A 72089-nucleotide genomic window follows, 5' to 3' on the forward strand; every position below is an offset into this window, starting at 1 on the left:
TTAGTTTGTTCTGATAGCTTTTCACTATGTCCCACCTGGATTTGCCCCACATTTCACAACTTGCGTTTAAATAGTGCCCTTAACATAGTAAAATGTCCCAAGGTACTTCACAGGAGCATTATCAGACAAAATGTGACACTGAGCCACATAAAGAAATGTTAGGACAGGTGACCCAAGAGGAAAGTTTTCAGGTGTATCTTGAAGGAGGACAGGGAGATAGAGAGCTGGAGAGGTGCAGTGAGGGAATTCCAGAGCTTACATCCTAAACAGCTGAAGGCATCGTTTGAGAACCAGTGATGTCGACTAACATGCAGTTACATTACAGGTAAATGGCAGACTAAAGGGTATGCTTCTGAGATAGCATGTTATAGAACTGAATAAAGACTGTAAAGTAATAGTTCATAAAGTTGTTTATTTAAAAAAAGTTTGGTACACGTGCACAGTTTAATACTTCTATTTGCTTTTTTAAAAACTGAAAAACATAGCAGTTTTATTGATGAGAAATACACTTAGATGCAGGAAATATATTCTGAGTTAAAATTGGAAAAGCAACTTTCAAAATTCACCAAATGCTTCTCAAATTCCACTATCTCTGATCACAATTTTCTGGAAATGCATTCCTTATGGTGAAGTAACAGGACATAGTTAAATCTGATTGCGAGCACTAGGGTTAATAAAAACTGCGCTATAATGGGGATGAATGGGAAATATAAACTCCAATAGAAAAACTCAAATACAAATGGGGGAACAGTGGAAATTACACTAGTGCATCACATGGCATCGCTGACGGAAAGTCAGTGGATACAATGTTCTACAATGATATAAACTTTATAGCATTAAACTTTAATCAGCTGGATGTTTTAATGTGCCAGTGTTTTGCACGCCTCAACCTAAGGATGTTTCCAATTGGTTGCAAAACAGTTACTGTTGCTGGATTTACCAGCAGCTTAATTCAGTGCCACTGAGATGAGCGCTTGCTGACTGTAAGGTAAGCTGCTAAAGTAACTAGCTGGAAACCTATTTCAGCATCAGACAGGCTGAAAGAGAAAGAATACAGCCATTTTAAAATAACTTGCTGATTAGAGTTAAGTTTGTCTCCAATTTACATAGAATCATAGTAATCACAGTACAGAAAGTGACCATTTGGCCAATCACATCTGTACAGGTGAAAACTCTTCAACTGGAGCTATCTACACTAATCCTATTCCCTCCATGCTCATATCATTTTGTATTATTCCTTTTCAAATACTTAGGCAATTCCATGTTAAATGCTATTACAATCTGTCTCAATATCCACTTATGATTAAGTATTCCATGATCTAACATCTCCTCCCTTTCACAATTCTTCAATCAGATGTGTATTACTTTGATCTAAAGGGCCAAATAGCTACTTTGTATTAATTCATAGAAAGCTTTTGTGCTGCTTTTTTTCCTGCTGACCATGTAACTTTATACCATTCCTCACCCCAATACTCTAAAGGGCACAGTTAATATTCTTGTATCATTGCTTTTTAGAGGAGGATAAATAGAGGGAGAACAGGCTGGCCAGGCAACACAAGAAGCACTCAGTGCCAGCCACTGGTAACCCCACACTACAATATATAGATCAAAATACTCCTCCTTCCAGTTAGTGCTTGTGGAGGATGCACTTCACAAAGGAAACGATCAGTGATTCAGATCACATGCTGCAACCCAACCTACAGCGCACCTCTATTATAGGCACTACACTCCCACTGGCTGTAAAAGTCACAACTAGTCTAAACTTTTATGTAACTGGGTCATTTGTCTAAGATATCTGCAATAAAGACAAAGACTAAAAATGTTAATATAAGTCAGTAGATGCTTCATCGTATTTTGAAAAATGTTACATCAATCTTGAAGAATAAAATGAGATTGAAGTCCCCTACCTTGCGATTAATATTTTACATACTGTATATAGCTCAAATAAATAAGAGAATTCCCAGTAGCCATACATATCACTGATTTCAATAATCGTACCGCTCATGTAGAAACCTATTTTCCAATCTTCTGAGGGCAAAATCAATCTTCGGCAGTAACGTGAAACAGCGAATCAGCAGCCTGGTTCACACTGCCCAATTTTCTTTTCCACAAAAGTTTCACGAAACTGATGAAGACCAATTTCAGTCCTCTATTTCTACTAAAGCACAGAACCCTGAAAAGAGATTTAGTACAGGTTTTTAAATTATGAAGGGCTTTGATAAGGTGAATACAGAAAGACTATTCCAGTTGGGAAGTCAGTTATGATGGTCATCAATTTAAAATTGTCACTGAGAAAGTGAGGAGAGAGGTTACGAGAAATTTCTACAGGCAGAGCTGTTGAAGCATGGAATGTTTTGCCAGAGGGAGTAATTGAGGCAGACGTCATTGCATCTTTTAAGAAAAAAAGTGGATTTTACATTTGAAGGAGAGGATGCAGAGCTATGGAGCGAGATCAGGGCAATAGGATTAATTTTATTGGACAGGACATTAATTGTAAAAATGCAACACAGGACCTTCAATGCCAAAACTTTGTAGAATACTTCACTTCCAAAGAATTATTGAGTGATTCATTCCCAATACATTACAGCCTGAGTTTTCAAAGCTTCATGTAGCAAAGTTAGGGATTGCAAGAAAAAAATATGAATGCCTATTTACCCCATCACATTGTCTGATTGTTTCTTAAATGAGTCTTGTAACGACCCAGTGAGAAAGGTGTCTAGGGGCCCCTCTCAGCATTCACCTGGTCTGACCGTAACAGGGTTTAATTTAAAACGCAGTGTTTTTAGCTCCCCCTTGGTGAATTCTTGTTCACCGCTTTCCAATTATAAGACAAAGAAACCAGCGCAAACAGGCTTTCTTAGAAGAAAGGTTGAAATTTATTAAACTTAAACTCTAATTCGGTTAACGCCTACGGATACACAACATGCTAATGCTAGCATGCATACACAATACACACATGCAGATAGAGACAGAAAGAAAACAGAAGAAATAAAGTGGAAAAGTTTGAGGCAATATCTGAAGACTTTTTCTTACGGTTCTTCGAACTCACGGTAGAGTACTTGATTGTAGGTAGATTTTGCTTTTCGTTGGGGCCCAGTATTCTTCTTAAACCTTGTTCGCTGCAGGAGACTTTTCTCTCTTGGGGTTCATGCGTCTTCAGTGGATTCAGAGGCTTGTGAGAAAGAGATGGGTGCAGGCAGACAGGAGAGGCTGTGACGAGGCAGACAGGAGAGATCCTCTCAGTCCAGGCATTCTGCTTTTTGCCCTAATTGTTTGTACAAATTCAAAAAACTCAGGCTCCCCAGCAAGTTAGTCATGTGCCCGTTTTTGTATTCGGCCATCTTAGCAGTCAACCTGGAATGTGAGCTCCCCCACCTTCAACGCCTGGTGATCAAAAGTCCATTGTGGATTGAATGTGTCAGGGAATGGCTGCTTTGTCCTTCCAAACACAGTCTGTTAATATGCAAATGACTTTTCCAACCCTGGTTGATCTGTTTAACAAGTCCTTTCTTCACTCCAGTAACAGTTTAAAATCAGTGTTCATGACAAAATTAATGTGCCTCATTCTTGGCAGGTGGGGGCCTAGCATGACACCTCCACACCCAGCGGAATGAAATGCAATTTGAGATAAGCGCATTTCATTAAAAGGGTTGAGAGAAAAATGTAAGATACAGAAAAACACATGCATTTCTCTCATTCATTCCCATTCATTCATAAATCCTAAAACTTATTACAGCCTGTTGCCAGTGCTGCTTTGATTGCCCCAGTTTTGGCACCCAAAAAACATGTGCTTCATTTTTTTAAAGAAGTTTCTCTTCCGTTTGCCCATTTCCATGGCTACCTAAGGTCTTTGTTCCTGCTGAGGTAATTTTTTTTTTAAAAGAGTCAGCAGTGGGTGGGGCTATCCTGAATTCTCTTTCAGTGCTTTGCTAAGTCATGCAAAGGCTTTTGACTTCAGGGGATGGGTGGTTCGCTTTTCTTCTGACTGTGGGGGAGGATTCTTTGCTAATCTTTCCTTCGTCCCAGAGGACACTCCTGCCTGCTAGTATTTGTGCAGAATCCATGCACTCCCCTGTGGCACACTGACTAGGTGAGGTATCACCCTCACGGTTTCTCTGACCCTTAGAGGTCTTTCTTTGTCTCTGCAGGTTCCTGTAAATGCTGTTAGCAACTCTGGTGGGGTGTTGCTAGTTCCTGCATTTACAAAGAAGGATGTGGGGAATTTCTTTTCACATTTTTCGGGGTTGGCTGACCGGACATGAGAGATTTTCATCCGGGATTCCTCCCGGACTTCCTTTAGCCTGCTCTCTTGGTCACTTTTTCCCCCTCTCTTTCTAAACTTTTGCCAGCCGTGTGCCTGCCTGTCCCCTTTTGTTCTCGGCGGGGGTCACTTACAGTTCACCAGCCCTCTGCTGGAGGGCCCTCCTAACACCGGTACAGGATTTAGGGGTGCAGATTTCACTGTAGGTTGGGGTTTCCCCTCAACCTGGCACATGTGGCAACTCCCGGCAGTACTCCACCACATCTTTGTGGTGTTTTGGCCAGTCAAACTGCTGTCTTATGCGGGCTTTGGTCTTTTGTATACTGGCTTGCACAGCCACTGTAATCTCATGGGCCCTTCTTAATATTTCTTTCCGGTACCTCTGCGGCACCACTAACTGGTGAACTACTGTCCACTCCTTGCTCTCAGGTCTGTGAGGAGAACTCCATTTCCTCATCAGTACCTCATTCTTTAAATAGTAGCAATCAGGGATTCACTCTGCTTCACTTGCAGACTGGGCAGCCTGTGCTAACTCTCGCAATACTAGGTCAGCTCGCTAAGCCTCTGCTCGGGAAAATCCATTTAATTAAATCCCTAGGTCTCCGAACTTCCAAAAAAAGTCTCAAGACAGACAGACCTGATCATCTGCCTGCAGTGCCAATTCAGTCTCCTCTGGGGAAGCAGGTTTGATCATGGCCTGATCCACTACACATTCAGGGAAACTGCAGGGGTCTGTCTCCTGCCACTGCCCTGTCTCTCTGACCTCCTGCAGTCCTTCTTTCACTACTGGGGGGGGGGGGTCTACCACCTTCATCCCTGCCAGATCATTACCTAGGAGTAGGTCAACCCCGCCCACAGGCAAACTAGGGACAATCGCTACGGTCACCGGTCCTGAAACTAGGTCGCACTGCAGGTGCACCCGGTGTACAGGTACAGGCATGCACTGCCCTCCAATACCATTCACCACCATTCTGGTGTTCACTGCACTCTCTGGGGGAAAGGTCAGGCCTTTTCCCAGTAAAAGGGATCTAGTGGCCCCTGTGTCCCTGAGAATTACTATGGGCTTGCTTGCCCCACTCGAGGGGTAAGGGGTTACTTTCCCTTCGGACACAAAACCCTGATAGTCCTCAGGAATCCTATTAAGTTTTCCTGCACTTGCAGGCGTAGGTTTCTTGGGTCTCACTCTTACTGCAGTTAAAGTCGCAGCTTGTTCTGCTGTGCTTTCCATCAGGGTCCCGGCTACACTGAGCAGGTGTGCCCTGATTAACCCGACAGGTTTTCCCTTTAGTTTCCAGCAGTCAGCCTTTAAATGACCTGCCTTATTACAAAGGATGCACATAGGTCTCCGGGTCTCACTCTTGCTCACAGCACCTTCTTTTTTGGCTAGAGTGTCTCTTGCTTTCCTTTCTCTCCCAGGACTGCTTGGGCTCCTATCACCTTCCCACCCTCTATCCCTTTTGGATTTGTGGGGGTGACTAGGACAGGTTCTCCCTTTGGAACCCGACTTATAAATTAAAGCAAATGCATTAGCTAGAATGGCCGCTTGCCGGACTCTCTGAACCCGCTGCTCCTCTACATGGGTCTTTTTGGAGAATGGGAGAGAGTGTTTAAATTCCTGTAACTTTTCTCAGATGCTCATAGCTGGGCTGTACTTTGACAGCTGGTCAAAAGCTAGCTGCTTACTTCTTTCAAATTCCAGATAAGTTTGATTAGCTTGCTTCTTAAGGGTTCTAAACTATTGGCGATAGGCTTTGGGTACTAATTCATATGCCCCGAGGATGGCATTCTTTGTCAGTTCATAATTTGATGAACTCACATCTAGCAACAGGGAATAAACCTCATGGGCTTTTCCAGTTAGCTTGCTTTGCAGGAAAAGAGGCCAGGTCTCAGCTGGCCATTTTAGCTGCCTTGCCAGTTTCTCAAAGGACACAAAAAATTCTTCTACATCTTCCTCATTGAATTTTGGAATTAGTTGAGCTTGTTTTAACAATTCTGTACCCAGCCCTGAATTACGCTCCTCCATATTGGCTATGCTTTTACTGGGGTCTGTTGCCCTCTGGTTAACTCTTTCTTCGCATTGTTTCTGGAATTTTCTTTCTCTCTCACTCTCTTGTTCCTTCTCTTGTCTTTCTTTCTCTCTCTCCTCTCTCTCTTTTTCTTCACATTCCTTCTGGAAGACTTTTTCTTTCTCTTCACGTTCCTTCTGGAAGGCTCTCTCTTTCTCCCTCTCCTGTCTCTCTCTCGTTCCCTGTCTTCTAATTCAAGTTTCCTTTGTTCCAATTGTATCTTTGCTGGCAGTGCGCTGTCTGGGTCTGCTTTGAACCCTGCTTCTGCTTCTTGAGATTCAAGGGAAAAATGGTTGGCCACTAGCCTTAGGAGTTCAGACGTCCGAGCCTTGCCACGTACAGTGATCCCACACTGCTCAGCCATTTTCCTCAACTCCTCCATAGACAGTTGAGGGAACCTTGGTTGATGAGGGATATTGAGGGTCTGGTCAGGGCTAAGAAGGAGGCATATGTCAGGTATAGACAGTTGGGATCAAGCAAGTCCCTCGAGGAGTTTAGGGGATGTAGGACTACACCCAAGAAGGAAATCAGGCAGGCGAAAAGGGGCCATGAGCTTTCCCTGGCAAATAAGATAAAGGAGAATCCTAAAAGATTCTATAAGTATATTAAGTGTAAAAGGGTAGCTAGGGAGAGAGTAGGTCCCCTTAAGGATCAGTGTCGCGATCTGTGTGTGGAGCCACAGGAAATGGGCGAGGTCTTAAATGAATATTTCTCGTCCATATTTACCGTGGAGAAGGTCATGGAAGCTAGTGAGTTCAAGGGAGGGAACAGCGATATCCTGGAGCATATCAACATTACAAAGGAGGTGTTGGAGGTTTTGAAGTGCATTAAGGTGGATAAATCCCCAGGGCCTGACCACGTGTATCCTAGGATGCTATGGGAAGCAAGGGAGGAGATTGCTGGGGCCCTGGCAGAGATTTTTGTATCATCGTTAGCCATGGGTGAGGTATCAGAAGACTGGAGGATAGCCAATGTTGTGCCTTTATTCAAGAAGGGCAGCAGGGATAAGCCAGGGAACTACAGGCCGGTGAGGCTTACATTAGTGGTGGGAAAGTTATTAGAAGGGATTCTGAGAGACAGGATTTATATACATTTGGAAAGGCATGGTCTGATTAGGGATAGTCAGCATGGCTCTGTGCGTGGGAAATCATGTCTCACGATTTGATTTGAGTTTTTCGAGGAGGTGACCAAGAGGATTGACGAGGGCAGGGCGATGGACGTTGTCTACATGGACTTTAGCAAGGCCTTTGCAAGGTCCCGCATGGTCCTGAAGGTTCGAACACATGGGATCCAGGGTGAGATAGCAAATTGGATACAAAATTGGCTTGGTGATAGGAGGCAGAGGGTGGTAGTGGAGGGTTGTTTTTCAGATTGGAGGCCAGTGACCAGTGGTGTGCCGCAGGGATCGGTGTTGGGCCCCCTGTTGTTTGTCATATATATTAATGACTTGGATGTGAATGTAGGGAACATGATTAGTAAGTTTGCAGATGATACCAAATTTGGTGGTATAGTGGACAATGAAGAAGGTTGTCTAAGGTTACAACAGGATATACATCAACTGGGAAAGTGGGCAAGAGATTGGCAAATGGAATTTAACGCAGACAAGTGTGAAGTGATGCATTTTGGGAAGTTAAACCAGGGCAGGACATATACAGTGAATGGCAGGGCCCTGGGAAGTGTTGTTGAGCAGAGAGACCTTGGGGTGCAAGTACATAGTTCCCTGAAAGTGGCAACACAGGTAGACTGGGTGGTGAAGAAGGCATATGGCATGCTTGCCTTCATCGGCTGAGGCACTGAGTACAAGAGTTGGGACGTCATGTTACAGTTGTACATAACGTTGGTTAGGCCGCATTTGGAATACTGTGTGCAGTTCTGGTCGCCGCACGACTGGAAAGATGTGATTAAGCTAGAGAGGGTGCAGAAAAGAATCACAAGGATGTTGCCTGGTTTGGAGGGCTTGAGTTATAAAGAGAGATTGGATAGGCTGGGTCTGTTTTCCCTGGAGCGAAGGAGGCTGAGAGGGGACATGATAGAGGTATATAAAATTATGAGAGGCATAGATAGGGTAGATAGCCAGAGTCTGTTTCCCATGGTAGGGGTGACTAAAACTAGAGGGCATAGATTTAAGGTGAGAGGTAGGAGGAGGTTTAAAGGGGATCAAAGGGGTAAATTTTTCACACAAAGAATTGTGGGTATCTGGAATGAGCTGCCCGAGGAGGTGGTGGAGGCAGGAACAGTAGCAACATTTAAGAGGCATCTGGACAGGTACTTGAATGAGCAAGGCATAACATGGAATTAATGCCGGCAGGTGGGATTAGTCATAGAGTCATAGAGAGATACAGCACTGAAACAGGCCCTTCGGCCCACCATCAACCACCCATTTATACTAATCCTACATTAATCCCATATTCCCTACCACACTCCAACCTTCCCTCAATTCTCCTACCACCTACCTATACTCAGGGCAATTTACAATGACCAATTTACCTATCAACCTGCAAGTCTTTGGCTGTGGGAGGAAACTGGAGCGCCCGGCGGAAACCCACGCAGTCACAGAGAGAACTTGCTAACTCCGTACAGGCAGTACCCAGAGTCGAACCTGGGTCACTGGAGCTCACCACTGGTGCTCACCACTGCGCTGCCCTTTACAACACAATATAAATAGGCATTATGGTCGGCATGGACGTGGTGGGCCGAAGGGCCTGTTTCTATGCTGTACGACTCTATGACTATGACAGTGCTTTTAACTTATCCCAAGTTACTTCACCCTGTCTTGGAGAGCTACTAGCTTCAGTTGCATGCATGTTAGTATTCAATCATACACAGCCACAAGAAAACTTGTATTGAAATCTTGCCCTATTTTTTTGATTGGGAACAATTTGGCTTCCCACTTCCAATTTCTCCCGTTTGCCTGTGGGTAAAATTCCAGATGCTGGCGCACAAATTTCTGTTACAACCAGGTGAGAAAGAGGTCTAGGGGTTCCCTTTCAGCCTTCACTTGGTCTTACCGTAACAGGGTTTAATTTTAAACACACCCTGTTTTTAGCTCCCCCCTTGTTCACCGCTTTCTAATTACAAGGCAAAGAAACCAGCAAAACAGGCTTTCTTAGGTTTAAAGGAGAAAAGTTGAAATTTATCAAACTTAAACTCTAATTCGGTTAACGCCCACCGATACACGACGCTCCCACGCTAGCATGTACACGTGATACATGCAGATAGAGACAGAAAAAAACAGAAGAAATAAAGTGGAAAAGTTTGAGGCAATATCTGAAGAGTTTATGTTACGGGTCTTCGAGGTTCTCTGTAGAATACTTGATTGTAGGTAGATCTTGCTTTTTGTTGGGGCCCAGGATTTTTCTTAAACCTTGTTCGCTGTAGGAGACTTTTCTCTCTTGGGGTTCATGTGTCTTCAGTGGATTCAGAGGCTCGTGAGAAGAGATGGGAGCAGGCAGACAGGAGAAACCGTGGCGAGCCAGCCAGGAGAGATCTTCTCAGTTGAGGCATTCTGTTTTTGCCCAAATTGTTTGCACGAATTCAAAAAACTCAGGTTGCCCAGCAGGTTAGTCATGTGACCAGCTGGTTTGACCATGTCCGTTTTTGTATTCGGCCATCTTAGCAGTCAACCTGGAAGGCGAGCTCCCCCATCTTCAAAGTCTGGTGATCAAAAGTCCATTGTGGGTTGAAGGTATCAGGGAATGGCTGCTTTGTCCTTCCAAACACTGTCTGTTATTATGCAAATGTCTTTTCCAGCCATGGATGACCTGTTTAACAAATCCTTTCTTCACTCCAGTAACAGTTTAAAATCAATATCTATGACAAAAGTAATGTGCCTCATTCTTGGCAGGTGGGGACCTGGTGTAACAAGTCTCAACTTTTCACCTCCATGTCCCTACCCAAAAATCTATTCCTTCTGTTGATCACTTTGTGTTGTTACAACCAAGGTGGGAGGAATGCACTGTCTTTTCTAGTTGCACTTCTCCACAGGTCACAACATATATTTAAATGTTTATCCAGTTACCAATGCGGTCAATCACATACTCTACTCTTTATCCCAGAACAAAATACACGAACCAGGTTTCTTTAATAAACAACAAAATTATCAGATTATAAAACAAAACATATCCAGTAACGAAGCAAAGCACTAACACACAGATTGAAATATGAAAGTTCCCTTTTACCTTAGCCCCTCATATACACACACACACGCACCAGTTAACCAAAAAATATTTTCTCTTTAGAGCTCTATTACAAAAAAAAAGACAAAATAGAATACTTTGGCCAAATATTTGCTAATGCTGGAAGAAAAAAAGAGAAGCCATGGAAAGATGTCAATTATCCCTTTCTGGTTTGGCATCCCAAATACGCGTAGACAGCTGTCACTGGGACTTTTTCTAGAACAGTTCTTTTCAGGTGACATTGAAGATCAGGTAGGCAGGTTTTTTTATGAGAAATACAGCATCAGTTTCTTGATTTCTTACACTTGACTCTCAGGAAGTTCTCAAAGAGATGGAAGAGGGTGCTGATGGTGACTGCTCTCTTGGCTGGCTTTTTCCAACAACCTTCAAAACAGAACAATATCTCAAGAGTCAAGCTTCCTGACCCCTATAAATCTTGGCCTGTCATTTCTCCATAAACATCTCCCCCAAGTCAAAAAGCCCCTGCTGGGTACTTATCTGAAGACAGGTGACTTCCAGTAAATGTGATTTCTAAACAAGAGCTTTCAGTGTCCTTTCAATGACCCCAGTGAAAAAAAATCCATGGAATCCTTTTCAGTTTTCCCAAATAAAACAATGTCCATAATTCTAAAGTACGAGTCCTCAAAAAAAAAAACTTTCCAAAATTTATAGAAGCACAGTCATAACAGTGTGAAAAAGTTCCTGACATCGGTCCTAAATTTGCTTTTGCTGGTTTGAAAATTCTTCCCTTTTCCTGTTTTAGTATGAAGTAATTTTTTAACTCTACCTTTTTCTAAAGTGTTTTCTTTCTTACACAACTCTATAAGATCACTTCTCAGTGCTTCCTTCCAAGAGTAAAAAGTCCAGGTTTCCAGAGTCTCTCCTCATAATTCCTGCCTCTGCCATTAGGAATCAGCCTTATGACCATCAGGGATTGAGCATCTTCCTTGTGTCTTAGTGACCAAAGGTATGGCCTGATCAGAGCATCACACAGGTTGAAAATGTATTCCTCTGACTTGTATTCTATTATTTTAGCTATATAGAATTACATAGAATATAGAGCACAAAAACAGGCCATTCAGCCCAACCAGGCCATTTTGCATTAATGCTCCTCCTGTCTTTCCTTATCTAACTTCTGAATTCCCAATTTGATTTCTTGGTGACTATCTTATATTGATGGACCCTTGTTTTGCTCTTCCCCGCAACTGGAAATACCCTCTCCGTGCCTACCCTATCAAGACCGTTCACATTTTTAAAGGCCTCTATTAGGTGAGCCCTCAGCCTTCTCTTTTTAAGGGAAAAGTGACCCAGTCTGTTCATCATTTTCTGATAGGTATAACCTCAGTTGTAGTGTCATTGTTGCAAACCTTATAAGTTTGAGGTGCTGTGTAAGTTTGTGATGCTCGATTAGTTTGATTTGATTTACTAATTTGAGACTGTTTATTTTGAAGTCCTTTATTAGTTTGAGATACTTTATTAGCTTGAGGGGAAGCATTTATTTGAGATATTGCATTATTTTGAGTTTCTGTGCAAGATTGAGGTACTGTATTAGTTTGACGTGCTGCATTAGTTTGAGGTGCGTTATTCATTGAGGGTCTGTATTAGTTTGAGGGCTATATTGTTTTCCATGTGCTGTATTAGATGAGGTGCTAAATTAGTTTGAGATGATATAGTTTAGCATTATATTTTCTTTATTAATTGGTTCTTTACATTAGTTGGCCATGTTGAGTAGCAAGACTAGTAATTCCTCTGGATTTCAATCAACTTCACCTTTAACCAGTTCAATGACCTTAATGGAGTGCTCATGTAACCTAGATTATTTGTGTAATTTACACTTGTCCACATTAAATTTTATCTACTAACGTTCCATGTAATTATGTAAATTTGACTTGACTTATTTTGTAGTTCCCGAGCTGTCCCTCCTTGTTTATTATCTGTAAATTGATCAATTTGTATTGAATTTCTGAATCCAATTCATTAATATAAATGAGCAACAATAGGCATCTCAAAAACAATTATTGAATCACCACAGTCCTCCAACCGTACTTGCAGTTTTCTGCCAGTCAGCTAATTAATTATCCAGTTTTAGTCTGAATCCCGAACATTTGAGCTTAACTGAGAAACAACGTCAAATGTGTTTCAGACATCAGGTAAAGTCTGTTATAGGGCTTTCCAGTCCATTTGGAATGTCACTTTCTCAAAAAAGGCCAAACAGGTCCATTGAGCACAACCTTCCCCTGCTGAATCTGTATAAAATAGTTTATTGCATTACTGTACAGGTAATCCTCAAGTTCATTTAACCAACAGGATCTCCCCAGTGTTTGATTTCATCATAATTCCCACCTTTCTTACCATTCTGCTATAGATACAATCCATTTCAAGAGATTTATTTGTTCTAAACCCCTCATTTACATCAGTCATTAATTTTATTTGCATTATTGTAATATGAGAAAATTGTTCATGTCTTCCCGAGAGAAATAATCACTTAGTACATTACCTGCTGAGTATTTCCAGCATTTCTTGTTTTCAAATCAGATTTCCAACATCCACAGTATTTTGCTTTTATTATAGTACATTAACTATTTGGTTCTACTCTTTCCTGACTGCCGATACTAAAAAAAGGCTTTGCATTTACAGCCATGCTTTTCCAAGATCCCTCTTTGCATTTCCCTCTTTTAACATGTTTCTACTATTCTTCTATATGTGTTTCTATATAATTCCTTCTCCCTGCAGGATTTGTACTGTTCATTCTTCCTCATTCCACTTCTGATTAATTTAGCTTCAAATCTGTTTTGTCTATACTTGTTGATTCCAGGTAAGTCTTTATCTGGTATGCTCATCATGATGTTTGTGAAGGACTGACTGACATCCTCTGCTAACGTGTTGAATAACTCTTCACTCCCTGGCCCAATCAACTTGCATAAACTGTTCCTTCACATATGTGAAGTTAGCCCTTATGATATTGTATGATTGGTGGCCCTGGGGATTTTGGAGTTCCAGTCACTTATCATCGAAAAGTGCCACAACTGTCATTCCCTATGTCACTTGAGTCACTACCTATTAAGTGAAGATGTGCACTACCTCCTGTGTTTCAGCACATTGGGTCATGAAGCAATTATGCATTAGGTTCACTAACTTGGACTCCAAACCCTAAGTATTCCTAATTTATATTTGGTGTATTGAAGTCCCACTAAAATATTTTTTTTTCGTTGACACATACCCCTTTTAATTATTTAGAGCAAATTGTCTTCCTTCTCAACAGTCTATAGCATATTCTCAGCATCAACTTTGTTTTTTCCAGATTGAAGATGTCAAATCAGAGCTCAATGCATAGCTTTCCACTTCCACCTGATCAACATCAGAGTGCCCCTTTCATATAAAGCTATACTACCTCCTTTTCTATCCATATTTCTTGAACACTCTAAACTCCTGTATGTTGTATTAATTACTGTCAACCATGGTTATGCTACTCCTCCTACACCTTAATCCCATAGTATAAGAGCCTCCAATTCAAGCATTTTATTTCCTTCAGTGCAGTATTGAGGGAGTCTTTCGAGTGAGACATTATTCTCCCATGAACTTAAAGGATGCCAAAGCACTATTCAAAGTGGTACAGGTGCATTATCCCAATGTCCTAGCCAACATTTACCCCTCATCCAACATCACTAAAAACAGATAACTTGCAATTCATCTCACTTTTGAAATCTTGTGCACAAATTGGCTGCTGCATTTACCAACAATAAAATGTCTACACTTCAAAAATAATTAATTGGTTGTAAAGTACTTGAGGTTCTGCCTACATGAAAGTAATTTGTTAACAACTCATTATTACACATTTTACTGTAAATGGTTGCCTCTTTCCTTGATCCATGTTTTATGAAGGTTTAGCATAACTTCCTTGATTTTGTACTGTATGCCTTTATTAATAAAGCCAAGCATTACTTATGTTTTTTTTTAAAAAGACACAGCCTTCTCAACTTGTCCTGCACTTCAAAGACTTGTATGCTTACATTCAAAGATATCTACATTCCTGTACCCCTTAAAACTTGCACCATTTAGTTTATAATGCCTCTTCTCATTCTTCCTACCAGAATGGATCACTTCACACTTCTCTGCATTAAATTGCATCTGCCAATTTCACCACTCTGTCTACATTCTCCTTAAGTCTGTTACTATTCTCCTCATTGTATACCACATTTTATAACTGTGTCATTTGCACACTTGGAAATTATGCCATGTACCCAAGTGCAGGTCATTAATATATATCAAAAAGAGCTGTGATCCTAATACCAAGGGACAGAACTGTATATTTCTTTCCAGTGTGAAAAACAACCATTCACCACTACTCTCTGCTTTCTATCTCTTTTCTAATTTCATATCCACATTGCCACTTCCATGCTAATCCCTTGGCTTCAATTTTGCTAATAAGTCTTGAAAGTGTTTCCAGTTACTTGTGACAGCAATGTTATTTTCACATCAATTGTTAGGTTTAAATGATTCTGGAGTCTCGGCCTCATAAAAATGAAAAGCAACCAAATGATGTTTTTAAATGAAGTATTTGTGCAATCCAACAATTTCTGTCACGAACTGCTCCTTTGTGCTAGCTGATTATTCAGGTACAGCAGCAATATTCAGAGTTTCCAAGAATAAAATCTCTACTTCCAGTGTAGTATCATAATATATAAACCTCAACGATCACAATATGTCAATACATCAAATCCTGATTATGTTGTAATAACTCAAAAGGCTCAAATGCACTGGCTTTAGGACTGTGAAAGTTTAATTATTTTATTGGGAGGGTGGATTGTGCAAGTTGACCAGAATGGACACTGTCTCAATGTGTTACAGCAGTCAAAATAATAGATTGATATTTGAATGATAAAGATATACTTGAATGTTTTTCTAATCTTGAATTTAAGATCTGAATATTTTACAGACTTTTGAAAAATCAGAGTGTGGAACCACCGTAACAAATAAATAACGAGTGCAAGCAAGTATAAAAAAAATTATCAAATAAATGGAGCTGCAGGACAAAAATCTTAAAAGACAGTCCCATAATAATGACTCTGATTTTTTTTTAAATCACAATTTCCTAAAGCAAACTGCAAAAGCTGTCCAACCTGGCAAGTTAATCATTCAATTGAATGAGATGTGACTGGTGAGAATAAACATCTCAGTTGTCATCTGCTTCAAGGTTAATGTTGTTTCCGAATTTTGCATAGAGCTGAACTTTAAGATCGGATAACACCTGTTGAATAGTCTCCACACGAGTCTGCAAAGCGTGGATCTCATCTTGGAGACTTTGCTGAAAAATAAAATTTAAAAGTCTTGTCAGGGTACAGTGAAGAAAATTAAATGTTCTTCATTAATTCAAAACTTTCCAAATTCATTGACTTAGGGTAACAAAACAGTGAAAACAACTTTAGGGATTATTTTAATGGCTTAAACAAAGCCAGAAGAGTTGATGACATTATGTGCTTTGAGTCACTTTGCAACCAAGACACACAAAAAGTCAGGCAGTAATGTTTTCCATGTCACAGTCTGAAAGTGAGGGAAGCAGGGGGGGAGAAGAGGCAATGTGGGTCATCTGTTAATCAGGAAGCACCAGACACAAAGTGATGAAGAAGCCAGTGCCTTAAACCATCATCAACGCCACACTGTGCTAGCAAGTTGTCTTCATGAGGAAAATAAGAGTTGGCAGAACCCTTGCTTTGAAGTGAGGTCGTCATATATATCTATAATGATTAAAAATCTTACATTTGTATGCACTTGCTGTTATCCTATTCTATTATAAATTCCCACATCCACATTTATAATAGAAACATGTTTGCCTAGGTAGTTTCTATGTAAAAGCAAAATACTGCGGATGCTGGAAATCTGAAATAAAAACAAGAAATGCCGGAAATACTCAGCAGATCTGGCAGCATCTGTGGAGAGACCTGCTGAGTATTTCCAGCATTTCTTGTCTTTATTTCATGTATCTATGTATTTCATTTGGTTGGTCCAGTCATCTATGTATTTCATTCTACTATATAACTTCTTTGCCAGTAACGCTGTGACATAAATTTCCCACATGGAATTTCCCACTTGAGTAACATTTAGTGGCGTCACATATGATGCTCATTAATATGTTACAAAAGTGCCTTAAATTTACTTGCATTTCTCCACATACCTTTTGAGCGTCTTTTACATTGCATTTTTGAGACAGGTAGTGAGAGAGGGGTGACTGGGCTAGAAAAGCCTTCTCTAACATTTTCGCTAACTTGCTCTCTGGCTGTACCTCCTAGCAACTTAGACCATCTATCTTGAACCATAAAGAGTCCCTGCTTGATAGCATGTCTCAAGTTCATCGGCCTATTTATGGTCATGAATGTTCCCTACCTCTCAGCTACTTGTCAGCCTGCCACTCTTAACATTCAATATCCCAATCCCACAAGAACTTTGTTCAGTTGCACACTTAGTTCAAGCACAATAGTTACTTTCTATGTCCAACCATCCTCCCATTATAAGCGTAGCAATAAACCTGCTCCTTGTTCTATCTACAGCTGATGCTTCTCCATATGCTATGCCTGCCTACAACTCTTTTCACTGTAGCTGGCATGCCCATCCACTTTTGCCTGTAACTTTGAACAATACAATATCACTTCGGGGAAAAAAATCAATGCCTTGCATGATCTTATCCAAAATCCTCATTTGGAATAATAAGTACACAAATTTATTTGCACTGTTTAAAACAAAGAGAATTCCAAGATTCATTCTTACAATCAAATCTTCCCAAGTGCAGCTATCATCCACATCCCCTCCCTTATCTACTTTCCCTTCCTCTCCGCTCCTCACTTACTCATCCCCTCCCATCTCATGGCTCCCCTGTACACACTCATCATACTGGTGTCACTGTGTGAAAGGTGGCTACTTCAAGAAGTTGCATTTATATAATGTCTCTAGTGTTGAACATCCCAAGATACTTCACAGAATCACATGAAAAATAAATGGGCACAGAAAAGAAAAAGGAAATATTAAGAAGGGTGACCAAAAGCTTGGTCAAAGTGCTACATTGTAAGGAGGGTCTCAAATAAGGAGACAAAGGCAGAGCGGTTAATGATGGTAACTCAAGAGCAGGAGTCTGAGGCAACTGAAGGCATAACCTTAATCCACTGTCATTCCCTGTCCAGCATCTAAGCCAGTTCTAGCATCCCTCTCCAAGACCCCAGGTTCTAACTCCACTGTACTTTCCCTTTACCCCCACCCTACTCTATCTTCCTGTTTTAGCCTTTGCTCAGTTCCACAGACATGATGCGCCAAATGGCCTCTTTCTGTGCCTTAAACTTTCTATGATTCTATGTTGTTGGACCTTTCTCCAAATCCAATTCTTGTCCTGCTCTCTAAACCTACTTCCTCTAAAAACTTTTGATTTGGTCTTGCAATGCCATGGGAGGAGATCAACTAATTATTATATTTAAAAAATATAAATGAAACTTGAAATAGATTTTCAACCTTGGAAACCTTGTTGCAATGCCTCAATTATAAGCTTACACTACAAAAGCAGTTCATGACAGACATTGCTGAATCACAATTATTACAACAACTTGCATTTTTAAGCACCATTAGCATAAACTAAACTAAACTAAAAGCATCTCAAGGTACTTCACAGACAAACATATTCAGACAACTAAGCTCAAGAGGGACATAATAGGAGTGACCAAAAGCGTGATCAAAGAGGTTGGTTTTAGGAGGTGTAGACCCAGTATAAACACATATAGTAAAAACACATATAGTAAAAGCACGTATAGTAAAAGCACGTATAGCAAAAACACGTAAGAAGTTAATTAAAACAAAGGGGCCAGTAATACAACAATGAAAAGTGTATTGAAGGGAGGATGGGTAAAAGAGGCCACAGCACACAGATGGCCAAGGAGTTGTAGATATGATTATAGAAAAAGGTATTGAGGAGGATCCCAGAAACTAGGAGTCGTCATGGACACCAGATATGATTAAATCATAATAGACAATGGGAAACCGTGATGTTTTGAACAGGTTCTCACTGAGCCAAATAAGGAATTATCATTATGTCATTATACCAGACCCCTATGAGAAGTAAGAGGGGCAGGTCTTAGAAACAAAATTTAACCCCTGACTGAAACTGAGGAAGGTACGAGAACCCCGGGGAAGAACACTCGAGAAGATACCCTGAGCCAGGGGCTCAGAGAACAGAACAGCAGCCGCAAGTCCGAGACTGATCACCTCGTGTCTTGACGGGTAGTATACTGTACAAGTAGTGAGAGCTTGTACTTTGATGAGTTTTGATACTGTACAAGTAGTGAGAGCTGTATTTGATTATTCAGTGTGTGAATAAAATATTAATATACCTTTCACCAATCGGATTCCATAGATTCTTTAAGAGTAGAGTGCGTGTTAGGCACAACAGAGGGTCTTAAAAAAAGGCAGAAGTGGAAAGGTGCAGGGAGTGAATTACAGAATGCAGGGCTTAGGCATCTGAAGGCATAGCCACCAATGATGAGCGAAGGGAGGGAAAAAGGAGTGCACAACAGGCTTGTCAGAGAGATGAAAAGTTCACCAAGAATTGCAAGGCTAGAGATGGTTACATAGATAAAAAAAAGAGCAACCCCATGATGGATTTAAATTCAAGGATGAGAATTTAAGATGAGGCATTGGAAGGCCAGAAGCCAATGTAGGTCAGCAAGGATAGGGGTGACGGGTGAGCAGAATTTGTAGCAGGTTTTGAATGAGCTAATAGAGGATGGGTGGCCTACCAGGGAATTATTGCAGTAATCAAGTCTGGAGCAAAAGACATGGATAAGGGTTTCAGCAAGAAATGGGCTGAGGCGGGGTGAAAATGGGCACTCTTACAAGGGTTGTGAGGGACAGTAGATAGGTTTGAAAGCTCAACTCTGGGTCAAATAGGACGCCAACATTGCGAACAGTCTGGGTCAATTGGAGACATTGGTCAGGCAGGGAATTAGAATTAGTGGTGAGGGTACAAAACTTGTGGCAGGATTGGAAGACAGTGTTTAGCTGGAGGAAATTGTGGCTCATCCAAGGCTCAATGACAGACAAGCAGTCTCACTACGGAGGCTGCAGAATGGTGCAGAGAGGTGATAGAGAGGTAGAGCTGGGTGTTGTCAGCATACATATGAATTCTAACCCCATGCCTTTGGATGATGTCACCAAGGAGCAGTATGTAGATGAACAAGAGGCAGGTGTCAAGGATTGGTCTTTCGGTGACTCTAGAGAAAACTGTGCAGAGAAAAGCTACTGCTGGAGATGGAAAGGCAAGAATTGAATGAAGCAAGGGCAATCCAACTGAGCTGGACAATGGAGAAGGATGGTGTGATCAACCATATCAAAGATTATAGAGCAGTGGAGAAGGGAACGTCACCATGGTCACAGGGCCAGGATAGGAGAGGGATTGGAGTAGGTCTGGCTTGACGGGCAAAAGGAAGGCAGGGAGGGAGGTAGCAGAGCCCAATGAATGGATGATTTATCTTGCTGATGAATAAATCCACGATCCTTGCACTTGCTATTAGAGGTGAGCGTGGAAGAATCAAGGGAGGGGTTTAAAAAGGCAGTTGTCATTAAAGAAAATGATCTTCTAATTCCAGAAGTGGGCAATTTTGGCAGAGGAGAGTAAGATATGATAAAGATTATATCACGCCAGATCTGTTGATGCAGACTATCCATACTGTAGCTGGTAACATATCTCACGAATTGCATCATTATCACGATGCTTTTTTCCAACCCAGTTCCAAATCCTAGATACTCCCATCATTTTAATGTCAAAGGAATGAATTTGGAGGAACACTAATGGGAGACGGTGAAAGTTTTGATGGGGATTACAGCATCAAAGTGATGGAGTAGCTGAGAAAAATCAACAACTGCAGAGTTATAAACTCATCTTCTCTAAATCATATGAGTCAGCATGAGGCCTTTGGAGAGAGAATGTCTAACTTCCATATGTGACAAAAAAAATTCAATTAAATGTTTTTTTTTAGAGAGATACAGCACTGAAACAGGCCCTTCGGCCCACCGAGTCTGTGCCAACCATCAAGCACCCATTTATACTAATCCTACATTAATCCCATATTCCCTACCACATCCCCACTTTCCCTCAATTCACCTACCACCTACCTACACTAGGGGCGATTTACAATGACCAATTTACCTATCAACCTGCAAGTCTTTGGCTGTGGGAGGAAACCGGAGCACCCGGAGGAAACCCATGCGGTCACAGGGAGAACTTGCAAACTCCGCAAGGCAGTACCCAGAATTGAACCCGGGTCGCTGGAGCTGTGAGGCTGCGGTGCTAACCACTGCGCCACTGTGCCGCCCTTCAGTTCTGGAAATTACTCACATTATACTTATATGCTAGTTATTTTCCATTACACAAGGAGTTAACCACTAAAGGATATTTAGAGCTTTTATCTTTTAAAAAAGTTATTATGCAATATAGTATCATTCCTTTTTGCCGCATATGTAATCCTTCAAATCTTGTCTTGTTTGAGGCTTGGTAATTTTATACTTACCATCTTGTTCCTGTGTACAAAACACAGGACGACAGTCCAGTGCAATACTGAAAGAGCTGCGTTGTCAAAATAGCTGCCCTATGGAAGAGGTGATGAATCCAAGCCTTTATCCCTCCCCCACCCCCACCGGTTCAGTTGGATGTTAAATATTCCCTGGCACTATTTGAAGGTTCTGATCAACCCATCTCCCTTAATTAATACCACCACAAAAAAAACTTAACTGGTCATTCATCTTATTGCTGTTTACAGAATTTTGTTATAGGTTTTCCCACATAATAATTGCAACATTTTAAATTAATTATTTGCATATGAATCACTTGAGAAGTTTGGGAAATGATCATGCAAATCTTTATTCTCCATTTTTTCTTAAACCCGTAATCCAAATTAAACTTGCTCGTGTCCATATGGCCTATTCTTGGCATTTCAAAATTCTCTCATAGCCACTCAAACCAACAGGAAAATTTTTTACATGCTTTAAACCTGTACTGTGCCTCTACAACTTTAACCGTGTAAACTTAAGTACTTGTCTACTGCAGTCTTGCTGAGTATAGATTCACACTAACTACATATGGTGGAAGTATAACTTCAGTCTAAGTGCAATTATTCACTGGTGAATTGAAACACTAGAAATAACTCCAGGCAGCCAAGATATTTATTACCTTTGCAGCTTCTAGCATCTCCTGCGTCTCATCCTGGGAGTGGCTAATAAAAACCTCTCCAATTTGGTAAGGCACCAGCATCGTATCTTCATCAAGCATCATGATATCGTCAGAGGCATCTTCTAGGTTCTGTAACTGTTTCTAAAGTTGAATCACATAAGACAGCATCAGTACCAGATAACAAAAAAAAATAACAACTGCACACACTGAAGTACTAAAAATGCTTATGTATTTGTTCTAACTACATAGTTAAAAAGAAAAAAAATCTGTAGCAGCTTTGTTGCTTTAATTTATGACTTGGTGGTACAAAGATTCTTCTCATCCTCACAGCAGAATTCATAGACAACTAAGTGAGGATCACTTTCTAAGATTCCTTACACACTTACTCAAGCCCACTGCAGAGTATTGTACAATTAAAGAAATCTGTAGCTTAGGTCATGCAAGTCAATTGCCATCTTATTAAATGAAATGTTTATTCAAACGGATACAACTTTTTAAAAATTGTGTGTTAGTCAGTTACACACTTTGGATTATTCAAGATAATGGAACATTAATGCAACCTTTGGACCCAGCATGAAGACTCAAGCACCCCTACCAGGTATAGTATACATCAGAGGCAGAGGCATAGAAGGTGGCTCTGTTTAAAAAGGGAACAGTTACTCAAGAATTTTTGCTGTTTCTTTGCTTGCAAATCACCCTCTAGTACCGCTGACCAAAAAGGCAGGGAGGCAGACGTCAGCCAGTCTCACCAAATGTGAGAGTAGCTCTTCTGAAATTTCCACCCATAGACAAGCCAGGCAATGACCATTTCCAACAAAAGTGAATCTAACCATCTCTCCTTGACAATTAATGCTTTTACCATTACTGAATCCCCCATTATCAACATCCTGGGGGTTATCATTGACTAGATACTGAACTGGACCAGCCATATAAATACTGTGGCTATAAAAGCAGGTCAGAGGCTCGGAGTTTTGTGGCAAGTAACTCACCTCCTCATTCCCCAGAGCCTATCAACCATTTACAAGGCACAAGTCAGAAGCGTGATGGAATACTCTCCACATGCCTGGTTAAGCACGGCTCCAACGAAGCTTGACACCATCCAGGACAATCCAGCCCACTTGACCGGCACCCCATCCACCACCTTAAACATTCAGTCCCTCCACCACCATCCACCCTGGCAGCATTGTATACCATATGCAAGATGCACTACAGAAAATCACCATGCCCTCTTCAATAGCACCTTCCAAACCCACGATCTCATCCAGCTAGAAAGACAAGAGCAGCAGGCGCGTGGGAACAGCGCCATCTGCAAGTTCCTCTCCAAGCCACATACCATCCTGACTTAGAAATATATCGCCATTCCTGGACCTCCCTCCCTAACAGCACTGTGGGTGCACCCACACCAGATGGATTGCAGTGGTTCAAGAAGGTGGCTCACCATCACCTTCTCAAGGGCAATTAGGGATGGGCAACAAATGCTGGCCTTGCCAACAACACCCACATTACATGAAACAAATAAAAATAAAGACTGGACGAGCCTACTGCCACAAGGGTCAAAATCGCAATATTGCAAAGTGAATTGTAGGCACTGATCCACATCCAATGGCCATGATTTTAACTCCCACCCCCAAGCAGACAGGAAAAGGTCAGGTGAGGAGTTAAAATTTGAAGATTCTAGCTTCTGGCTCCAACCTGCTGTGTCCCTTTCCACCATAGTTGTAACAGCAGCAACTCATTCTACTGATGTAGCTAGACAGCCAGAATTACTGCCTCTCAAAATCATGTAAATATAACCATATATTCACACCATCACTAAAACTGCCTATTTCCACCTCCATGCATTGCCCAACTGTGCCCCTGCCTCAACTCATCCGCTTCTGAAACACTCATCCAATGCTTTGTTACCTCTAGACTTGACTATTCCAATGCAAGGTCATCTAAAACTCTGCTACCATATCCTAACTTCCAACAAGTCCTCTGCTCTCTGATCTACATTGGCTCCCAGTTAAGCAATGTCTTGATTTTAAAATTCTCATCCTTGTTTTCAAATCTCTCTGTGGTCTCGCCTCACCCTATCTCTGTAATCTCCTCCAGCCCCCCAACCCTCCAGGATATCTGCACTCATTTAATTCTGACCTCTTAAACATCCCTGATTTTAATTGCCCCGCCAGCAGTGGCTGTGCCTTCAGTTGCCTAGGTCCTAAGCTCTGGAATTCCTTCCTTCGACCTCTCTGCCGCTTTCCTCTTTTCACACCTTAAGACCTACATCTTTGACTATGTTTTTGACCACCTGTCCTAATACCTCCTTTTGTGATCCAGTGTAAAGTTTTGTTCGATAATGCTCCTGTGAAGCACCTTGGGGTGTTTTACCATATTAAAGATGATGTATAAATACAAGTTGCTGTTTTTGTAGTAAACTATTTACAGCTATTTCGCATAAGGACAAACACTAGATAGCAGACATTCAGTATATGCATGCTGGGTTATATCTCAGACATTTTAATATCAAAGTGATTCCTGACAATGCAACGGCCCACTAACGTCATCACAGCGCTCCAAGCTGCGCACATGCGCAAACGGTCTCCTGCTCTCAGAGAGATGATGCGCATGCGCAGCCTACGTCTTGCCAGGACTAACTGGCGCATGCACGGGAAAACATCGCGCACCGCCAATGTCAGCGGGTAACCCCAACGTTATCGCGCATGTGCCTAGTGTTCGTGCATGCGCGGTAAAGCGTCATCCGGTACTGCAACGGCAAAGGGTATCCAGCCCCTCCACACAGCTGTTTTGGTCTTCACGCATCCGTCAACCTTCCGTGCGAGTTTCTGAAAGTGGAAAGAGGAGAGGTTTCGTTGCAATCGCAGTTGTATTTTCTGACATTTTTATCGGAAAGAGGAGAGTTTTCTTGCAGCCATAGTCATTTTGGAGATTTGAGTTTTCGTGCATTTTTATTGGAAAGGGGAGATTGCTTGAAGGTGAGTTGATCTAATATTGTTTGCTCTGAGTTGCATTCCATTTCCAGTACAATGCACTGTATTATCTGGGGCTGTGTGGAGACTCCAGTCCAGAACACGGCACCACAATCCCTTATCTGGGGCTGTGTGGAGGCAGTACATGTGCTCCAGTCCAGCGCACTGCACCGAAATCCATTCACGACTAGGAACAGTTTTCCAGTGCAACGGTCAATGCGGTTCATGAACGGAACGTACAAAGTTAACAAATGCGGCTACCTTCTGTATCAGGTGATGGTGCAGGACAACGTTGGCAGGGGCAGGGCTGTGTTCTATGCCATGGTGAGGAATGAGACGGCTGAGATGCTGGACAAGATTGTGGGTGTTTTTGTCGAATTCATGGAATCCAGCGCCAGCCATGTGAGGAAGGCCACTGTGGATAAGGACACCAATGAGATCAATGCGATCATAAAGCATCTCCCAGCTGCCACAGTTCTCCTCTGTCAGTTCCACGTAATGCAGAGTATGAGAAGGAAGATCATCAGCTTCCCATTGAACGGTGAACTGAGGGATGAGTTGTTTATGACCTGCAAGAAAATGGTTCATGCACCTTTGAAGGCTAAGATAACAAGTTGCATAGAAAGGATTGGACACCTCTACCCACCCCTGCTGGACTACCTGCTTACAAACTGGATCCCACAGGAGATGTGGGCATCATGTGCACACGGTAACATTTTAACATTTGGGAATAACACCAACAATCACATTGAGTCAGAGAATGGCAAGATAAAAGCATCTGCTCCACTCCTCCTCATCCATGAAGAAATGCATCTCAGCATTGATCTTCCACAATGATGTTTTGGATCGGGAGTGCTCCTATTCCACATTCCTGCAGAGAGCCTTATTCAAGCGCATCGCAGAGGCACCAGCAGATCTACAATTATTCTATGCAGTATTCACCAGTCATGCTGTGAAACTGATGCATCAGGATCATAGCCTCCTTCATCGAGTAAGTGTCAAGCAGCAGGACGAGGGCACAGCGACTGTGAATTCCGGTGCCAAAGAGTACACACTGCAGACACATGATGACCTAGCTACCTACAGCTGCATCTTCTCCGTTCAGACTTTGCTGCCCTGCAAACATGCTGTTGTTGTGCAGAGCTTTGCCCCCAACTGCCGTTGGCACGCATTTCAGACACCCACGAGGACAGAAATGGCTGTTGCCATTGCGATTACAGAGAAACAGCCAAGGCCCCTCAGCTACAATGAGAAATACCATTTGCTTTCAGACCAATTGCATCAGCTACAGCAGGTCGTTCTGCAGAGGGAACAGTGTCTTTCAAGCAGAAACTGGACTGGCTGTGGCAACAGACTCTCCGCTGGCAGCAAGGACTGTCAGATGAAATGGAGTGCCTTGATGAAGGTGCAGAGCCAAGCTGTTTGCCCAACAATTGCCCGGAGGCACCTTCGGATGGAGGTGGCCCGGAGGTGGACATCAGCCTCATGCCACAATCCATGGATGCTGACGGTCCCACCCCCTGGCCTAATGAGCTGATGGACCATACTTACGCCTGCCTGTTCACAGCTCCACTTCCCTCACCTGAGGAGCCTTGCTGGTGCTGTCCAGTCACACTGGCAGAGCCAAACACCTCACTGATGGACATTGTCACACAATCATCTGTTTCTGCACCCATCACAGCAGTGGACATGGGCACACAATCACCTGTTTCTGCATCCATCACAGCAGTGGACATGGGCACACAATCACCTGTTTCTGCATCCATCACAGCAGTGGACATGGGTACACAATCATCTGTTTCTGCACCCATCACAGCAGTGGACACGGGCACACAATCACCTGTTTCTGCATCCATCACAGCAGTGGACATGGGTACACAATCATCTGTTTCTGCACCCATCACAGCAGTGGACATGGGTACACAATCATCTGTTTCTGCACCCATCACAGCAGTGGACATGGGTACACAATCACCTGTTTCTGCATCCATCACAGCAGTGGACATGGGCACTCAATCATCTGTTTCCCCATCCGTCTGTGAAACAACCATGCAAAGCCTTGAGAGACTCCGCAATTGCCAGCTGCTGCCTGTCAAGCAGTGAGGGCGCCCAAAGGGGTCAAGCACTTGGGGAACATTCAGCAAGAGACAGAGCACAAAAAGAAACAAGCGTGCAGTGTCCAGCACTAGCACAAATGTGAATGCTCTTGTCAATTACACAACTGCTGAAGTGGGAATGCAGCTACACCATTCTCCATCCCCTACGTTGGCTAGAATGTGAAACAGCTTAGATGACTTTAAGGCAAAGGTAGATAACAGCGAAAGAAATTGAAGGCGATGCTGATAGTGTTAGGCAATATTAGGTGAGTGCGGATGGGAAGCCACATGAGAAGCATTACCACTAGCATGGAACCGCTGGGCTGAATGGCCTGCTTTTATGCTCAAATTCAAAAAGAAATGTGCTTCTTTTTCCAGCACCCTTAATTCATTCCTGTTGGTCCTGAGAGCAGCATTGAACCACAATGGGATAGGGGCAGTAACATCATCCCGACTCCTACAGCTGAGGTGGGTAATAAGTGTTTCATTGGAGATGTTATCAATATACGCTTTTACTGCAGAAGTTAAAAAAGCGTGCTCAACAGTTACTTCATTGGATGAATGCTCTGATATTGATGTTCTTTCATTCTTTTCATGTAAAACATGCCTTTGCAAATACAAACCTTAAGACTTAAGGACTGCATTCAAGCAATGGAGGCAGTGCAGGGGAAGGCACAAGGATGTGCTAAGCAAGCGTTTCATGTGGAGCTTGTCACAATGTGGAAAGGAACTTTGCATTTATGGATGAAGTGGACATTGGGATGCATCATCTGCAGCCCAGACTCTGGTGATTTTTCAACGTCTTTGCCTTCTTCACATGGACACTACAGCAGTGAAATAGAGAGCCAAAGTTTAATTTGCCACAAGGCGCTCCAGGAACAATCTCTTCAGTTCTGCATAGCAGAGACTCGGCCTGTCTGTTTCACAAGAATGTTGGTGACACAAAACTCCTATCCATGCAGAGCAGTGCCTCTAATGCCTAATGTACTTAATAAAACTGTTCAATAATTAAACTCGGAATTGTTGAGGTTACTTTGTTGACATTGTTCCCTACTTTTCAACTATGCTTCAGATATTTCAAGTGTGGTCCTTAGAGCGGTAGTTAAAATCAGAACTGCTCTGTAGACAGGGACTAGACACCTGGAACATCTGACATACAGTTGACAAGTAGGGGAAGCGCGTGGCTGAATGGGGGACTTTGAGATTGGAGAAGGCGGCTGAATGGGGGACTTTGAGGCTGTAGCTCTGTCCCTGCAACTCAGATACTCGCTCCCGCCCCACTGGCTGCTCTCCCTCCTCGGCAACTCGCACCAGGCCTTGATACTTTCTCCCCCAACCCCCTACCGGCCACTTCCCTCCCTCAGCCGTCACTCCAGATCTCGCCAGTGCGCCCCCCCACTCCCCTTGGCCGATTGCTCCCCGCTTCTCACTTCCCACCTCGCCCCCACTCCACCACCCCACCCCACCTGCTAGCTCTAGGCTGCGTCACTTCCCTCCTCTCGGCCACTCGCTCCTACATCGCCCCATGCAGCCCGCCTTGCTTCTTCGGCACATGGCAGCGATGGCCGAGAGGAGGGAAACGGCACAGCCTACAGCTAGTGCCTGGAAGGGGGGGATGCTGGGAGCGAGCGTCCGGAAAGTGGGGGGGTGGGAGCAGTGACGAGGTGTGGAGCGACTGGCTGACAGAAGGGGAACCGGCAAGGCTGTAGCAAGTGCTTAACGGAAAGCAGCGGGGAGCCAGCGGTGAGAAGACAGGCGCATGAGGGACCGATAGAGAGAAGCTCAATGGCAGGAGGGAGCAGGGAACTGTTGGGGGTGGAATGGAGGCAGCGATGACAGCCATTGAGTGGATTTTAGGGTTCCATTTGTTTTTCTGTGATAAAGTGAGCAACGCCATCTTTAATCCTGGCAGTGGCCTGAGCGTCACAGACAGTGACGTTCCAGTGGAAGAGGCTGCACTTGTGCATGTACTAGTACTGTGCCACTTAGTGGTTGCGTTGTCAGCAAACGCAGCCTTTTAATATACCTGAAGAATAAATTCTCCTCAAACCATACCATAATAATCCAAATTTACCTTTTTCAGTTCTATTTCTTCTTTAAGTTCAATGAGCCTGTTATTATTTCGTGCAAACTTGTTAATTTTCTGTTGGTCTTCAAAGGTAACATTAACATCTTCCACTGCCTATAAAACAAAGTTAATTTTTATGGTTAATATAGACACATCATTTCATATATACATTGATTCAAACTTCAAAAAATCCAGAGATCTAAACTGCATTATGCAATATTTAATAGGCAACATTTGTCAAGTAAAATCTCAAAGCTAACAAATGAATGGGTAACTATAGTGTACATTAACAGCTCAATGCTAGACACCACTTACTGCATTTCTCCTTTTTTTCTGTATTGTATCAAACTATGTGCAGTGAATGAATATGCCCCACTACTTAAAATGTAAGAGTTTCAAAAGCTGCTAAGCCCGACTAACTTCCACACCCAAAATGCTTGTGTTTTGAAGAGATGGATTCTGTTGTGCACAGTGGAATGTCCAACTAGTCACTGCAAATGAAGTAAACCAGTCCAGTGGAAAGTGGAAATTGACAGATCTGAGTCCCCAAATTTCAGACTTGCAGATAGTGCAGTGCAAAGCAACATTCTAAGCACAGTAATGAAGACAAGAGCAATTACAATATAATTACAAACCTTTATAATATAAATTCAGTTGGATATTTCTTGGGCTGTGAGGCCGGATTATTTCAGACAAGAGAATGATGCTTGCAAGCCATGCAATGATGAGATGTTCCATACAAGGTTTTATCCTTCAGAAATTCAGAATGAATATTCAATAAGGTAGATAACTGGGACAATGGATAATGGAAATTCCATTGATTTAAGTTGATTTCTAGGTAAATGGGTCAGTAAATCTGCTTTCTGAATAAAATTTACACGATTTAAATCTAAAACTTAGAAAATTACTGCACAACCAGAGACCTATATACAAGCGGCTATATACTGCAGCTGGAAAGCATTCATTTAAAGACAGAAAATGGAAAAAATAAATCACTGCCGTATTGGCTTACAAACTAACATTCTTACAAGTGCAGACATGTCAATACTTCTCAGCCAGGAACTGACTGATAAGGTTCTGCACTACAAATCAGCAACAAGGGCTTACACAATATTGATCTGGGACTTTGAAATGACATCCTGATTTTAAAGTTATCTACATGACACTTGACAACATACTTCACTAATTGCATCATTGCCACTGTGCTGTGTTTTTTCTCCCCCCAGGCTGAAATCCGATACATTTTAAAGTAACATGCAAGCCTTCACACATTGGTATAATGTACAACCCTCCTTGCACATTGACAGAATGCATTACAACTTGGGCATGTGCCTTAAGTATACCATTTGGTAAGGTCCACTTGCTTAAAAGTTTTAAAACAAAACATATAATGGATTTGATTTACAAACTACTATTGATCTGTATGTCTGCCACGTGATATCTGTACGTTGCGGTCCAACTGTACATTCTAATTGAGGGAAAATCCCATTTGTAGTTCAAGGCAAGTCAATACTATTGCAGACATGAAGCAACCACATACATTTCTGTCTTTTATTGTACTGGCAGTAAAGCAGCCCAAAGTCCCTACATTTATGTCTAGAGAGATGCAGTTGTCAGAGATAGCGAAACATATCCATCTGATTTATCTACAGTGGAAACGCAAGGCAGCTGCCTGGCAACTATAGCGCACTAGAAACTATATAATAAAATACCACGACAAATGTTGCACTCTAAGACAACGCAGCCCACACCAACTTCATATTAAGTAAGATACAGTATACTGGGCCAGAATTTGCTGGAGCAGGGCACCTCACGGCATGCCTGCTTAGTTACACTTTTTACAGCACCCTTCAGCTCAAAAGTTTTTTTGTTAACGGTTTGATTAGATTAGATTAGAGATACAGCACTGAAACAGGCCCTTCGGCCCACCGAGTCTGTGCCGACCATCAACCACCCATTTATACTAATCCTACACTAATCTCATATTCCTACCAAACATCCCCACCTGTCCCTATCACCTACCTATACTAGTGACAATTTATAATGGCCAATTTACCTACCAACCTGCAAGTCTTTTGGCTTGTGGGAGGAAACCGGAGCACCCGGAGAAAACCCACGCAGACACAGGGAGAACTTGCAAACTCCACACAGGCAGTACCCAGAATTGAACCGGGGTCCCTGCAGCTGTGAGGCTGCAGTGCTAACCACTGCGCCACTGTGCCGTTTCTGGAAGTGCGCACTGATAATGGTATACTGAGGACAATGTGGAACCTGGGAATGACAGGACTAAGTGTATCTCCTTAACTAATGAGATTTAAGCATTGAAAAACATACAAAGGATGCCCTGAGAAAGGTTGTGAATCAGAGTGGGTGAATTCAATGTCAAATCAGATATAAAAAGAGGGAAAGAAAGATTGGATTGAGAGAACAAAGATAGAAAGGAAAAGAAAAAAAAAATGTAAAAAGTTAAGAGTTTACTTTTTTTAAACTCTCCAACAATTCACTACCTGAAGGTATTAGATGTCACTTTTAATTGTTCACTTTCTGAGCCAGAGAGATTGATTGCAGTCAGCAACAATTATCACATCATAAAAAGGGTATTTTTACTGTTAATCAATAAACTTTACTTTCTGTGGCAAGGTTATTGGGCAGTAAAGTGCAAATGCAGCAACTTCATGTAACTCACAGGGAAGTCAAGTGTGAGATTTGCGTGAAACTAATGGCGGAGCAGCATAAATCATCCTGGAATTTGTGATGATTGACAATTATTCACCACAACTTGCTTGCTGATTTGCACATGAATAGCAGCATGCATCGTTCATGTAGCATTAATTTTTCAGCAAAATACAGTCTATTAGCATTTAAATTTTGCCCCAATATATTAAGACATGCTATCTGTCTTTATTTTTTCTACTGTCTCCATATACACATATAATGCTGAGACGACTGTTCTATTTGAGGCTCTTCAGCAGTTGACAGTTAAGTTTCCTGCTTAAAATTCAACTTCACACATACATTCAGAGCCATAAAATACAAAAACTTTAATAGAGCAAAATTGCTCCCTGACATTTAATACATTATATATATTTTAGCGAGGATGAATGATTTTACACAGCTGGTGCTTCATTTTAGCATCCAATAATTTGGTTTTATAGTCCTTTCAAAAACTCCCCCTTCCATCATGTACACAAGGGTGCCACTAATATTTTATGATTCCCACACAGGAAAAATTCTCCTGCCTATTTGTAATGATTGGGGAGAAAAGATTACCAACTATTTTGAAAACTAGGTGTCAAATGGGAATAAGAAATTTGATCGAAACCATATTTTGTGGACTCAGACCCAATGATTGCTTGGAATTATTTGTTTGACTGCAACATCGTCTACTTCAGATACAGCATTGAGAGTAACGGTGAGGCTAACAGCATATTCTGGAGCACGCGCAGTTAAACGCAGACATCCAGAATTGCGGTCCAAGTTACCCTGTTCCTTCACAGGTTGCGCTTGAACAATAGCTCACCAATAGATTGAAAAGTGTCCCGTCTACCTTAGACTCCCCTGGGAGGGTAATGTATCCCAAAAATTTGAGCATCAGGTGAAGCTAGCTGTTTCACGGTGCTACTATGCAGTAGCAACACGTGTGGTGTTCGCCACTAACAGGATGCTGCCGTTCAGTACTCAAGTTCTGCTCATGTTCTGTACTACCAAATGACAATTTAATTAGTGTTGGGAGATTTTAAAAAACAATTTTTTTTCTGTCTCCTCTTTCATATAGTCAGTTTGATTTCTGTGCACAATTTAACTCTAATCTAGAATTCCTGGTTTAGACTCTGTGCATTGTTTCATGCCCTTCTCAGATGCCACAGACTCTTGGGCAGCAGTCAGCATAGTGAATGGCAAGTGGCATTCCTTTGGCGCTTACAGCAAGATCCAGGCCATTGTAAAAGAAGCATAAGAGCAGCCACAATCTTTGGTGCTTCCTCACCCCTAATGCAGGCTTGTTTTGGCAGATGGTATATTATACTGTTTATTGTTCTTTATCTAATAATCTGTGGGCCAGATATTCTTTATTTGCTATTGTTCATCATTAAGAATCAACAGATTACATAGATGGAATCATATCATAATCACACTCATCCCAATTGCTAGAAAATGATGTCCTTCATTCATTTTACATAATTTGAAAGTGCTGTATTTAAAGAAATTGTTCACAATTTCTCTTATGTGAAGCCACTTGTATCAGAATGTAACGTGCAGACATTCCCCCAAATACAAGATCGAATATATGTAAAGTTATGAAAGAAACCTGCATGTACAGCACAGATGGAGCCCATTCAGCCCAGCAAGCTGGCTTGCTGCAATAGCAATTTAGCTAGTCCCACTCCACACCCTTTCCCTGTAGTCCTGCACCTTTTTTCCCTTCAGGTACTTATCCAATTCCCTTTTGAAAGCCATGATTGAATCATCCTCTATCATCCTTTCAGGCAGCGCATTCCAGATTGTAATCACTCACCGCATAAAAAGATTTTTCTCATGTCATCTTTGGTTCTTTTCCCAATCACCTTAAATCAGTGTTCTCTGGTTCTCAACCCGTCCACCAACAGGAACATTTTCTCCCTATCTATTCTGTCTAGATTTCTCACGATTTTGAGCACCTCTATCAAATCTGCTCTCAATCTTCTCTAAGGAGAACAACCCCAGCTTCTCTAATCTGTCCAGATAACTGAAGTCCTTCATCCTTGGAACCACTCTCGTAAATCTTTTCTGCACCCTCTCTAAAGCCTCCACATCCTTCCAAAAATGCTGTGCCCAAAAAGAAAACAACATTCCAGGTGAGACCAAAGTAGTGTTTCATAAATGTTCATCATAACTTCCTTGCTTTTGAACTCAATGCCTCTATTTAAAAAGCCCAGGATCCCATATGCCTTTTTAACCGCTTTCTCAACCTGCCGCGTCACCTTCAACAATTTATGCATATATACCCCCCAGGTCTCTGTGTTCCTGAAGTCCCTTTAGAATTGTACCCTTTATTTTATATTGCCTTTTCTCGTTCTTCCTACCAAAATGTATCACTTTGTACTTCTATGCATTAAATTTCATTCTGTAACTTGCCTAATATTTTAATAAATCCTAGAACCAGAGAATGAATTCAAAGAAGCTTGTGGTCATGGTGGTCTGTTGAGGTTAAGTGCTGTATGAAGATAAATTTAACACAAGTTAGTGTAGGAAAAACAGTATTTCTAGTTTTATGATGCAAGTTTTGAAAACATGGGAAGGAACGAGTCTCAACAATGATTCTTATTCTTTCGCAAGGTTCATTTCTAAGAATACTATTGTGATTGGGCAGAGAAATGACAAGACTATACAGCTTAATGCTACTATCTTCTCTCCCACATTCATCAATAATAAAAGACACTCAAAATCTGGGTTTTAAAAATCCAATTGGCTATGCTTAGTACATTCATGCTACATTCCCACATGCACCATTATGTGGACAGTTATCTATTTCAGATGATCACAATTACAGATGAGCCAGACCATTTAGGCCATCTCAGCTCGTGAATGGATGCTGCAAGAGGGGACTTTAGAGTCAGTCAGTTGGTTCATAAACTAATTTCAAGGTCTTGGAGTTTATTCTAAGTTTTGATTACTCGAATATTATGAATTTCCAGATGTTATAATTTGCCTTTTACCAGTTTACACTTAAAGTCATAGAATCATTTACAGCACAGAAGGAGGCCATTCGGCCCATCGCGTCCATGCTGGCTCTCCACAGAGCTATGCGGTCAGTCCCACTTCCCACCTCGATCCCCACAGCCCTGCAAGTCTATTTCTCTCAAGTAGCCATCCAACTTCCTCTTGAAGTTATTGATAATCTCCACTTCCACCACACTTGGGGGCAGCGAGTTCTAGGTCAATACCACCTGCTGCGTAAAAAAGTATTTCCTCATAATTCCCCTGCATCTTTTTGCCTAAAGCATTCAATCTGTGTCACCTAGTCCTTGTACCATGTGTTAATGGGTACACTGTTTCCTTGTTGAACTCATCTAAGCCTGTCATAATCTTGCACACTTCTATTAAATCTCCCCTCAATCTGCTTCGTTCGAAGGGGAACAAATCCTGGGGGGAGGGGGGTCCTTCTGCCCAGATTGCCTGCGCCTCTTCCGAGGTTACGTTCACGCCCGGGTATGCCTGGAAAAGGAGCATGCGGTGTTCGCCTGTTCGCTTCAGGCCTTCCTCGGACCGCAGGGGCTGGAGTGCATCATAATGCTGAAAATTGCATTTTGAGTTTTTTTTATTTATCTGTTTTTAAATAAAGTAATATAATATAATAATAAAAAGGGGACCTAGGGAATAAAGGCCCCCTCAACAAAATAAAAGGGGTCTGAGGTATAAAAGACACCTTCTAAAAAAAAAAGAAAATAAAAAATAGATTAGATACATAGTAAGGTCCCTCTGCACCATGCCAAAAAAAAGGGGAACAAACTCAGGTTCTCCAACCTAACCTTGTAACTAAAATCCTCCATCACTGGAACCATTCTGGTAAATATCCTCTGCACCCTCTCAAGGACCCTCACATCCTTCCTGAAGTGTAGTGACCAGAACAGGCCACAATACTCCAGATGGGGCCTAACCAGATCTTTATAAAAGTTCAGCATAATGTCCCTGCTTTTGTACTCAATGCCTCTATTTATGAAGCCCAAGATCCTACATGCTTTGCTAACCACTCTCTCAATATGTCCTGCTGTCTTCAGAGATAGATGCACATGCACCCCCACGTCTCTCTGTTCCTGCCCATTCTTTACAACTGCGCCAGAAGTATATATTGCCTCTCCCTATTCCTTCTGCTAAAATGAATCACCTCATACTTGTCAGTATTAAATTCCATCTGCCAATTGTCTGCCCACTAAGCTAGCCTATCTATATCCTGTTGCAGACAATTCACATCAATCTCACTGTTAGTCTCCAAGTTTGGTGCATCAGCAAATTTTGAGATTCTACTCTGTATTCGAAGATGCGAAGTCATTTATATTTGGCAAAAAAAGCAGTGGTCCCAGCACTGACCCTTGGGAAACACCACTACCTACCATCATCCAGTCTGTAAAGTAACTCACTTTTTCTGTCCGTAAGCCAATTTTTAAATCTAATTGGACACTGACCATCCTATTCCATGAGCTTCAATTTGGTCAATCAGCCCTTTATGTGGTAACTTATCAAATGCTTTCTTATAATCCATATAAACAACATCCACCACATTCCCTTCATCAACCTTCTCTGTTATCTCATTAAAAAATTCAATTAGTCAAGCCTTTCACAAATCCATGCTGGCTATCCTTAATTAACTCAAAACTCTCCAAGTGCCCATTGATATTTTTCCGAATTGTTGTTCCTAAAACTTCACTCACCACTGGTGTTAAACTAACTGGCTTGTAGTTGCTAGGACTGTCCTTACACTCTTTCTTGAATAAGGGTGTCATATTTGCCACACTCCAATCCTCTGCCACTTCCCCCGTATCTAGGGAAGATTGGAAGATTATGGCAAGCCCTTCCATTATTTATTTTATTTATTTATTTAGAGATACAGCACTGAAACAGGCCCTTCGGCCCACCGAGTCTGTGCCGACCATCAACCACCCATTTATACTAATCCTACACTAAGCCCATATTCCTACCACATCCCCCACATTCCCCTACCACCTACCTATACTAGGGACAATTTATAATGGCCAAATTACCTATCAACCTGCAAGTCTTTGGCTGTGGGAGGAAACCGGAGCACCCGGCGAAAACCCATGCAGACACAGGGAGAACTTGCAAACTCCACACAGGCAGTACCCAGAATTGAACCCGGGTCGCTGGAGCTGTGAGCCTGCGGTGCTAACCACTGCGCCATCCAATTATCTCCATCCCCACTTCCTTTAGCAACCTGGGATGCAAGATATCCAGACCAGGTGACATCTACCCGAAGCATAACCAGCCTTTTAAGTACCTCCCCCCACTTCTGACCTTATGATGGAGGGAAGGTCATTGATGAAGCAGCTGAAAATAGTTAGGCTTGAGGAAACCCTGCAGCAATGTCCTGCAGCCGAGATGATCGGCCTCCAACAACCACAACCATTTTCCTTTGTGCTAGGTGTGACTCCAACCTAAAAAGAGTTTTCCCCTGGATTCCCATTGACTTCAATTTGGCTAAGGCCCCTTGACGCCCCACTCGGTCGAATGCTGCCTTGATATCCAGAGAAATCACTCTCACGTTTTGAGTTCAGCTCTTCGTCCATGTTTGGACCAAGGCTGTAATGAGGTCAGGAGCTGAGTGGCCCGAGAGGAACCCAAACTGAGCATCAGTGAGTGAGCAAGTTATTGCTGTTTAAGTGGCGCTTGATAGCACTGTCAACGACACCTTCCATCACTTCGCTGATGATCGAGAGTAGGCTGATGGGGCAATAATTAGCCAGATTAGATTCGTCCTGCTTTTTGTGGATAGGACATACCTGGGCAACTTTCCACATTGTTGGGTAGATGCCAGTGCCGTAGCTGTACTTGAACAGCTTGGCTAGGGATGCAGCTCGTTCTGAGCACAGGTCTTCAATACTACAGCTGGGATGTTGTCATAGCCTTTGCTGTATCCAGTGCCTTCAGCCGTTTTGATATCACTTGGAGTGAATCGGATTGGCTGAAGGTTGGCATCTGTGATGCTGGGGACCTCAAGAGGAGGCCGAGATGGATCATCCACCCAGTACTTCTGGCTGGAGATGGCTGTCAATGCTTCAACCTTTTCTTTTGCACTGATGTGCTGGGCTCCACTATCATTGACGATGGGGATATGTGTGAAGCCTCCTCCTCCTCCAGTTAGTTGTTTAATTGTCCACCACCAATCACGACTGGATGTGGCAGGACTGCAGAGCTTGGATCTGATCCGTTGGTTGTGGGATCGCTTAGCTCTGTCTATCGCATGCTGCTTCCACTGTTTAGCATGCAAGTAGTCCTGGGTTGTAGCTTAACCGGGTTGACACCTCATTTTTAGGTATGCCTGGTGCTGCTCTTGGCATGCGCTCCTGCCCTCCTCATTGAGCCAGGGTTGATCCCCTGGCTTGATGATAATGGTAGAGTGAGGAATATGCCAGGCCATGAGGTTACAGATTGTGTTTGAATACAATTCTGCTGGTGATGATGGTCCACAGCACATCACAGCACAGGGCGGCACAGTGGCGCAGTGGTTAGCACCGCAGCCTCACAGCTCCAGCGACCCGGGTTCAATTCTGGGTACTGCCTGTGTGGAGTTTGCAAGTTCTCCCTGTGTCTGCGTGGGTTTCCTCCGGGTGCTCCGGTTTCCTCCCACATGCCAAAGACTTGCAGGTTGATAGGTAAATTGGCCATTGTAAATTGCCCCTAGTATAGGTAGGTGGTAGGGAAAATATAGGGACAGGTGGGGATGTGGTAGGAATATGGGATTAATGTAGGATTAGTATAAATGGGTGGTTGATGGTCGGCACAGACTCGGTGGGCCGAAGGGCCTGTTTCAGTGCTGTATCTCTATACTAAATCATGGATGCCCAGTTTTGAGCTGCCAGATCTGTTCTGAATCTATCCCATTTAGCACAGCGGTAGTGCCACACAACACAATGGAGCGTATCCTCAGTGTGAAGACGGGACTTAGTTTTCACAAGGATTGTGCAGTGGTCATTCCAATGAATGCTGTCATGGACAGATGCATCTGCAAAAGGTAGATTGGTGAGGACAAGGTAGAGTAGGTTTTTCCTTCTTGTGGCTTCCCTCACCACCTGTTGCAGGATCAGTCTGGCAATATGTCCGTCAGGACTCGGCCCGCTCAGTCAGTAGTGGTGCTACCAAGCCTCTCTTGGTGATTGACATTGAAGTCCCCCACCCAGAGTACATTCAGTGCCCTTGCCACCCCCAGTGCTCCTCCAAGTGGTGTTCAACATGGAGAAGCACTGATTGATCAGCTGAGGGAGGGTGGTAGGTGGTAATCAGCAGGAAGTTCCCTTCCCCATGTTTGACCTGATGCCATGAGAATTTACAGGATCCAGAGTCAATGTGAGGACTCTCAGGGCAGCTCCCTCTCGATTGTATACCACTGTACTACCAACTCTGGTGGGTCTGTCCTGCCGGTGGGATAGGACATACCCAGGAATGGTGATGGTGGTGTCTGGGACATTGGATGCAAGTTATGTTCCCATGAGTATGACAACGTCGGGCTGTTGCTTGACTAGTCTATGGGACAGCTCTCCCAATTTTGGTGCAAGCACTCAGACATTCGTAAGGAGGACTTTGCAGGATAGACAGGGCTGATTTTGCCATTGTTGTTTCCAGTGCCTCGTTGGTGTCAAGTGTTCCATCCTGTTTTATTCCTTTTCAACTTTTGTGTAGTAATTTTTACAACTGAGTGGCTTGCTAGGCTATTGCAATTTATTTAAGAGTCAACCACATTGCTGTGGGTTTGGAATTACATTTAGGCCAGACCAGGTAAGGACAGATTTTCTTCCCTAAAGGACATTAGTGAACCAGATCGTTTTTTACAACAATCAACAGTAGTTTCATGGTCAACATTGCTGACTAGCTTTCAATTCCAGATTTTCATTAATTAATTGAATGTAAATTCCATCAGCTGCCGTGGTGTGTCCCCAAAGACTGCCTCGGTGTCTGGAGTACTAGTACAGCGACATTACTACTACGCCACCTCCCCTCTCAACTTATTGTACATGGCCTGGTTCCCACTTGATGAGTTCGCCTGACATGCATCATACACCCTCTTTTGTTTTGTTTCATCATAATCTCTATCTTTATCATCCAAGGGGCCCTGTCCTTGGTTCCCCTACCTCTTACCCTTGTTGGAATGTTCCTAGCCTGTACCTGAAGCATCCCTTCCTTAAAGTTAACCTGTTGTTTGGATACAGCTCTCACCGTCAGTCTTTGATTCCAATCTAAACTAGTAATGTAGAAAAGCAATGAGCAAAATAAGGTCTCGATTGGAACTGGGCTAATTTCAATGCATTGAAATTAGCCCAGTTCCAATCTAGACCTTATTTTGCTCATTGCTTTTCTACATTACTAGTTTAAACTTTATGCTAAAATGATCACTCTTATCCTTTGCTCAACTTCCAGATTTACCTTTTCCATACCATTGGTAATCTATAAGATCATTGCTCAGCCATCACTTTTCAAACCGAAGATCCCAAGGTTCTCCAGCTCCTCTTCAAAAATGAGCTTGAAGTCTGGAGATCACCTTCCTAAGTTTTTCACTACAAAGCATCTATATGCTTGAATGTCTCCTTTGTGTCTCGCTGACCTGGACTAGGTTCAGCACTCAAGGTGTGGTCAGACTAGAGCATCATATAGCTTGATCATTACTTCTTTTGACTTGTATTTTATTTGTAATTGGAAATGAGTTAGCACTTGGTATAAACAGCTAATATAGAAATGTAGTCTTCTTCTTTGGCCTCCTTGTCTCGAGACAATGGGTAAGCACCTAGAGGTGGTCAGTGGTTTGTGGAACAGCACCTGGAGTGGCTATAAAGGCCAATTCCAAAGCGACAGACTCTTCCACAGGCGCTGCAGATAAAATTGGTTGTCGGGGCTGTTACACAGTTGGCTCTCTCCTTACACTTCTGTTTCTTTTCCCGCCAACAGCTAAGTCTCTTCGACTCGCCACGCTTTAGCCCCGCCTTTATGGCTGTCCGCCAGCTCTGGTGATCACTGGCAACGGACTCCCACAACTTGTGGTCAAGGTCACAGGACATCATGCCGCGTTTGCAGACGTCTTTAAAGCGGAGACATGGATGGCCAGTGGGTCTGATACCAGTGACGAGCTCGCTGTACAATGCATCCTTCGGAATCCTGCCATCTTCCATGCGGCTCACATGACCAAGCCATCTCAAGCGCCGCTGGCTCAGTAGGGTGTATATGCTGGGGATGTTGGCCGCCTCGAGGACTTCTGCGTTGGAGATACAGTCCTGCCACCTGATGCCAAGGATTCTCCAGAGGCAGCGAAGATGGAATGAGTTGAGACGTGACTCTTGGCTGACATACGTTGTCCAGGCCTCGCTGCCGTAGAGCAAGGTACTGAGGACACAGGCTTGAAACACTCGGACTTTTGTGTTCCGTGTCAGTGCACCATTTTCCCACACCCTCTTGGCCAGTCTGGACATAGTAGTGGAAGCCTTTCTCATGCGCTTGTTGATTTTTGCATCGAGAGACAGGTTGCTGGTGATAGTTGAGCCTAGGTAGGTGAACTCTTGAACCACTTCCAGAGTGTGGTCGCCGATATTGATGGAAATATAGATAGAAATGTTGTACCACGGCGTTAAGTGTACATATACGGAGGATACCGCATGAAATTACCATCTACAAAGATCAGTTAGTAAATATTCAATTTTACACATGCAACTCCCCAACCACAAGCCACGTTTGCAAAACACTCTGAAACCCACACGTGACGAATGAGAGTTCCAGGAGATTCAATTCAGCAGCAAAAAAAAAAACCCAAACGCCAAACTCAATCCTTCTTTGCTAAATAACAGAGGGGCTGTGGCGTCCGCTGCTCTCCCTCTCCCACTCCCACTCCCACTCAAGACCGGCCAGTGCTCGCACTCCCCACGGTGCCGAGGAAACCACCCGCTTGGGGTTCCTGCCAGCCCCACGCTCTGCAGCCCGGCATCAGGTGACACCGACCAGGCTCTCCGTCTCACTCCCCACCCCGTTTTCTCTTGGTCTGTCACCCACGGCCTCTCCGGTGCTTCGTCTCCTACCCGCCCGGCCCCTCTCTCGCTCACTCACCGCTTTCTTCATGGTGGCAGCCATTTTCCGGACTGTCCCACTTGCCTCTCCCTATCCCAATCTCTATCCCGCTCCCAGCAGCAGAGACCCTGCCTCGCGCCCAATCTCGACTTTTAAATATCGGCGGCGTGAAAAGCTGGTGGGAAATTCCCCGAATCTTCGCAGAAATTCAACATTCACCATAATTTACGACATGGTACCTTCCATTTAAAGGGCTCATCGCCATTAAAGGGCACGCTAATGCTTTATGCCGACGTAAAGTGTGTGAAGGTTCGGTGCTGCATCTGTACCGTTGACCCTGCGACAAGATACATCGCTCAGCAGCAGCAAAAAATGATTTCGTTGAATATTGATTGATCGAATTACATAAATGTTTAAGATATTTATGATTTCCCCCTCACATTCGGTGCTCCCATATTGTCAGACTTTCAATTTTTTATCCATTGTTTTTACACACATAGGTGAGAAATACAGAAACAATAAATAGTTCATATGTTTTGATATGAGGTATGTAGGTAAAATAATTCACCAAGAGAATACCAATGCTATTTGATTTTTGCCCTGTCTTTCTGTGCTGTTGCTGCTGTGCATTTAACTGGCAATATGTAAGTCAAGAAACATGATTGGTTGGCACCCTTCCATCTACGAAAGACATTGGACACAACCGCAGTTGGGGGCTGGGACACAAAGCTGTTTCACTCCATTCTTCACTCTGAAAATATCAGAAGTGGAGCCATCAAACTGTACAGTGTAGTGCATGTTGTCATGGAAGGAAAGGATGAGACTGAGGAGCTTCGGTTGACAGCAAACAATCCATTTAAGTGGGGTGTCTTGTCTTGGTGCACCTTTGTTGATGGCTGTGAAGGCCAATAATTGAGAGGCAAGTTCTACGACAAATGCCACAGGTGAAGCTGCCAAGTAACGCTATGAGTTGTTTTTGATGTTGGAACCTGTTGCCAAGCTGCTGTAGCAACTGGTCATCGTGGTAGTGCGTACCATTCCAAAGGATGTGTCACCATTTCCCTCTTTCACCAGCTCATGACTCCCAGGTGCGATTGTCGACATTTAAGGCCTTTATGTCTCATTTGCAAGCATCCTTGAACCGGAGCTTTGGGCGCCCCACTGGTCTTCTGGCCCTGGCTACCTCACCATATGGGTATCTGACTGTCTTCCATCCTGCAGACGTGTCCGACCCACCGAAGCTGTCTCTGTTTGATTAATGCCAACACACTTGGGAGCTCTGGCTTTGAGAGGCCTGCCACATTTGTGATTTTATCCTGCCAGGATATACCTACAATTTGCTGCAGACAGTGAGGATGGAAATTAGTGAACTTCTTTTCCTGGTAGCTGTAAGTCATAGAGTCATAGAGCCATGTTTCAGATCCATACAGCAAGGTGCTGAGAACACAGGCCTTATAAACCATCAGCTTGGTCCTAAACGTCAGCTTGGTGTTATCCCATGCATGCTTTGGAAGTCAGCCAAAAGTGGTAGCTGCTTTCCCTATGCATCGAGCTCTGCCTCAAGGAACAGATTGTCATCGTGGACCCAAAGTAGCAGAATTGGTTACCCACTTCCAGTGGGGTGTTACTTAGTGTGATCAGGGGTGGAGATGCAACACCTTGTCCCATGACCATGGTTTTCTTGACACTTATAGTCAAGGAGAACAAGTTATAGGCACGGAGAGACAGTCCATGAGTCTTTGTAGCTGAGTTTCCATGTGAGCGACTAGTGCAGCAGCATCAGTGCAGGGGAGTTCTCTGATCAGGACATGATGTGTTTTTGTCTTCGCTTTCAGCCTTGACGTATTGTAGAGCTTACTGTCTGACATAGTGTACAAGTAGCCTCCTTGCATATCTTCAGGGAAGGCGAAGTCAGGAGCATGGAGAAGAAGTTGCCAAACAGAGTGGGGGCTCGGATACAAAGCTGTTTCACTCCATTCTTCACTCTGAAAATATCAGAAGTGGAGCCATCAAACTGTGCAGTGCAGTGCATGTTGTCATGGAAGGAGAGGATGAGACTGAGGAGCTTCGGTTGACAGCCAATTTTTCCCAAAATCTTGTAGAGCTCTGCTCCGCTGATGGTGTCGAATATCTTAGTGAGATCTACAAGGGTAAGGTAAAGGGGTATACTCTGTTCCTTACACTTCTTTTGTAGCTGTCATATGGAGAAGATCATATCCACAGTAGATCTGCTGGTATGAAAACCTCACTGTGCGTCTGGGTACACTCAGTCTACAAGTAAATGGAATCTTTTAGGTAGGACTCTACCAAGGACCTTGCCCTTAAACATATCACCTTAAAATTACATGTTGTGATATCATCATACAGGCAGTTAACGTATTTATCTGAGATTTTACCAAAACAACATATAAGAGAATTTCAGATGAACTCATTAAGCATTTATAGACTATTACTCAATCAGTATAGTTTCAGTCAATGTTTTTATGGCCCTATTTTAAAAATATTCATGTGGGGTGGAATTCTGAACACTAAGAGTGAATTGTATGGGTGAAACCCAGAAGTTAAGTCAGCACGTCAGATTCTCTGATTTCCACTTGATTGAAGTTGAAGATTAAATCAGTTTTGACTTCAGAATTTTGCATCTCTGTGCTGCGCAGCGGGCATGATGTGAACTCACGAGACACAATCTCAACCCCAAAGATACAATGTAGAAATGGAATTTGGAGGAGAAGGAGGTGTTTAAGATGGAGAGCAAGGGGTAATGGAGATGAATAGCCCAAGTGATCCAGGATGAAATCACTTCAATGATAAGAGAGGATATAATGAGAGGTAATCAGGGACTGGAAACTTTAGAGTTCATTAAGAAATAAGATCTAAGACTAGTGGGAGTTGCAAATAGGCCCCCTCGTAGCAGTTGTGAAGTGGTAGATTGTATAACTGCAGAAATTAGACATTTATGTAGTAAAGGCAGTGTGGTTTTAATGAGGGATTTGAACTTTCATATAAATTGGAATAAGCAGAGTAGCACATATCAGAAAGGTAGTGAATTTCTTGAGTGTGTCCAGGAGAGGTTTCTGCAGCAATATGTCCTAGAATCAATAAGGGAACAGGCCATATTAGATGTAGTAATGAGTAATGACCCAGATTTAGTCAACAGCCTAACAGTGTGTGAACATTTATCTAATAGCAATCATAATATGCTTGAGTTCAATGTAGTGTTTGAAGGAGAGAAATGGGAAGCAGCTATTAAGATTCTAGATTTAGGTCAGGCTGATGTCAATGGGATGAGACAGAGACTGTGCACAGTAATAAAACCAGGAAATGCTGGAAATACTCAACAGGTCTGGCAGCGTCTGTGGAGAGAGAAACAGAGTTAATGTTTCAGGTCTGTAAATTTTCATCAGAACGATTGATGAAAGAATGATGTAAGATCACAGACATAAGAACATAAGAACAAGGAACAGGAGAAGGCAATTCAGCCCCTGGAGCCTGCAATACGATCATGGCTGATCTCACCTCGGCCTCAACTCCACTTTCCTACCTGTTCTCCACAACCCTTCAAGCCATTCCTAATTAAAAATCTGTCTATCTCCTACTTAAATTTACTCAATGTTTTGGCATCCACCACACTCTGGGGTAGTGAATTCCACAGACTCACGACACTTTGAGAGAAGTAATTTCTCCTCATCTCTGTTTTAAATCTGCTACCCCTTATCCTAAAACTATGACCTCTTGTTCTAGATTGTCCCACCAGATGAAACATCCTTTCTACTTTGTCAATCCCCTTCATCATCTCATGTACCTCAATTAAATCTCCTCTCATTCTTCTAAACTCTAGAAAGTAAAGGCTCAATCTCTCTTCATAAGACAAACCCCTCATCTCTGGAATCAATCTAGTGAACCTCCTCTGAACTACCTCCAATGCAACTACATCCCTCCTCAAGTAAGGGGACTAAAACTGTATGCAATACTCCAGCTACGGTCTCACTAATGCTTTGTACAGTTGCAGCAGCACTTCTCAACTTTTATACTCTATTCCTCTAGCAATGAATGCCAAAATTCCATTTGCCTTCCTTAATACATGCTGCATCTGCATACTAGTTTTCTGCGATTCATGCATGAGAACACCCAGATCCCTCTGCACTGAAGCACTCTGAAGTTTCTCTCCATTTAGATAATAACTTGCCTTTCTATTCTTACGACCAAAATGGATAACCTCACATTTATCCATGTTAAACTCCATCTGCCAAATTTTGGCCCATTCACCTAACCTATCCATATCCATTTGTAAATTTCTTATTTCTTTATTGCAACTTACTATCCCACCTATTTTAGTGTCATCTGCAAATTTGGCTAGAGACCTTCTATCCCTGCATCCAAGTCAGTAATATAGATTGTAAATAGTTGGGGCCCGAGGACCGAACCCTATGGCACCCCACCAGTTACATCTTGCCAACCAGAAAAGGATCCATTTATCCCGACTCTCTGTTTTCTGTTGGTTAGCCAATCCTCTATCCAAGCAAATAAATTGCCCCTAACCCCATGTGATCTTACCTTGTGTATTAACCTTTTGTGCAGCACCTTATCAAATGCCTTCTGGAAGTCCAGATATACTACATCTGCAGGATCCCCATTTACTTTACTTGTTACATCTTTGAAGAACTCTGGCAAATTAGTCAAACACGATTTACCCTTCATAAAACCATGCTGACTGATGGATTTCGTTTTGGCTTTCTAAATGTCCTGTTATTACTTCCTTAATAATGGATTCTAACAATTTCCCAATGACAGATGTTAAACTAACTGGTCTATAGTTTCCTACTTTCTGCCTCCCTCCTTTTTTGAATAAGGGCATTATATTAGCATTTTTCCAATCCACTGGAACCTTTCAAATGGCTCGGAAAGCATACTGTCCATCCGATTGCTCACCGCCTCTGGTCCAGTACACCTACTCAGCATCTATGCTCCAAAACTCTGCTCCACACACAAAGTTAAAGACCAGTTCTATGAGGAACTCCATAATACCATTAGTAGCATTCCCAATACCGAACATTTGTTCCTGCTGGGGGACTTTAATGCCAGGGTTGGGGCCGACCATGACTCATGGCCCTCCTACCTTGGGCGCTATGGCATTGGAAGGATGAATCAGAATGGACAGAGGCTGCTGGAGTTGTGTACCTATCACAACCACTACATCACCAACTCATTCTTTCATACTAAACCCTGTCACCAGGTTTCATGGAGGCACCCAAGATCACGTCGTTGGCACCAGCTGGATCTCATCGTCACAAGGCGAGCCTCGATAAACAGTGTCCAAATCACACGCAGCTTCCACAGTGCAGACTGCGACACCGATCACTCCCTGGTGTGCAGCAAAGTTAGACTCAAACCAAAGAAGCTACATCACTCCAAGCAGAAGGGCCGCCCGCGCATCAACACTAACAGAATTTCTTATCCACAGCCTGTTACATAAGTTTCTAAATTCACTTGAAAAAGCCCTTCAAAACACTCCTGCAGGGGATGCAGAGACCAAGTGGGCCCACATCAGAGACGCCATCTATGTCTCAACAATGACCACCTATGGCAAACGTGAGAAGCAGAATGCAGACTGGTTTCAATCTCACTTTGAAGAGCTGGAACCTATCCAAGCCACTAAGCGCATTGCACTGTTGAACTACAAGAAAGCCCCCAGCAAGTTAACATCCGTTGCACTTAAAGTAGCCAGAAGCGCTGCACAAAGAACAGCCAGGCGCTGTACAAATGACTACTGGCAACACCTGTGCAGTTGTATTCAGCTGGCCTTCGACACCGGAAACATCAGAGGAATGTATGATGGCATTAAGAGAGCTTTTGGGCCAACCATCAAGAAGATCGCCCCCCTCAAGTCTAAATCGGGGGACACGATCACTGACCAACACACGCAAATGGACCGCTGGGTGGAGCATTACCTAGAACTGTACTCCAGGGAAAATGTTGTCACTGAGACCGCCCTCAATGCAGCCCAGTCTCTGCCAGTCATGGATGAGATGGACGAACAGCTAACAAAATTGGAACTCAGTGATGCCATTGATTCTCTAGCCAGCCGAAAAGCCCCTGGGAAGGATGGCATTACCCCTGAAATAATCAAGAGTGCCAAGCCTGCTATACTCTCAGCACTCCATGAACTGCTTTGCCTGGGCTGGGATGAGGGAGCAGTACCACAGGACATGCGTGATGCCAATATCATCACCCTCTATAAGAACAAGGGTGACCGCGGTGACTGCAACAACTACCGTGGAATCTCCCTGCTCAGCATAGTTGGGAAAGTCTTTGCTCAAGTCGTTTTAAACAGGCTCCAGAAGCTGGCTGAGCGTGTCTCTCCTGAGGCACAGTGCGGCTTCCGAGCAGAGAGCAACCATTGACATGCTGTTCTCCCTTCACGAGCTACAGGAGAAATGCTGTGAACACCAGATGCCTCTTTACATTGCTTTCATAGATCTCACCAAAGCCTTTGACCTAGTCAGCAGACGTGGTCTCTTCAGACTATTAGCAAAGATCGGATGTCCACCAAAGCTACTAAGTACCATCACCTCATTCCATGACTTTATGAAAGGCACAATTCAGCATAGTGGTGCCTGATCAGATCCCTTTCCTATCCTGAGTAGCGTGAAACAGGGCTGTGTTCTCGCACCTACACTGTTTGGGATCTTCTTCCTGCTGCTCTCACATGTGTTCAAGTCTTCAGAAGAAGGAATTTTCCTCCACATAAGATCAGATGGCAGGTTATTCAATCTTGCCCATCTAAGAGCAAAGACAAAAGTATGGAAGGTCCTCATCAGGGAACTCCTCTTTGCTGACGATGCTGCATTAACATCCCATACAGAAGAGTGTCTTCAGAGACTCATCGACAGGATTGCGGCTGCCAGCAACGAATTTGGCCTAACCATCAGCCTAAAGAAAACAAACATCATGGGACAGGATGTCAGAAATGCTCCATCCATCAATATCAGCGACCACGCTCTGGAAGTGGTTCAAGAGTTTACCTACCTAGGCTCAACTATCACCAGTAACCTGTCTCTCGATGCAGAAATCAACAAGCGCATGGGAGAGGCGTCCGCTGCTATCTCCAGACTGGCCAAGAGAGTGTGGGAAAACGGTGCACTGACACGGAACACAAAAGTCCGAGTGTATCAAGCCTGTGTCCTCAGTACCTTGCTCTACGGCACCGAGGCCTGGACAACATATGTCAGCCAAGAGTGACGTCTCAACTCATTCCATCTTCGCTGCCTCTGGAGAATCCTTGGCATCAGGTGGCAGGACCGTATCTCCAACGCAGAAGTCCTCGAGGTGGCCAACATCCCCAGCATATACACCCTACTGAGCCAGCAGCGCTTGAGATGGCTTGGCCATGTGAGCCGCATGGAAGATGGCAGGATCCCCAAGGACACATTGTACTGCGAGCTCGTCATTGGTATCAGACCCACCGGCCGTCCATGTCTCCGCTTTAAAGACATCTGCAAACGCGACATGGTCCTGTGACATTGATCACAAGTCGTGGGAGTCAGCTGCCAGTGATCGCCAGAGCTGGTGGGCAGCCATAAAGGCGGGGCTAAAGAGTGGCGAGTCGAAGAGACTTAGCTGTTGGCAGGAAAAAAGACAGAAGCGCAAGGAGAGAGCCAACTGTAACAGCCCTGACAACCAATTTTATCTGCAGCGCCTGTGGAAGAGTCTGTCACTCTAGAATTGGCCTTTATAACCACTCCAGGCGCTGCTCCACAAACCACTGACCACCTCTAGGTGCTTACCCATTGTCTCTCGAGACACGGAGGCCAAAGAAGAAGAAGGGAACCTTTCCCGTATCCAGGGAATTTTGGAATATTATATCCAATGGATCCACTATCTCTGCTGCCACTTCCTTTAAGACCCTAGAATGTAGGCTATTAGGCCCTGGGGACTTGGCTGCCTTCAATCCCAATAGTTTGCTCAGTACTTTTTGCCTAGTGATGATGATTGTTCTAAGTTCCTCTCTTTCTATAACCTCTGCATTACTTATTACTATTGGGATGGTACTGGTGTCCTCCACTGTGAAAACTGAGGCAAAATACTGATTTAGTGTCTCCGTCATTTCTGTGCGCCCCACAATTAATTCTCCCATCTCATTCTCCAAAGGACCAACATTCACTTTAGCTACTCTCTTCCCTATTATATACTTATAGAAGCTTTTCCTATCTGTTTTTACATTTTGCGCTAGTTTTCTTTCATAATTTACCTTTGCTCTTTTTACTACTTTTTTAGTAACCCTTTGTTGATCTTTAAAAGTTTCCCAATCTTCCAGCCTGCCACTGGCCTTTGCAATATTGTAGGCCTTAGTTTTTGTCTTTATGTTATCCTTAACTTCCTTGCTTAGCCATGGATGTTTTTCCCCCTCTTACAATCTTTCTTCCTCTGTGGAATATATTTTGGTTGGTAGGAATTGAATATCGCCTTAAACATCTGCCACTGCTCATCAACTGTCCTACCCTTTCATCTTTCTGCCCAGTCCACTAGGACCAAATCTGCCCTCGTGCCTATGTAATTACCTTTGTTTAACTCCAGAACGCTACTGTGGGACTCCAGTTTCTCACCCTCAAACTGAATTTCAAATTCTAGCATGCTATGATCACTCTTCCCTAGAGGATCCTTAACTATGAGATCATTAATTAATCCCACCTCATTACACAATACCAAATCTAGAATGGCCTGCTCCCTGGTTGGTTCCACAACATATTGCTCCAGAAAACAATCTCTGATACATTCAATGAACTCTCCCTCGAGGCTACCCTTGCCAATATGATTAATCCATTCTATATGCATATTAAAATCATCCATGATTATTGCCGTACCTTTCTTACAAGCCCCCAGTATTTCTTGGTTTATACTGTGCCCCACTGCGGAACGTCTGTTTGGGGACCTATAGAATACTCCCACCAGGGTCTTCTTTCCCTTGCCATTTCTTATTTCTACCCAGACTGATTCTACGTCTTGATCTCCAGTGCCTATATCATTTCTCACTACAGCACTGATCTCTTCCTTTACTAACAAAGTTACACCACCTCCTTTCCCTTCCTGCCTATCCTTCCGAAATTCTGAGTACCCTTGGATATTCAGTTCCCAAACCTGGTTTCCCTGCAACCACATCTCAGTAATCGCCACTAAATCGCCATTTGTCTTTATTTGCGCTGTTAACTCATTAATTTTATTTCGAATGCTTAGTGCATTCAGATATAAAGATTTTAAGTTTGTTCTGTTATCAAATTTCCTTACTCTTGTACGATTCCTTGGTGCAATATGACTTTCACACATTCTGTCCCTACCTTTTATTTTCTGGGAACATTCAGCCTCATCACTAACCTGCACTCCTACCTTCTCCTTTAACTTTGACTTCCTAATTTTCCATGCAACTGAACCCTGCCCCCCACTATTTAGTTTAAAGCCCTATCTACAGCCCTAGTTATGTGATTCGCCAGGACTCTGGTCCCAGTATGATTCAGGTGGAGCCCGTCCCATCGGAACAGCTCCCTCCTTCCCCAGTACTGGTGCCAATGTCCCATGAATTCGAACCCATTCCTCCCACACCAATCTTTGAGCCATGCATTTACCTCTTTAATCTTATTGACCCTGTGCCAATTAGCTCGTGGCTCAGGTAGTAATCCAGAAATTATTCCTTTTTTGGTTCTACATTTTAATTTAACCCCTAGCTGCTCATATTCCCTCAGCAGAACCTTTATCCTCGTTCTACCTATATCATTGGTACCTACGTGGACCACGACAACTGGATCAATCCCCTCCTGCTCCAAGTTCCTCTGCAGCCCAGATGAGATATCCTGAACCTTGGCACTAGGGAGGCAACAGAGCCTTCAGGACTCTCGATCCTGGCGACAGAGAACAGTGTCTATGCCCCTAACTATACTATCCCCGATAATGACTGCATTTCTCTTTTCTCCCCCCACTTGAATGGCTCCCTGTACCACAGTGCTGTGGTCAGTTTGCTCATCCTCCCTACAGTCCCTGCTCTCGTCCACACTGGGAGCAAGAATCTCGAACCTGTTGGACAAGGACAATGGCTGAGGTTCCTGCAACACTACCTCCTGGATCCCTCTACCTGCCTCATTCATAGTCACACCCTCCTGTCCCTGACCACTGGCTGAATTCATGGTAGTTAATCTAAGGGGTGTGACCTTCCAGGTAACTCTCCCCCTCCCTGATGTGTCGCAGTGTCCGAAGCTCAGACTCCAGCTCATCAACTCTGAGCCAGAGTTCCTCGAGTAGCCAACACTTGCTACAGATGTGGTCACTAGGAACCACAATGGGGTCCACCAGCTCCCACATCATGCAGGTACAACACATCACCTGGCCCTGCATCTCTATTTTATTTAATTAGATTTTAATTTGTTGTTTTTAAATTTCCGACTGGCCTTTAGTTTTAAATCCGTAAAATATTTCTCCTATTCACCTTTAAACTGAAATCAACTTTGAATAGGTAACTCAAATTGGCAGTTACTTACTGACCAATGAACTTACAGTTTTCCTATGATGTCATTCTTTGTTCTTTTTTCACTGTTTTTACTCCTTTAAATTACCCAAAATTATTTACACTAGGAACCTTGATTCCCTAAAAAAAAACCACTACCTACTATAAAAAAACTGTAGACCTTTCTCTTTACTTTAGTTACTTACTGAGCTATTTAGAGTTATTTCCTAATAGCTGCTACTCACCAACCAATCACCTTGCAGCTTTCCTGTGATGTCACTGTTGACTTTTTTTTTCAAAACTCAGGCGCTCGCTCAGTGAATCCTCTCTTTATCTCTCCCAGTCTCTTTGTGCTCCGGCTCCGCTCTCACTATGTGCCACTCGCTGAATGAACTCTCTCTTTCTCTCTCCTGGTCTCTTTGTGCTCCGGCTCCGCTCTCGCTATGTGCCGCTCGCTGAATGAACTTTCTTTATCTCTCCCGGTCTCTTTGTGCTCCGGCTCCGCTCTCGCTGTGTCCCGCTCGCTGAGTGAACTCTCTCTCTCTCTCTCTCCCGGTCTCTTTGTGCTCCGGCTCCGCTCTCGCTGTGTCCCGCTCGCTGAGTGAGCTCTCTCTTTCTCGCTCCCGGTCTCTTTGTGCTCCGGTTCCGCTCTCGCTGTGTCCTGCTCTCTGAATGAATTCCTTCTGTTTCTCTCCCGGTCTCTTTGTGCTCTGGTTCTGCTCTCACTATGCCCTGCTTGCTGAGACATGTAAACATTAACTCTGTTTCTCTCTCCGCAAATGGTGTCAGACCTGCTGACTTTTCCAGCATTTCTGTTTTTATTTCAGATTTTCAGCATCTGCAGTACTTTGCTTTTGTAATACTGTCCACAGTAAATTGGACAAATCTATTAATGGGTAAAAGGACAGAAGATCAGTGGGAGGTGTTCAAAAAAGAACTGAATGTGATACAGAATCAGTTTATACCCCTAAAAGGCAAGAGTTCTACTTGCTATAAAAGACAGCCATGGATAACCAAAGAGGTAAGAGACAACATAAAACTAAAAGAAAAAGCATACAAAAATGCAAAAATTATATGGACTTCCAGAAGGCATTTGGTAAAGTCCGTCAAAAGAGACTGTTAGCTAAAGGTGAATTTCATGCAATTGAAGGCAAATTATTGATATGGTTAGGAAACTGGTTGAGCGGAAGGAGACAGACAGTAGGAATAATGGACAGGCATTCCAATTGACAGGATGTGACTCCTGGTGACCCACAAGGATGTGTTGGGGCCTCAACCATTCAGTGTACTCATTAATTAATTAGATGATAGGATAGAAAGCCACATAACCAAATTTGTAGATGACACAATGATAGGTGGTTTTATAAGCAGTTCAGATGGAAGTGTATAATTAAAAACATAAGAACATAACAAATAGGAGCAGAGGTCGACCATATGGCCCCTTGAGCCTGTTCCACCATTCAATACAATCATGGTTAACCCTCGGCTTCAATTCCGCTTTCCCGCCCACTCCCCATATCCCTTGATTTCCTGAGAGACCTAAAGTCTGTCTGTCTTAGCCTTAAATATATTCAATGATGGAGCATCCACAACCCTCTGGGCAGAAAACTGCAAAGATTCACAACCCTTTGAGTGAAGAAATTTCCCCTCATATCAGTCCTAAATGATTGGCCCCTTATCCTGAGACTGTGCCCAGTGTTCTAGATTCCCCAGCCAGGGGAAACAACCTCTCAATGTCTACCCTGTCAAGCTCCTTCAGAATCTTGTATGTTTCAATGAGATCACCTCTCATTTTTCTAAACTCCAGAGAGTATAAACCCAATTTCCTCAGCTTCTCATTATAGAACAACCGTCTCATCCCAGAAGCTAATCTAGTGAACCTTTGTAGTACCACCTCCAATGCAAGTACATTCTTCCTTAAATATGGAGACCCAAACTGCGCACAGTATTCCAGGTGTGGTCTCACCAAAGCCCTGTAGAATTGTCACCAAGTATTCCTTTTTCTTGTACTCCAATCCCCTTGCAATAAAGGCCAACATGTTATTTGCCTTAATCGTTGCTTGTTGCACCTGCATGCTAAATTTCTGTATTCCTTGTATGAGTACAAGTAAATCCCTTTGAACATCAACATTCACACCTTTTAAAAATATTCTGCTTTTCTATTCTTACTACCAAAGTAAATAACTTCACATTTTCCCACATGAAACTCCACCTGCCACCTTGTTGCCCACTCAGTTAACCTGTCTTTATCTCTTTACAGGTTCTTTGTGCCCTCTGCACAGCTTACATTCCCACCTAGCTTTTTATCATCAGCAAACTTAGATACATTATTCTCTATCTCTTTGTCTAAGTCATTAATATAGATTGAAATTAGCTGAGGCACCAGCACTGATCCTTACGGCATTCCATGAGTCACAGCCTGCCAACTTGAAAATGCCCCATTTATCCCTACTCTCTGCTTCCTGTCTGTTAACCTATCCTCTATCCATGCTAATATATTACCCCCAATTCCATGAGCCCTTATCTGGTGTAGTAACCTCTGTGTGGCATCTTATCAAATGCCTTTTGGAAATCCAAGTAAACTACATCTACTGGTTCCTGATTATCAACGCTTCTGGTTACATCTTCAAAAAACTCTAATAAATTTGTCAAACACAAAACCATGTTGACTTTGTCTGATCATACTATGATTTTCTAAGTGCATTGTTGCATTGTTACAATGAGATATTGATAGATTAAGCAAATGGGCAAAAGTGTGGCAAATGGATTTCAATGTAGGTAAACTTAAGGTCATCCACTATGAATCTAAAAACATTAGAACATGATACTTTGTAAAATGGTGAAAAGCTTGAAATAGTGGAGGTTCAAAGAGGCTTGGGGGTCCCGATACCCAGATCATTAAAATGTCATGAACAGATTGTCACACGTACAAGTAGTGCAGTGATGAAAAATTACAGACTAAAACTGAAGAGTTATAAAAATTGACTTTGTCTTTTAAAAAAGGGAACAAGGTGTTTCAAAATGGCCACAAAAGGTAAAAGGCTTGGCCTTTGTTTATTTAAATTGTCTGACAGGAACAAATGAATACCTTCAAAGCTAAGAGGTGTCAACTGCACTCTTCCTAAACCCATACTGAAATATTCCAGAATTGAATGGGCTCTTCTGAAACAAAGAAGGCGTGAAGTGGATTATAACTGGATTATTCTCATCCCAAACCCATCAAGAGACACTTTTGACTTGAATGGGATCTTCTGAAACAAAGAAGGTGTGAAGTGGCCACATCCTAGGCCATTGTCAGTCACAACAGGAAGAAAATACCTGTCTCCCAGCAGAGGCGAGATGTAACAAAATTTTACCCTAAAAGGTGGCCCTAGAGAGAGAGAGAGAGAGAGAGAAACGCCTAGAAAGAAGCATCCAAGAAGCTTTTCCAGTTAAAGGGGCTGGGAGAATTCCAGAAAGCCAGAAGGGACTTGCCCTGCTATTGAATTCTACAGCTACACTTATACAGCAGTGAATTAGAAATGATCCACTGTTTTCAACTAAACTTTCTATCAAGTGAGAAACCTACAAACACCTCAGGCCTGCAACGAATCAGAACTTGACTTCCGAGAGAATTCAGCAGGTTTACTATGACCCCCAAAACCTACCCCCCACTCCTTTTCCTCTCTATCTGTCTCTTTGTTTGTGTGTGTCTGTGTGTGTGCGCGCGCACGAGCAAATACGTGAGTGGATGAGCTTGTGAAAATTTCGGTTTAAGGTGTACTGATCAATAAATAATTGATTTTCTGTTTTAAACCTACAAAAAAACCTGTCACTGTCTGCTTATTTGAAAAATAAAACACAAAGTGGTTAAACCCTAATAACAAAACACACTTGCTACGGTCAAGTGGGAAGTTGAACAAAGGGAATCACCCAAACCCCTCATCACGTGGCCGTAACAGATACAGACAATAGTCAAAAAGGCTAATGGAATGCTGGCCTTTATATCTAGAGGACTAGAATACAAATGGGTAGAAGTCATGCTTCAACTATACAAAGTCCTGGTTGACAATACATGGAAGACTGAGCAGTTTTAGGTACTACACCTTAGTGAAGATATATAATATGTAGAATGATACCTGGATACCAAGGGTTAATCTACAAGGAGAGATTAAACAAACTAGGGTTGTATTCCCTGGAATTTAAAAAGTTGAGGGGTGATTTGATCGATGTTTTCAAGATATTAAGGGGAACAGATAGGATAGATTGGAAGAAACTATTTCTGCTAGTTGGGGAGTCTAGGACTTAGGGGGCATAGTCAAAAAAATTGAGCCAGTCCCTTCAGAAGTGAAATTAGGAAACACTTCTTTATGCAAAGGGTGGTAGAAGTTTGGAACTGTCTTCCGCAAACAGCAATTGATGCTAGATCAACAGTTAATTTTAAAACTGTGATAAATTTGTGTTAGTCAAAATTATTAAGGAATATGGGGCAAAGGCGGATATATGGAGTTAGGTCACAGGTCAGCCATCATTGAATTGAATGGCAGAACAGGTCCGAGGGGCTAAATGGTCTACTGCTGTTCCTATGTTCTTTGAATGTCACTTGGTGTGGAATATGATATGGACATTGGAGATTTAGGTCAGTGGAAATTCATGTAAGTAGAGGGTGGGAGGTCAAGCAGAAGAGCACTGGAATAATTGAAGCTGAAAGTGACCGAGAGATGTGTGAAAATTTCAGTGGCAAGCGGGCTAAGTAGGGTTAGAGGCAGCATGGTCAGAATCTGTAGGCAGTCTTTGCAATGGATAGCACATGAATTCAGAAGCTCAGCTCTAGGTCAGCCTGAGAAAGTAATTAGGAAGGGGAATGGAGCTGGTGGAAATGGTTCAGAATTTGCGCTGGAGGCCAAGGAACAGATGATTCATTCAAGACTCGATGTTGGATAAGCAGTAGCATATAAATTATGCTACTCAACTAGTAATCAAAAGGCCTGGACGAATGATTCGGGGACATGAGTGCAGAGACATGAGTTCAAATCCCACCAAGGCAGCTGAGAAACTAAAATTTAATTCATAAATAAATCTGGAATGAAGAGTTAGTATTATCAATAGTGGCCATGTAACTACTGGATTGTTGTAAAAACCCATCTGGTTCTCTAATGTCCTGTCGGGAAGGAAATTCTGCTGTCCTTACCTGGTCCGGCCAATGCGTGACTCCAGACCTACAGCAATGTGGTTGACTCTTAACTGCCCTCTGAAATGGCCTAGGAAACTACTCAGTTTAGGAATGAACAATTAATGTTGCCCTTACTAGCGATGCCCATATCCCATGAATGTACTAAAAGAAAAAGTCTGATGGGACGGAAGTAGTGGAGGCCTTTTTGGGAGGTAATAGAGAGGTCATCAGCATGCATATGGAAGATGATTCCATAGTTTTACATGATGTCACCAAGAAGCAGCATGTAGATGAGGAAAGAGCAAAGGATGGATTCATGGGGAGTCCTGATGTGTCTAAAACATACATTCCAGATTAGAAAACTTGTTTAAACTTACCAAAAACCTCAATAGAGGGTGACACAGCCCCAAAAAACTGACAATTCAAGAACTGTCCTGGCATATGAAAAGAAATAACTTAAGTAGTAGATATACATGACATCTCTTCACCTGTATTCTAGAAAAACACAAATACATGCAAACTTGGAGGGGTCAACAGTGGGTGGATGGGGGGAGGTGCTCTGGGGGAATGTTCCCTGGAAAATGTAGAATTATTACATTAAAAATGATGCATTTTCAGTGATACATCCAAAATACCACCTCCAGCTCCACCACTCCAGCTCCTACCAGAGTCAATGGCTACTGCACCGGACAGGTCCAGCTTCTCATCTTCACTTCTTTCTAGCACTAGTAGCCAGGAGTGCCAATTCTGCAAGAGTTCTCAGCTATTATATGCAAAGACAACAATTCAATCTATTCCCATTGGGAAGCACAAGGAAGATGAAGGGGATCTGTCCAGTGCATTAGTTGCTGGACTCAGGAGCAGAAATACAGGGTGAAGGCAGGGTGGTGGTCTGGTGAGGTTGTGACAATTTTATGCACAAATACTGACACCTAACCATGCCCTCAAAATGTTGACTGACATTGTGAGATGCTGACAGTTACCTTGTATTCTAGAGGGATCTAGGAGCATGCCTCCCATGTGGGTTTAATTTTTGACTCTATATTGGGTGTGTTTTTAAGCATTTTGGAGCCTGCTTTAATTCTGTGCTTCAAGCCAAATATAATTTCTTCTGGAAGGGTTAGAGATATTTTAAATACAAATATAAATGTAGTGGTAAGTCAAAATAAATCAGTTAGCAGCTTCGTTAAATAATGTGAAAGAAAGCATTTAGCAACCATCCAGCAACTATTTTTGCCAACTGTAATTTCTGGTCTATTTTGCTCTTCTGAACCTGTCACAATGGATTTTTTTTGACTAGAAACAGGAATGCATTGCACAATGGCCAGCCAAGAGACAAAGACAGCCTATCATCAAGTATACAGCACCCTACAAGGTAAACTGAGGAACATCCAAAATGACTGGTGATTGCACTTGCGGAAAAAAACTCAACTGTACGCTGATACTGGCAACATAAGAAGTTTCTATGAAGCACTAAAATCTTCTATGGACCAGCATATCAAACCTAAAATCCTTGAGGAGGGCCGATGGCAAGACCCAAGACAAGGAGTCAGTCCTGGATCAGTGATTGCTTCAGCACCAAGTGCACAATGCATGATACTGCCATCAATCGCATCCAACAGCAGCCTGTCAAAGAAGAACTGTAGGAGAGCCCAACTCTGGCGGAAACTATAACCGCCATCAACCAGATTAAGAACAACAAAGCCCCCGGAGCAGATGGAATTCTACCTGAAGCTTTGAAGCATGGTGGCCCTGCCATATACACTAAGCTCCACGAGTTTTTCACAGCCTGATGGGAACAGGGCAGGATTCCACGGGATCTTCGTGATGCCGTTATCATCACCTTGTACAAAAACAAAGGAGAAAACTCAGACAGCTCCAACTACCGTGGGATCACCCTCCTTTCTATTGCTGGGAAGATCCTGGCTAGAATACTTCTGAATAGGCTTGTGCCTACCATTGCGGAAGATAACCTCCCAGAGAGCCAGTGTGGTTTCAGAGCAAACAGAGGCACTACAGACATGGTATTTGCACTCAGACAATTACAAGAAAAGTGTTGTGAGCAAAACGAAGGCCTGTACATCACTTTCATAGACCTCACCAAGGCATTCGATACTGTGAGCAGAGATGAGCTTTGGAAAATCCTTGAAAAACCTGGATGCCCACCCAGGATCCTGGCCATGGTGAAGCAGTTTTATGAAAATCAGCACTGACAAGTCAAGCAAAACAGCAACCTCTCGAGTCCCTTCCGTATCTCCAATGGTGTGAAGCAGGGATGTGTGCTGGTCCTGACCCTATTCACCACCTTTTTCAACAAGATGCTGCAGCAGGCAACGGAATATCTTAAGGAGGGTGTTTACGTAAGCTTCCTGACTGAGGGAGGCCTTTTCAACCTCAGGTTCACACAAAGACACAAGGAAAACTCATCCATGAACTTCTTTTCGCCGATGACTGTGCTCTCCTGGCCTACAGTCAGTCAGACCTGCAACGTATAACAGCACATTTTTCCGAGGCGGCACAACTCTTCGGACTAAAAATCAGTTTAAAGAAAAGTGAGGTCCTGCATCAGCCTGCACGCCAAGAAGAATATAATCCACCAAGCATTGTCATTGAGGGAACCGAGTTGAATGCCGTCAAGCAATTTACTTATTTCGGGAGCGTCATCTCGTTTAATGCCACCAGAGACAGGGAAGTGAACAATAAGCTCTCAAAAGCAAACAGTACATTTGGCAGCCTGTACAAATGTGTGTGGAGCAACCACAGCCTCAGAGCACAGACCAAACTCAAAGTGTACAAAGCTATGGTCCTCATCACCTTTTTGTATGGCGCCGAATCATGAGTCCTATACCGCCATCATGTACATCTTCTGCAGCACTTCCATCAGCGCTGCCTCCGCAGAATCCTCAAGACCGCTGGCAGGACCGCATCTCAAATATTGAAGTCCTGGAAACAGCCAACATCACCAGCATTGAGATCCTCTTCCTGCAAAGCTAACGGGTCACGTTGCCCGGATGGTCAACAGTCGCCTGCCCAAGATCATGTCGTATGGAGAGCTGACTGCAGGTAAAATGAACAGAGGGGCCCCATGCAAATGTTTCAAGGACTCCATGAAGAAGTCCCTCTCTGTATGCCACATCGACCATCGTCAGTGGGAAGTGCAGGCCTGGAGATGCTACATCAGGAGGGCTACAAACACCTTTGAGACTGAGCGAAGAACCAGCATGAAAGAGAAAAGGAGGAGAAGGATAGATCAAATTGCCCCCAGTGGTGACTACACCTTCATTTGTACCCACTGTGGGAGAATCTGTTGCTCACGGATAGGCCTGACTATCCACCAGCGGGCCTGCAGCCGATGACTACAACCTTCCCAAAATCTTTGTCCGTGAAGAAATGCCGAGAGACAGTGGAATCATTAAAGCAAGTAAAGTGTACAAAAAAGTCACTTCCAGGAATGGTTACAGGGAACTTTGTGTTGTCGGACACACCTGCTAAACTGCCACCAGTCTGGAATGGCCATTATAAATGGATACTGCAACTTACACATAAACAAACCAACAATCTGCATTGCACATCAGAGCAGTTACACACTAGCAAAATCCTAAATATAGGAATTTCAGTAGAATTTGTTCGTACCACTCAATGTCATTTTTACTCCATTCTTTTTCCAGGCTCTGCCAATTCCCCCAGTGCAGTGCTAGGTACTCTCAACAAAGCAAGTTATTGTGTTTACATCAGAACATGTTATCCTTATTCCAAAATTTAACTGCAACTAGTCTTGTGAAAAATAAATCTTTGACACAACAGCTAGACATACCCCGAAAGGTCCTTTGAGGAAAATTAAAGACTCCAAAATCCGGCTCCATGCTGCCCAGATTTTCGGTACTATGAATGCCATTTTGCTTCTTGCATTTTGGTGAGGATGTTAGATCATGTGCAGGGAGCATTGTCTGGAAGTATGCAGGTTAGGCAGATCATGATGTCAGTCAGTATGTAAGGCTGATTTAACGCCAGTACTGCCAATTTGGAGCTCAATACGCAGCTAATGCCTTCTCTTGACCTCGCACAGCTGAAACCGAGTTCAGCATCAGGGAGGAACCCCCACCCCCTCACCAGTTCTCTTTAAAATGGGCGGCACAGTGGCGCAATGGTTAACACCGCAGCCTCACAGCTCCAGCGACCTGGGTTCAGTTCTGGGTACTGCCTGTGTGGAGTTTGGAAGTTCTCCCTGTGTCTGTGTGGGTTTCCTCCGGGTGCTCCGGTTTCCTCCCACAGCCAAGGACTTGCAGGTTGATAGGTAAATTGGTCATTATAAATTGCCCTTAGTATAGGTAGGGGAATATAGGGACAGGTGGGGATGTGGTAGGGATATGGGATTAGTATAAATGGGTGGTTGATGGTCGGCACAGACTCGGTGGGCTGAAAGGCCTGTTTCAGTGCTGTATCTATAAAAAATAAAGGGATCATCAGCTACTTTCAGGTTAGTTGCTGATTGATTTCTGCTGACTGTTGCTGCGATTGTAGAAGTGTAGACTGATGGTTTTTAGACAACACAAAAGCAAAATACTGTGGATACTAGAAATCTGAAATAAGAACAGAAAGTGCTGGAAATACTCAGCTGGAGGAATTTATCCTGGTGGCGGGGGTCTCGACGTGCACAAAAAGTGACGCCAAGATCCCCGCGCCACCGCTTCTCCGGAAGGCCCACCGAATTTAATGCCATTCAGGGGCACTTAAGTGGACAGTGGCAAGCCTTCCACAGAATGAAGGACCCTGTCTCCGGAAATCCCGCAATAGGAGAGCTGCCGGCCAATCAGATGCTGGCAGCTGCAGCACCACCAGGAAGGCGGTGGCTGTTGCTGGAGGTGCACCTACTGGAGGCCGAGGCGTGACACTGGACCCAGGCCTCAGGTAGGTCAGGTCGGGATGGGTTGCACGGGATAGGGTCACATGGGATAGGGGGAGAGGAAGGAAGGGGGTCGGCAGCAAGGGCAGCGGGGTGGCTCTCAGTGGGCCCCGGTAACTCCCCTCACTTCCCGATGCCATGTCTCTTGTTCAGGCACTAAGTGCCTTTTAATGAGAGACTCCCCACGCCCCTCCCAGAGCCAGGAAACAGCCCGCATGGTTTTTCGTGCTCTACTGCCCGTGCAGTGATAGGGCCACCCGCCGCACCACTAATTGCAGTGGTGGCGGGAAGAGGCCCTTAATTGGGCATTAATTTCCCAGTTAAGGACCTCAATTGGCGGCTGGGTAGGAAGGCTATTCAGGGGTCTTCCCGCCCTGAACTAAATTTTGGTGGAGGTGGGATGGTGACGGGAACTGCCCCCTACCCCCACCCGCCACTATCCCACCCGATTTCTTGCTCTCCAAACCTCCCGACCCACTGCAGGAGAGAGCATAAAATTTCCCCCAGCAGGTCAGGCAGCATCTGTGGGGAGAGGGAAACAGTGTTAACATTTCAGCTCTGTCACCTTAATCAGAACATTGTCATTATGTGTGGTTTCTAGAGTTTTTTAAGGTTGCCAAAGTTTAAAGGGAATGGTGTGGCATGTGCTGAAAAACTTTATCCTGATTTTAAGGATTCTGCACAAAGAGTAGGACAAGTTGCTGGAAGAGAGAGTAGCAGGAGGGGAAGAAGGGCTCTCAGCAGGAGGCCAGATCCGCCCAGAAAGTTCAGGAAGCAATTCTCTTACCTGAATCTCAGCGAGGAACAGATTGTCAGACACTTTCACTTCACTAAGGATGTCCCCACTGAAAACTGCCACCTGCTGCAGCCACAACTGCAACCTCAGTGCAAGGTGAGGGCAGCATTGCCAGTACTGTGAAGGTGACCATGGCCATGAACATTTATGCATCGAGCTCCTTCCAGGCTGTAGCAGGTAATATTTGCAGTATCTCCCACAGTTTGCTATCCACTGTTACACTGAGGCTCTGAATTCCAAGGGAGTCAATATGTTACATTTCTCCAGCTAGAGAGAACCAGGTAGAGAAAACATGTGGCTTTGTGAGGGTTGCTGGCTTCCCCATGGTGTAGGGTGCCATTAACTGAGCGCATGTCGCTTTTCAAGGACTGTAAGTCAACTCTGAGATGTATCTCAACCAAATGGGATTCCATTCCCTCAATGCCCAGTTGGCATGCGGCTATACAAGGCATATCATGCAAGTCAATGCCTGATGTCTTTTCAGCAGTCATGATACCTTCTACGGCAGTCTGCTGTGCCATCTGCCTTTGAATTGTCACGACAAACCAAAGTGTGATTACTGGACAACAAGGACTATCCTTTGATGACAGTGGGGAGATGGTGGTGTGGTGATAATATTACTAGACTAGTAATCCAGAGGCCCATGCTAATGCCCCAGGACCACGGGTTCAAATTCCACCGCTGCAGCTGGTGGAATTTAAATTCAATTAATTAATAAATTCAATTAATTTTTTAAAAAGCTGGAAATTGAAAGCTAGTCTCAGTAATGGTGCCATGAAACTATCACTGATTGTCTTAAAAACCCATTTGGTTCACGAATGCCCTTTTGCGAAGGAAATCTGACATCCTTACCTGGCCGAGCCAATATGTGACTCCAGACCCACAGCAATGTGGTCGACTCTTAACTGTCCTCTGAAATGACCTAACAAGCCACTCAGTTGGCAAGGACGATGGGCATCAAATGCTGGCCTTGCCAGCAATGCCCACATCCCATGAAAGAATTTTTAAAAAAGCTCATGATTCTGATGTACAACCCATGCACAACTGCATAGCACGCATCCAATGAAAGTAATGCTGCCACAGGATATGTGATCAAGCAGACCATTGGGCTGCTTAAATAACGTTTCCACAGCCTGCAGTACTCAGCAGAGTGGGTGGCGAGGTTTATGGTGGTCTGCTGCATGCTGCAAAACCTCGCCATCATGAGGCACAACCCCGCCATCATGAGGCACAACCTTCGCCGCCAGCTATGTGAGGACCAGCTGAGTAGCAGGAGAAGGAGGAAGAGGAAGAGAGGAGGGCTGGGCTCTTTGTGATTGACTCATCCGACTGTGATACCAGTAAGCTCAACAGCAATTCCCCATTCACGAACAGGCCCATACCTAACCTTCCATCTGGTACTGACCATCACAATATTAAAATAATAGCCAACACAAAATAAACATTCAATTTATAAATAAATCTAGGTCATACTGCATACAAGTGTCAGCTAATCATGCTTTTGCATTCCTTTAGTTCCTGTCTTCTACGTACCATTGCATGTGCCAGTGGTTCTACGCAGTGCTACCCCAGTAGCTGGAGCAGGGCTGGTGGAAGGCAGCTGATTTTCAATGGGGGAAACTGCAGAAGGACCACAAGCAGCTCTGACCCTAGAACACCTGGCTTCAGACTGTACCATCTCAGCATGGGTGGCAGCAGTCTGGACTGCCTAGATGACAGGCAATAGAATTGGCACTGGTGGAGAGGCAGTGCTGGGAGGATGAATGCTGTCAACTGAGAGAGGACAGCAGGTTCATGTTCCATGGAGCCACTGTCACTCCAGCTGCATCAACAATCCTAGTAATCTGATGGAGGACAGATTGCTGGACTGCTGTAACACTGTGCAAACTTCTTTAAAAACTGGTATCTGCAGCCATGATGGAAGCAGTCTAAGCTTGTGTGGCAGCAAGCTGTCCTTGCATGACAGAAGTCTGAGCTTCTACTGCAGCACCCAGACATTGGGTAGCTTCTGTTTGAGCTTCAGTGCAAGCTGAAACATCAGCCATCAGATGCTGCATTATGGTTGGGTCCACAAGAGTTCTCATGGAGTTGGCCACCACTCTCATGCTGGAAAGGATGGGCTCCAAGCTCTGTGCTAAGCCCTGTGCCATACTGTTGGCAGACTCCTACATACTCCTTGACTTTTCACACAGGCTTTCTGGAAGGCCTGCCAAAGCACAAAGCATTTCATTGTGCATACGATCAGCCTTCTCGTGTGGGTCATCACATTGAAATCCTCATCTGAGTCCTCTGAGGCAGAATTCATAAGCAACCACACCCTCCAGTTACCCTTGTCCCCTTCTCTGGCAGCAGGCCACTTGTGCCTGGTTTCTCATCATGTGAAAATCCAGCCTCAATTACTGTGCTAGTGAGAGTAGAAATAGGAAGATAGGGAGAATCAATGCGTGGCTTGAAGCACTGTGCAGGAGGGAAGACTTCAGAATCTTGGGGAATTGGGACCAGTTCTGGGGCAGAAGGCACCTATTCAAAAGGGACGACTTGCACTTTAACAGGACTGGGATGAATGTCCTCGCAGGGAGGTTCACTAGTGTGGTTGTGGAGGGTTTAAATTGGCAGAGGTTGGGCACCAGCATATAGAAGTAGAAAAGAGGAAGGGTGCATCATGTGAGAGTGTTGGCCAGTACTAGAGAAAGGAATAGTTCCATATTAGATCGGAACGAACTGAGATGGACCATGAGGAATGCAAAGTCAGGATTACAATGCAATATGTAAACGCACAAAGTGTGGTGAATAAGGTTGGTGAGCTACAATCACAAATAGCAGTATGGGAATATGATCTAGTGGCAACAATGGAAATGTGCCTTTAAAATGGTGAGGACTGGGCACTTAATATACAAGGATATAAAGTGTTCAGAAAAGATAGAGAAGGAAAAAAAGGGAGGTGGGGTGGCAGTACTGATTAGGAAGACATTGTAGTTTTGGAAAGAGAGGGTGTCCTTGAAGGGGCAAGGACAGAATCCATTTGGTTAGAGTTGAGAAGAAAAACGAGTATGATCATGCTACTAGGGGTATACGGTAGTCCTCCAAATAGTGAGAGAGGGATGGAGGAGGAAATCTACAGTGAAATCACAGAGATGTGCAAGAACTATAGGGTGTTTGATATTGATGGACTTTAATTACCCAAATATCGATTGAGATAATCTTAGAGTGAAGGGAGAGGAGAGAGAAGCATTTCCAAAATTGCATTCAGGAGAACTTTCTTAATCAGTATCAAGGATAGTCAGGCTTAGGGTAGATAAGTTACCTGGTCTAGAAGGCTTGCATCCCAGGTTAATACAGGAAGTGGGGGTGGAGATAGCTGAAGCATTTACCATAATCTTTCAATCTATCCTTGATATGGGGGAGATGCTAGAGAATTGAAGGGTGGCAAATGTGACAACATTATACAAGGAAGGGTGTAAGGACAGTCGCAGCAACTATAGGTCAGTTAGTTGAACATCAGTGGTGTCACCAGTTCTATGAACAACTCCATAACATCATTAGCAGCATCCCCAACACCGAACACCTATTCCTGCTGGGGGACATTAATGCCAGGGTTGGGGCCGACCATGACTCATGGCCCTCCTGCCTTGGGTGCTATGGCGTTGGAAGGATGAATGAGAACGGGCAGAGACTGCTTGAGTTGTGTACCTATCATAACCTCTGCATCACCAACTCGTTCTTTCACACTAAACCCTGTCACCAGGTTTCATGGAGGCACCCAAGATCGCGTCGTTGGCACCAGCTAGACCGCATTGTCACAAGGCGAGCCGCCTTAAACAGTGTTCAAATCACACGCAGCTTCCACAGTGCGGACTGCGACACCGACCACTCCCTGGTGTGCAGCAAGGTTAGACTTAGACCAAAGAAGTTGCATCATTCCAAGCAGAAGGGCCACCCGCGCATCAACACGAGCAGAATTTCTCACCCACAGCTGTTACAAAAATTTCTAAATTCACTTGTAACAGCCCTTCAAAACACTCTCACAGGGGATGCTGAGACCAAGTGGGCCCACATCAGAGACGCCATCTATGAGTCAGCTTTGACCACCTACGGCAAAAGTGCGAAGAGAAATGCAGACTGGTTTCAATCTCATAATGAAGAGCTGGAACCTGTCATAGCCGCTAAGCGCATTGCACTGTTGAACTACAAGAAAGCCCCCAGCGATTTAACATCCACAGCACTTAAAGCAGCCAGAAGTACTGCACAAAGAACAGCTAGGCGTTGCGCAAACGACTACTGGCAACACCTATGCAGTCATATTCAGCTGGCCTCAGACACCGGAAACATCAGAGGAATGTGTGATGGCATGAAGAGAGCTCTTGGGCCAACCATCAAGAAGATCGCCCCCCTCAAATCTAAATCGGGGGACATAATCACTGACCAACGCAAACAGATGGACCGCTGGGTTGAGCACTACCTAGAACTGTACTCCAGGGAGAATGCTGTCACTGAGACTGCCCTCAATGCAGCCCAGCCTCTACCAGTCATGGATGAGCTGGACATACAGCCAACCAAATCGGAACTCAGTGATGCCATTGATTCTCTAGCCAGCGGAAAAGCCCCTTGGGAAGGACAGCATTACCCCTGAAATAATCAAGAGTGCCAAGCCTGCTATACTCTCAGCACTACATGAACTGCTATGCCTGTGCTGGGACGAGGGAGCAGTACCCCAGGACATGCGCGATGCCAATATCATCACCCTCTATAAAAACAAAGGTGACCGCGGTGACTGCAACAACTAACGTGGAATCTCCCTGCTCAGCATAGTGGGGAAAGTCTTTGCTCGAGTCGCTCTGAACAGGCTCCAGAAGCTGGCCGAGCGCGTCTACCCTGAGGCACAGTGTGGCTTTCGTGCAGAGAGATCGACCATTGACATGCTGTTCTCCCTTCGTCAGATACAGGAGAAATGCCGTGAACAACAGATGCCCCTCTACATTGCTTTCATTGATCTCACCAAAGCCTTTGACCTCGTCAGCAGACGTGGTCTCTTCAGACTACTAGAAAAGATCGGATGTCCACCAAAGCTACCAAGTATCATCACCTCATTCCATGACAATATGAAAGGCACAATTCAACATGGTGGCTCCTCATCAGAGCCCTTTCCTATCTCGAGTGGTGTGAAACAGGGCTGTGTTCTCGCACCCACACTTTTTGGGATTTTCTTCTCCCTGCTGCTTTCACATGCGTTCAAATCCTCTGAAGAAGGAATTTTCCTCCACACAAGATCAGGGGGCAGGTTGTTCAACCTTGCCCGTCTAAGAGCGAAGTCCAAAGTACGGAAAGTCCTCATCAGAGAACTCCTCTTTGCTGACGATGCTGCTTTAACATCTCACACTGAAGAGTGCCTGCAGAGTCTCATCGACAGGTTTGCGGCTGCCTGCAATGAATTTGGCCTAACCATCAGCCTCAAGAAAACGAACATCATGTGGCAGGACGTCAGAAATGCTCCATCCATCAATATTGGCGACCACACTCTGGAAGTGGTTCAAGAGTTCACCTACCTAGGCTCAACTATCACCAGTAACCTGTCTCTAGATGCAGAAATCAACAAGCGCATGGGAAAGGCTTCCACTGCTATGTCCAGACTGGCCAAGAGAGTGTGGGAAAATGGCGCACTGACACGGAACACAAAAGTCCGAGTGTATCAGGCCTGTGTCCTCAGTACCTTGCTCTACGGCAGCGAGGCCTGGACAACGTATGCCAGCCAAGAGCGACGTCTCAATTCATTCCATCTTCGCTGCCTTCGGAGAATACTTGGCATCAGGTGGCAGGACTATATCTCCAACACAGAAGTCCTTGAAGCGGCCAACACCCCCAGCTTATACACACTACTGAGTCAGCGGCGCTTGAGATGGCTTGGCCATGTGAGCCGCATGCAAGATGGCAGGATCCCCAAAGACACATTGTACAGCGAGCTCGCCACTGGTATCAGACCCACCAGCCGTCCATGTCTCCGCTATAAAGACGTCTGCAAACACGACATGAAATCGTGTGACACTGATCACAAGTCGTGGGAGTCAGTTGCCAGCATTCGCCAGAGCTGACGGGCAGCCATAAAGACAGGGCTAAATTGTGGCGAGTCGAAGAGACTTAGTAGTTGGCAGGAAAAAAGACAGAGGCGCAAGGGGAGAGCCAACTGTGCAACAGCCCCGACAAACAAATTTCTCTGCAGCACCTGTGGAAGAGCCTGTCACTCCAGAATTGGCCTTTATAGCCACTCCAGGTGCTGCTCCACAAACCACTGACCACCTCCAGGCGCGTATCCATTGACTCTCGAGATAAGGAGGCCCAAAAGAAAAAAGAAAGAAAGTGGTGGTAAGGTTTTAGAAACAAAAATCAGGGAAAAATCAACAGGCACTAGGAGCAGTTTGAGTTAATTAAGGATAGTCAGCATGGATTTGCAAAAGGCAGATCATGCTCAATTAATCCATTTGAATTTTTAATGAAGTAACAGCTTTTAGTTTTTTAGAGATACAGCACTGAAGCAGGCTCTTCGGCCCACCGAGTCTGTGCCAACCATCGACCACCCATTTATACTTATCCTACACTAATCCCATATCCCTACCACATCCCCATATTTCCCTACCACCTACCTATACTAGGGGCAATTTATAATGGCCAATTAACCTATCAACCTTCAAGTCTTTGGCATGTGGGAGGAAACCGGAGCACCCGGAGGAAACCCACGCAGACACGGGGAGAACTTGCAAACTCCACACAGGCAGTACCCAGAACTGAACCCGGGTCGCTGGAGCTGTAGGGCTGTAGTGCTAACCACTACGCCACTGTGCAGAGACGGTTGATGAAGGGAATGCAGTGAATATGGATTTTACGAAAGCGTTTGATAAAGTGCCACTTAAAAAGGTGGTTGACAAAGTTGAGGCTCAAGGAATAGGAGGGTCAGTGTCCAATTGGATAAAAAAATTGGCTTAAGGACAGAAAGCAGCAAGTCGTGGTAAATAAAATAAAAGCAAAATACTGCAGATGCTGGAAATCTGAAATAAAAACAAGAAATGCTGGCAATACTCAGCAGGTCTGGCAGCATCTGTGGATAGAGAAGCAGAGCTAACGTTTCAGGTCAGTGACCCTTCTTCAGACTTATTTAAGTCATGGTAAATGGTTGTTTTTCAGACTGGAGGATGGTAGACAGTGGTGTTCCCCAATGGTCAGTGTGAGGACCACTGCTTCTTTTGATATATATAAATGACTTGGATCTTGGAATACTGAGTAGAATTTCAAAATTTGCTGATGATACCAAACTTGGAGCAGTGACAAGCACTGAGGATGATAGGATGATACAAAACAACTGCAACAGAACATAGATAGGCTGGCAAAATGGGCAGGCAAGTGGCAGATGCAAGTTAATAGTGGCAAGTGTGAGGTGATATATATTGGAAAAAGGGATAGGATGAGGCAATATAGACTTAATAGCACAATTCTAAAGAATGTGCAAGAACAGAGATACCTGGGGTTGTATGTGCATCGATTTTTGAAGGTGACAGAACATAATCAGAGAGTGGTTAGCAAAGCATATGGGATCTTGGGCTTCATAAATAGAAGCATAGAGTACAAAAGCAGGGAAGTCATGCTGAAACTTTATAAAGCTCTGGTTAGGCCCCTACTAGGGTATTGCCTCCAGTTCTAGTCATCACACTTTAGGAAAGATGTGAGGGTCTTTGCAGAGGAGATTTATCAGAATGGTTTCAGGGATGGAGGATTTTAGTTACGAGGTTAGGTTAGTCATAGAGTCATAGTCATAATGATACAGCACAAAAACAGGCCCTTCGGCCCATCGTGTCTGTGCCGGCCATCAAGCACCTATCTATTCTAATCTAATTTTCCAGCACTTGGCCTTGTATGGTATGGCGTTTCAAGTGCTCATCTAAATACTACTTAAATGTTGTGAGGGTTCCTGCCTCTACCACCCCTTCAGGCAGTGTATTTTCAGGTTGAAAAAGCTTGAGTTATTCTCCCTGGAGCAACGGAGATTGAGGAAAGATTTGATAGAGGTGTACAAGATTATGAGAAGTTAAACAAGGAAAAACTTCCCATTAACTGATGGTACAGGGATTAGGGGACACAGATTGAATGTTTTGGTCAAGAAATGCAGGGGGAATGTGAGGAAGAACTTTTTTACACAGCGGGTGGTAATGACCTGGAACCTGCTGCCCACAAGGATGGTAAAAGCGGAGACAATCAATAATTTCAAAAATAAATTGGATGGGCACTTGAAGGAAATAAACTGGCAGGGCGGGGGAGTGGGACTGACTGGATTTCTCCATGGAGAGCCGACCTGGACTCGATGGGCCATATAGCCTCCTTCTGTGCTGAAAATGACTCTATGGCTCTAAGCTATCCTTCGCTGGTGGCTGTGAGTGTGAGAGTGAGTGATGGTGCTTCATCTTCATCACCATCTTCCTCATCATCTTCTTCTACCACTGCCTGGCTAGGTTGTAGTTTTTAGATATCTGAAAGGAGAAAGTCACAAGCGTAGAGTTGGAGGGAGGGGAGGAGCTAAAGCAATGTGCATGCTTAGTCCACCTGCAGCTTGTAAATCAGAAGAGATTGTGGAATGAGGGGGAAGTGGAATATGAGGATTAGGTATGAGGATAGTGTCATCTTTGATGGGTTCAGTCCCACCACTGACCACAGCCTCAATCATGGCCATTTCAGTGTTGGCGACCATTGTCTCCTCCGTCGGGGGACGTTCAGTCGTGCCTGCCCCCTGTTGGTTAGCTCCTGCTGCCTCTGGTTTTCTTGTTCCCTTCAAGAGAGAGGGAAGTGTGTCAGTGAGTGTGATGCAAAGTGTTTGGTTGGTGTGGCTGTTATGGTGGCCGTGTGTGTAAGCTGTGAGATGTTGTTGTGAGGGTGGCAGCATTGCTAAGTATGTGAGGGTGAGCTAAGGCTATTAATGTGAGGTATAAGTTATGATCGATAGAGATTGTTGGTAAATGAGTGATAGCGGTGTGGTGCATTGAGCAGTGTGAGGGGTTAATGGTGCAGTTGGTGGGATATGATATTTGAAGATACATTCACTGGCCTTGACTACTCCTGTGACATCCTTGAACTTGTTTTGGTACTGCATCCAGGTCCTCGGGGCTTGATCTGGCATTGAC

General features: G+C 43.8%; 1 protein-coding gene across 1 annotated transcript; it reads right to left on the reverse strand.

Annotated features, from left to right (window-relative positions):
• Nucleotides 1-15042: 15042 nt before the first annotated feature.
• On the reverse strand, nt 15043-41722 carry pfdn4 (prefoldin subunit 4). Its single transcript, XM_068048142.1, has 4 exons — nt 41631-41722; nt 28842-28949; nt 21703-21843; nt 15043-15807 (listed from the first exon to the last, which is right to left on the reverse strand). The coding sequence occupies exons 1-4, from the start codon at nt 41652-41654 to the stop codon at nt 15676-15678; spliced, it is 405 nt and encodes a 134-aa protein (XP_067904243.1). The 5' UTR covers nt 41655-41722; the 3' UTR covers nt 15043-15675.
• Between the last annotated feature and the right edge of the window lie 30367 nt (nt 41723-72089).

The sequence above is a fragment of the Heterodontus francisci genome, chromosome 16, assembly GCF_036365525.1.
Source record: "Heterodontus francisci isolate sHetFra1 chromosome 16, sHetFra1.hap1, whole genome shotgun sequence".
In the NCBI taxonomy this organism is placed as follows: Eukaryota; Metazoa; Chordata; class Chondrichthyes; order Heterodontiformes; family Heterodontidae; genus Heterodontus; species Heterodontus francisci.

Coding starts and splice junctions, on each gene's coding strand:
- pfdn4 (XM_068048142.1), bottom strand. CDS start 41,654: ATGGCTGCCACCATGAAGAAAGCG. Junction 28,950..41,630: donor CTGCCACCATGAAGAAAGCG/GTGAGTGAGCGA, acceptor TTTGTTTTATAG/GCAGTGGAAGATGTTAATGT. Junction 15,808..21,702: donor AGATGCTAGAAGCTGCAAAG/GTAATAAATATC, acceptor TTTATTTTTCAG/CAAAGTCTCCAAGATGAGAT.